Consider the following 52,538-nt stretch of genomic DNA (forward strand, 5'->3'; position numbering starts at 1 on the left):
AAAATAAAAAATATTATTTTTTAAATATTTGATATAATTAAAATAAGACATTAAAAATTAATTTATATTTTAATATCAATAAAATATTAAAATATCATTACGATTTATTTAAAAAATATTTTATATTTTATATATATGTGTGTTCTCATATCTTATAAAATTTTAAAATTTGTATGTCAACGTATTCTGTATCGTATCATGTCCTGTGTCAGTATTCATACATCATATGTTAATTATTTCTTATTTCAATTTACAAACAAACAAAAAAAAAATTGACTTCTTATTGAATTTACACATAGAAGTATTATAATAGATAGATAGCAGATTCGTGAATGTTATCAACATCATCTTTCCCGTGGGACCAAACATTAATTAATGAAGATGAATGCAAAATTGTTAAATACGTGACAAATCAAAGAGCATTGCAATTTATTTACGTAATTGTTACAGTTGTACTCTGTACATCGCTATCTATCTACACAAGAGTATAGTTTAACTTAGGGTCAACCAATAATATTATTTAACTACAGTAATATCATTTTACATGGATTGTGTTTAAATTATACCTTTCCAAATACTCTTAACCTTAATGTTAAGAGAATAATGACTAAATCTTTCTGTTATGCAAGAATAATAACGATAACTAACACTCAATACATAGTTTTTTTTTTTTCTTCGCAAGCGAGTTATTCAAAAAGGAAAATAAATTACCTGAACGCTTTGTTTAACCTATATATATGGAAAAATGTCAGAGGAGGAATATTTCCGTTGTGAGAATATTCGTTTACCGCAGAATTCAAACCTTTTACTACGACCATGATAATTAATTAATAATTATTTCACTTCAATATTCAATTGATTCATTTTTATACTTAAAAATAATTGTAATTATCCGTATTTTACACGTGATAATATTAAAATTATATTTTTAAATTATTTCTTTAAAAGTAATTTAAATTATAATAATTTGATTAATAAAAAAATAATATATTATACGTTGTTTATTTTTTTTAATTTAGTATTAATTTGATTAACTTTAAAATAATTATTAATCAATTTTAATAATCTATTTTTTTAATAAATTATACATATATTAAATGTGATCATACATAATATAGTGCAACTAATAGAACCGGATAAGATCAAACTATAAATGGGCCCTTAAACTTGCTTACATTGATGTCTAATAATTTTGTCATTGAGGTTCATTTTCTACGGTATGAACTTGGAATAGTGGAGTAAGAAATAGCATTCAATAGAACACAATGAGAGAAAAATTTAGTCAACCATTATATATAAATATATAATTTCTTAATTTATACCATTTATTATTAGTAATTTTAAAATATTCTACGAAAAGGAATATATACTTATAAACTAGTATTATAACACTGAATAATCAATATATTCCTTATAACATGTCTTAAAAAACAGAAGGAAAAAAAAAACCCATATTCATATTATTAAGAAAAAGCATTCCTTGGTGGCCTGGGGAGTAGTGCAGCCATGCTAATGCTAGCGAAGAATAGTGTGGTATGATCTGTTTTGGATTATTTTGCGATCATAATGTGGTCATTTTGTTTGCACATATATCACAATCTTGACTTGTTGACTCGGTGAAAAATCATGTCATTACTAATCATTGAGTAGTAATAATGGCATCATAATTATTACTAGTAGAGTTATTAGAATAGTCACGTGATATTAATAGACATACTACTAATACTCCGAAAATTCATCAAGTTTTTGGCTCATACCACATAATAAAATGGTGTGGTTTCATATAAATTGTTTTGACATGCTACTAGCTAGAGCTTCTATGGTTAGAAATTTTTTACTTAGATTTTTGTTATTTTAAAAAAAGTTTACTGTATAAAAATACAGGGCTAATTTTTTTATATTGATTAAATATATGTGTAATATATTATTATTGAAAAATTAGGTATTTTTTTATATGGTGTTTTATTCAAATCGAATGGTTCGATTTGTTTGATGAAAAAATAAATTATAAATCGGAAGGTCCGATTTACTTGAAGAAAAAAATAAAATCTAAATCGGAGCGTCCAATTTGTATTTTTTTATTTTTTTTATTTGTTAAAATAAAAATCAGACGGTCTAATTTGTGATTATTTATTTAAAAAATAAAACAATGCAAATAAATTAGTGTCTCCGATTTGTGTCCTTTCATAGCCAAATAAAACACCTCTCTCCTCACACTATTATCATACACATTTCTCTTTTTCACACAAAAAATAAAAAGCGTATAAAAAGGGCCGGATAAAAAATGTATAGAAAATTTATACTTTTAAGTCAAAGAATATTTTTTTGTTAAAAATATTATTACACGTACACATTTTACTGTTCAACTCTTAAATTAAGTTTAAAATTGTGACCAGTCCAAGACTGTCACTTCTAAAAGACATAAAAGTCTATAAAAAATATAAAAGCAATGCTACATGTATATGAGAATAAAATATATGTTAAAATATAAATATACATTAAAAATAAATTAAAACATACATATATTTATATACAAATAAATTAGTAATTAATTTTAGTCATTAATTTTGGTGTATAAATAATATTTTTGATAAAAACTTACCTACATTTTGTACGGATCTATTTGGATTCTCTCATATTATTCACCTTTTAAACCTTAACAAATAAATGACTTAATACATACTCAAAATATGTTATATATCTACTCGTAATTTTTATCTCTCTCAAATAACTACTGATTTGTGTGGTATAAATTTTTAGAAACGCACCTCACTCGTAGAGATGCCAACCCATAAGATTTATTGCAATGTCGTGTCTCGATATTATAAGGTTCGTGTTCCACCGTAGTCTTAACTTCACCTTCAAAACAACAATTATATATATATATATATATATATAATAATTCTCCAGGAGGGGCTGGGGTGGATGTTTTCCCAATTCAATGCTAACATATATTTACTTCATCATATCCAATTACACTTAACCAAGTTCAAAGTTAGGATTGTTGAAATAAAATAATGTTAAGTTGGAGCTACTTTCGTTGTGCTGGATAGAGCATGTTGGAAATTAAAAAACTGAGCAATAATGATAATAAATTAATAATTCATCTGAAACGTAAACCCAGTGAAGTGTATGACGAAACCATTCCAAGTTACCACTAACATTATTGACTTTGATGGCAGCTCCGATCCAGCCTGGAGGTGTGTTTGGATCTTAATCACGCAACTCAGTTACTCAGATGTTACGTAAACTAAACCAGCTTATTAATCACCACACGCTGCAGTAATAGTACGATAGCCGAGCCGAGCCACGCCGAGCCACGCTGAGCCACGCCGAGCCACTATTATAGTAATGGTAAAACCAAAAAGTGATGAGAAGGCGTGGTTAGAACGAAATAAAGTGTTGAATTTGGCCGAGGACGGCGCATCTCGCGGCTCCAATTCTCAATTCCCGATGACATAACAGAATCTTGGTGGATCCCACAACCATACACACCTGTCAACCACTCATTATTGACGCACGTGCTCTCTCTCTAGCTAGCTATAACCCCCCTAATCTCTCCCTAATCTTCTAATCATTAGGTCTGCTTTCTTTTTACGTTCCCGAACGCTGTTTTCGTGCAAGTCTCCTTTTTTTTTCTTATCTCATTTCGACTTTAATTATTATCTTTCATTGCTCCCTTTATTTGTTTAGTTAAGGAATATATACATACATACATATACCTCTTTGGTTATTCCAAGTAACTTGTATTGTCCAAGCAACAAGGTTAGTTTCCTCCGCAAGAGATGCTCTTACAACTCCATTTCTTAATTTGCTTCCATCACTTCATCCCAACCCTCCCCTTCATAATACAAGTTTCGATATCATGAATTAAACTTTAATTCTTGTTTTCCTATTGCTCAACGTGTATAACAAAAGAGATTGTAATGAGTCTCTATTTCTTTTGCATAAAATTCTTTATAATTGAACTTTGCGCTTGCTCTCAGACAATAATTCAACATAAAATTTATTCATTTTCTTATTTAATTTCAGATTTGATATATTTTCTGCAATATGTAAATGTCATTTAGCTATTTGCTTAATTAAAAGTTTGCTTCAGTAAAAAAAACAAAAACATATATAATACATGCACTCTCCGTAAATGGATTAAATTTATGATTAGCAAAGATATATAAAACTATTATGTAATAGCTAATGTTTTTTTCTAAAGACATGTTTGGGTAAATATCTAGAGTTTAATTAAGAATAAAAGATACAGATATTGACAAATATATTTATATAAGAATAAAACGACAATTATAATCACAAAATAAGAGTAGCCAGACGTTAGTTATACAATTAGTCTGCTAGGGTATTCTTGGCACACAGAAATTATCTTTCAAGTATAATTATCGTTTTATTCTTATATGAATACATTTGTTAGCGTTTATATCTTTCATAGATACAAATAGTAATTTATTCGCTTAATTAATTTGGATCGGAATATATATATATATATATATATATATATATATATATATATATATATATATATATACAGAGATCTTAATGTTGGATTCTTTTAGGATGTGATTTTTATTATTTGAGAAATCTTGAACCTCTCCAGCATCATATATATGCAAACAACGTCATTCTAGATTATTCCATGTATATATGCACTTTTAAGAAATTGATGCTACATGAATTTAAGATTTGACTATGAGGATGCTGTATTATTCATTTATCCACTTATGCGTGTTGAATGCATGTAAGCGAGACCTATTTTTATGGAAATATAAAATAAATAAATGAACAAGTGTTTGACATTTATGTTATAGTTGGTTTGAATAACTATAAAACGAATACGTACACCAAATGGATGATAAGAAATTAGGAATATTTAGTTTAAACCACAGGAATAAAAAATTAGAGAGAAAATGTCGTGTTAGACTGTTCGGGGAGAGAATGAAATGAGAGGTGTAGGTTAATCCAAGTGTGGATTGAAGGCTTAATCATTGAGAAAACTACTTTGTTATATATTTATATTATATATTTACATTATTGTTATCTTGATGAGAACGTCAGCTAGAGATTTTGAACGATAGATCCTGTTAATTACAAGTTACTATATATACTTTCCATCATTTATGTTTATCCATATATTGTTTAATTTAGTAGGGAAACATTTAAGATTATTATAGTGATGCAAAATAGAACCCCACCAAAACTAGCAAAGCTGAAGAATTATTGAAGTGTGGAATATACTATTTAATAATGCACGTGAGCATGAACCTTCAATATCAAATAGTTGTTCAACAATAATTGGTAAGACTCAATTTGCAACAACCGTGAAGTAAATAGAAATATAGAATCAATCCTCTCTTTTCTGTGTTCTTTTTTTGGACGGGAATTATCGTGGGCCTAAAACGAGTACTAAAGTAAAAAATGTTAACCATATTGGGCCAAATAGAAGCCCACAATGAACCAATTGAAGCCCACCTTGCTCCTCGCGACAGGCTACCTCCTTCTTCGATCTTCTCTCACAGCAACTCAGCTCAGTTCCCAAACCCTGCCTCCGAGCTCCGCCACGGTGCCGCCGCTTCTCTCTTGCTGCTGTTGTGCTCCGCTCTCGTCCCCCGAAGAAAACCACGATGCTTCAAACACTTCAAAACTCAATTATTTGCCCCTTTCTTTCATCACCCAAATGTCACACTAGGGCTCAACCTCAATTCTTGCTCAACAATAGTTTCTCTTTCTCAATAACAACATTATCCATCTCACATAACGTTATAATTTTTCCAAAATTAATTGCATTTCTTCGTGTAGCTTACTCTGCTCAGAACAAAAAAATTCTCACTTCTCTCGTATTCAATTGCAGAGAAGTCATGCCTATTGTGCGTTTGATTCCTCACTTGGTCATTCCAACATTTCCCGAAGCAATAGTCTTTCAGAGAAGGAGAAGTAAGTTATTATTGCACTTATTATTCAATGATATTATAGTTTATGTGATTTTATGTTTTTGAACCATTTACTCATGCTTCATGTTCCAATTCACCTGTAATTTAGACAAGGGAAGAAGCAGCAGAAAAAGAGAGTGGCAAAGAAAGAGCACCACTTGTGGAAAAGCAGAGATTCTGCTCAATCTGGTCAGAAGGCATTGAACCTTATTAGAATTGTATGTTTGTTCATACCAATTTTTTAATTTTCGGTTTGGAATTTTGTTAGAAAAAAAAAGAACCTTTAAAAATATATATATTTATGTATGTTCATTTTTGTGCATTTTGAATCTTGGAACGTTAGGTATCTCAGCTTCCTAATGAGAAAAAAGCTGTTTATGGGGCTTTAGACAAATGGACTGCTTGGGAGACAGAGTTCCCAGTGATAGCAGCAGCCAAGGCTTTGAAAATCTTAAGGAAAAGGAGACAATGGCTTCGTGTAATTCAAGTATGTTATACTAAGTTCTTCATTTACTTCTGCAAATTTTGGGACACTATTTGACAACTAATAATTATGGTTTGTTTGAGAAGTGTTCATTAAATGTTTCCATGACATGGTTCAAAGCTGAAATTGCTTCCTCATGAGATGAAAGATAGTTCATAGGTAAAACTTTTAATGTTTGAATTTGAGTTTCTACCAAAGCCAAAATTGTTTAATGGTTTAAGTTATTATATAAGTGAAGAATGGTCTTTAGCTCAAGAAATGGTCCTTCAGCTGTTCAAGCTGCAGTCTATATAAACTACTCACATCACTGATTTGGATCTTTAGTACTTTAATATATATCAATGTGCTTTTTGTATATTTCTTTTCTTTCTTTATTTATTTTTATAATAATGTTTTGATATTCTTGAGAATGCCATCCAGCTTGAGTTTGAGCCTTTACAATGTACCAGTGTAATGATATGTTGTTTTGTTTACTTTGTGAAGAATGGAAAAGAATCTTACTGCTTATCAATCCTCAGGTAGCAAAGTGGATGTTAAGCAAAGGCCAAGGAGCAACAATGGGAACATATGACACCCTTCTTCTGGCATTTGATATGGATCAGAGGGTAGATGAGGCAGAATCATTGTGGAATATGATTGTTCATGCACACACACGTTCTGTCTCAAAGAGATTGTTTTCTAGAATGGTCACGTTATATGATCATCATCATTTGCCGGAAAAGATTATTGAGGTATATTTTTGTTGTACCATCAATCTTACTATACCTTAATGCAAGCTGTTCAGCAATTATGAGGTTAATTCTTCTATGCTTTGACATGGAGCTATCATGTTTGTAAGTTAGATATTTGCAGACATGGAGGAGTTGCAGGTAAAACCTGATGAAGATACGGTCAGACGAGTGGCAAATGCCTTTAGAAAACTTGGCCAAGAAGAGAAGTGTAAATTGGTTAGAAAACGATATGGGCTTAAGTGGAAATATATTCACTTTAATGGTGAACGGGTTAAAGTTAGAACAGAAGCTTGGGAAGAAGAAGATCCATTTAGATGTTGAAACTGGTGTATTGCGAATTGTCAATGAAGACACCAGTACACCATATTCTATTACCCGGGATCTGCTGTTGTTGCCGATTATGTTGTTACATTCCTAAAGCTGCTGTATTAGAGGTTCACTAGTTTGGTTCGAGCTTAGCAGATCAGGGGAGGAAGTGAGGAACTGAACTTTCCTTGAGGGATCGGTGCAGTGCTCCCAGATATAAAAATGTTATACTTGTATATATATATATTAGTTATGTATTCAATGGAAAGGTAGCTAAAATTTAAGGAATGTATTCATGGAATGTAATTTTAATATAGTGATAGTTCTAAAAATTTTTTTGATATGTATTGTGGTATCAACAAAAATGTTAGACTCAACCAACTACTGCCTTAAAATGTTACAAGTGGATTGAAATTAATCTCTATATAACATCAACTGTTTGAAACTTATTTTTCTTGTTTCCATCCATGTGACCAATGATGCTTTCATATATGGATATGAAATGGCACGGGACTATTAAAACGGGAGAAACTTTTTCTTCCTCATTTTTCTTTGTATGGAGCATGAAAATGGTTTATAATTTTGTCTCGTTTTTTCAACCTAGGTGTGTGAAAATGCACCCTTTAATTGTCTTTTTCTTAACTGTGAAAACACAACTAAATGCATAAAATAGTATATTTCAATATCCGCATTTAAACTGGTAAATAATAAATTTTTATTTAAATAAAAAAGCCTAATATTAGTAGACATATATTTCAAATTAGATCTTTACTAATAGTTTATCTTTTGAGGGGAAAAAATGAGACACCATCCTAGAATAGATGGATAAGAGATTTTACTTTTTGGTGGATAAGAATCTGGAAATAGAAAGAACTGTGAATGTAGATAGATGGATAGAAGAAGGAAGTCATTGGATCATAACAAAGTCACAGGAAGAGAGGCACTGCCCTTAAAAAGAATTGTTAAATCATTAACAAACTTCAAAATGAAACTACATGGCAAGTGCATAATCATTTTAGAACTCCAGGCCATGTTCGCGAGCTGCATCTGCGAGTGCTTGAACACGACCATGGTACGGGTATCCACCTCGGTCGAAGGCCACCTTTGTGATCCCTTTCTCCAGACAGGACTTTGCAATGATTTCACCAACCTTCTTTGCTACTTCCTGAAGCCAAAAACAAAAACAAGAAAACAGAAACAAAAGAAAAGATCAGTATCATACTTGAGTGGATGAAAAGTATGAAGATGATGCAGACAAAACAAGAATTCTTCCAAGAGAGTCAGACCTTACAAACTGTGTACACCAGAAACACAATCACAGAAGCAAGGTTATTTCCAAGATACAAATTATACATGATACTCGGATTAAAAGGAAAATATGAAGATTCATGCGCAAATAAACTTGGGCTTTCAGATTATTTCTTTAATATGCGTGATCTGGATTCCTGCTTCCAATATATATTGAACAATTTGAGGAAAAAATGGTAAAATCTTGGAACCTAATGTGTGATAAACAGTTGAAAATGTAATGCCATTACTCAAAGTGGATATCAGTGAAAGTGGGAGAAGCTTCAAAATGTAAATGTGTTTCTTTCTTCTACAAGTCTATGGACCATTATGAATCAAATTAAAACTTAAACTTCTACTACATTGGCATTAATAAAGCAAATCAACATCAGAGGTAACAGTTTCATATTCAGTATGCATTGATACTGAGAAACTCAGTAAACATTAATTGTTAGGTTTCCAATCAAAGATGCTTGAATTTAGCTTTTGAGTTTGAGCAGTTATCTATTAAGGAAACATGACATTTGATCACACGAACCGGGATGTTTCGAATACATGGACTGAAGTATGACAGTAATTAAGCGATAGTCAGAACATCAAAAGCATTTTAGAACTTACAACTGTAGGACCAGCTGTGTAGTTGAATTCTTCAAAAACTGCCTTCTGCATTGTTGAAACCGAAGCAAGAGTGTGCATGTTGGTGTCATCTATGACCTGAACAGAGAGATGCTTGTTGGATCGGAACACGGACAATCGTGGCCTTTCTGGTGTCCCTTCAACCTGACAAAACAGAAAATGATCTAAAACAGATATGCATTGCATTCTTCATGAGGTGAGCTTACAATCAACAAGGAAAGCTTTACCAAAGAATGCCTTGGTCCATATTCGCAGTAAAAAGACTGTTCCACAGCGCACAGTACTAGCAACAACAAGAAGAAAAATGTAAAGAGAAAAACTGAGTACAGTGCCCCCCCCCCTCTCTTGAACCGAAATTTCCATTTTCTTTTGCTTTAACTTTTTTCTTAAATCATGTAATCCAATATTTCAAATCTGTTAAGTTTACATGCTTAACCAATTCGAATGACTCGGTTAACCCTGCAGCACCAAAACTTATGAACTTTCGCTAAATGTAAAGATGGATCATAAAGCACAACATAGTGCATATAATATAAAGCCATAGCCAACAATGCAGAAAAACAAAGAGACAAACAAAATCATAGATAAAATAGGTGTAAAATACAATTGCATATTGTTGGGCAAAGAATTGACTTTTAATCCACTAAATTAGGCTAGTGTTTAACACAGAGATGTAATGACACAGAAACAGAGAGTGCCTCTATTTTTAAAGTCTCGTTTGAACTCAGCATTAGAGAACTACTAGGATGTCAACAACTTGAAATTAGTGTAAACAATGAACTATTCAAAAAGCAAGGAAAGAAGAAGAGCTAGCAAAAATCATAACAAATCTCAGAATTCTAGCAGCCGCTACTATAATTTTAATTAAAAGGGACCTTCTTCCTGATGCGGGTGTGGCGGGCGGTCCTGTCTTGGCGGCGGGTGGTGGAATGCGCTTCAACGACGAAAGAAAAGGAAGTTGGGAATGCTGAATGAAGGAAGGAGAGAGAAGAAGTATTCATTCTTGTGTAATCACGAATCTCTACTCGCTATTCTTTACTATTATCCCACCTTATCGCTTCAACTTTTTATTTTAAATTCGATCATAAATAAAATAGTGAAATTCAGGTGCATTAACTTTACGTAAAGTTAATATCTAAGAACCGTTAAATTATTTGACTGATTTGACTAAATTTTTATCTAACGGCTATGAGATATCAACTTCACGTGAAATCGATTTCACCTGAATTTTCACTTAAATAAAATTATCTGATTTTATTTTAAAAAAAATTACAATAGTATATAAGTTAATAAACTTTTTATCAACATACTAAAAATAAATTATCCACCTTTATAAGTTGCCATAAAATTTGGAAATAAATATGATTATATACAATAATAATTTTCATGATTTTATCCTATGATTACATATATGAATTATATATCTTGTTTTATATTGGGATGCATTTACCCATTATATATTAGTTATGTATTCAGTGAAAAGATAGCTAAAATTTAAGAAATGTATTCATGGAATGAAATTTTAATTTAGTGATAGGTCTAAAAATCTTTTTGATATGTATTATGGTATCAACAAAAATGTTAGACCCAACCAACTACTGTCTTAAAATGTTACAAGTGGATTGAAATTTATCTCAATACTAATGTTAAACTCGTGCGATGCACGGGCTTATATTTTAATTTCACATGATAAATAAAAAATAATATTTTATAATTATAAATTTTTCGAAGTTTAGTATAACATTATCATTGTCATTATATAATAAACGTATTTAATATGTTATTTTATCTTTATTCAAAGTAAAATACAAATGGAACAATTTGAAGTTTATAATATTCTTGAGTCATAAAAAAAGAGACCTGAAAAAATAAGAACATATATAACTGTAATAGTAGCATGTTAATTTTACACTAAACTTTATATTATAAGATTAATGAAATTTATCAACAACCTAGTATTTTACTAACCTCATTAGAAAAGTAATTGGCATATGATGTTGTGTTTCATGTTACACATTTTATTTCAAGTCTAAAAGTATAGTTAATAAATTAGTTATATTTACGACAAATATTTGTAAAAAAAATGCAAATCATAACATATTACTAAAATGAAAATACTATAAAGATAAAGATAAAGATAACATCAACTGTTGAAACTTATTTTTCTTGTTTCCATCCATGTGACCAATGATGCTTTTATAAATATTGTCATAATATAATGAGATTCAGTAATTGCAAACAACAGACAATAGCATATATGTGATGATTTATAATCATCCTTCACTATCTAGCTATATAACTCTGAAATCTGTTGAATTGGGATAGTAACTGATGATAATATAAACGTGTATTGTAGGGATTTAAGATTCTGCTAAATGCCAATGGTGCAGGTAGTATTACTCTTGTGATTCTGGAATGGCTTGCAACACAAAGGTGAAAATAAAATGATTTAATTGTTTATACCATTTTGTCCCAACTAATTTCTACATTTTAAGACTTCAAGGCACTAAAAACCTCTGGTATAAAAATAAAATGATTCAATTATTTATTGGTACTATTTTTCTTTTAACAAAATTGTTAGAATCATTTTATATTATATGTGATATATGTACTTGTGCAGTATTGCTTCTTAGTGGCTTTGACTCTCCTATAGTTTGTTTGTGTACTCTCAGCATGAAGTTAGAGCATGCTCAAATTCATCAGAAATTATTGCATATATCTTGGTGGACCTACCACCATGCCTTGTAAGCCTTAAATGTTCATGTTACATGTAATGATTATTTCTCTGAAGATTGTGCATTTTTGTTTTGGTCAAGACACTTGACACATGCTTTCAGGTCCCATGTCATCGACTTTATCATTTGGAGTTATGCATATCAATAATTCAGACTCTTCCAACAATAATGAATTGGTTTTGGAGCAGCTTTTGAGAATAAATAACAATAATAATGGCGGCATCATCTCATCTTAATATCTTATTCAAGTCTTTCATATATTGAAGTTAGTTACGTTTCAGTGATGGTTGATTTAACATCTAAGTTGTTGTTGCTATATACTCCTTCTGCCATGTGTGTGAGTGCCATAACTTCTAGTCTTCTAGCCTCAACCCTTTCTCTTTTTGCTTTTTTGATTGAGATTGGTGGTCAATTTCCATCCACTCTATTACTATATAGTAATTTTAGAGAATAATGTTTTTGGAAACATTTCAAGTGCTCTGGGAGCACCGGTGTTCCAATTGTTTTAACCGTTGATTTCAATTAATATATATATATATTTTTTATAATTCAGATTAACGGTTAAAACAACTGGTGCACTAATACTCCCGGTGCACTTGAAATATTTCCAATGTTTTTTTAGATAGTGAACACTAGAGTCTTAACATCAAATGCAGAACTATTTAATTTGGAGTACATTTTAATTTTTAGAAGGTACAGAACTTGAATCTTTTTATGTCTATTTAAAAAATTTGAGGTAAAGAAATCGGATTTTTTAATTTTGGTTCTTTCCACAATTTTAGAAAAACACAAAAGATTATAATACTAAAGTATATCATATATCTCACTTCCATTAAAATAAAATTAACCTCTGCTTGCTATCTAATTTAATATAGGAAGCGTTTCTGGTGTTCCATCCTCTTTTTCTAAATGCTAGACTTGCAACTTATTTGTATTTAGAGTACCGAACTTTCAGAAAAAGACACTGGAACACCTGAAACGTTTCCTAAACTCTTTATAGTGTTACTCTTGTATGAACTATAATAGCACACACAATTTCTGAAATATAACCCACAGCATTACTTTCCCATATTCTTAACATATTATATATTTCTTGATCCTAGCTACTATATACCATCAACTTGTGCTTCTAGTAGTTGTACCTTATCTGAATCATGCATGCTCCTCCAATAATAAATCAATTGAAATTATTAACAAGAGGCAATAATATTAGGTAAAAGACACTGCAACTTGGCTTCTTACAACATGATTCTTGTTAGTCCAAGCATACCATCCAAAGTAGTATCTAGCTGGGCCATCCTTGTTTGGAATCTGACCCATCTTTGCTGTTACTGTAATATTGAAGCTAATTTTCTGTCCAGCATGATTGAATGCAAGAATATTTGGAGTTGCTGTGATGGAAAACTCCTCTGATGACTTAGCAGTAAACGTGTAAATACTGGTGCTCTTACCAACATTGGTGACTGTCCTCTTAATATTCTTAGTTCCATTGAGTCTGTGGATTTGTATAGATGGATGGTTGAGATCTGTTGGTTCAGGCAATGATGTTGAATTTGGGCATTTATAAGTAACTTGAAAGTATTGAGTCGCTCCAATGCTACAAGTATAGAGAAGGTAGTCCATGTAAGAAGCATCATAAACTAGTCCAGGATCTGCTGCCTTTACAGGGTTGAAGTGTCCAGCACCAATTGCAAATGGGGTTGCAGGATCACCATTTGTGTCAGTTAAAGGATTTCCTGTGTTGTCTGTTGTCCCAGCTGCATAGTACAAATTGAAATTAGGCTAACCATGGTAATTAAATTAATCAACCATTAATTAGTTGGTAGTGGATTATTATGTTGGATATGAGAAGCATGTGTGTGTTATATATTTTTTTTTGTGGAGAATGTATGTGGGACATTTTTTTTCTGAAATAAGGGATGAAAAAATCGGATCATCCGATTTCTTTGTAAAAAAAATTAAGCTTACTAATCGGACTGTCCGATTAGTATGGAAGAAAAAATTTAAATTTTGACGAAGGTAATCGGACCTCCGATTTGTGTTTAAAAAATTAAAAAATTTGGAGTACACAAATCGTACTCCAAATTTTTTTTTAATTTTAAAACATAAATTGGAGGGTTTGATTTGTGTTCTCAAAACTTCGATTTTTGTTCCTGACATCACAATTGTGTAAAGCACCTATACACTCTATAACTGCGTCCTACACCATTTCCCCAGGCCCCAACCACATCTAAATTAAAAAGTGGTTATATTACCTGTGGTGATGATAGCAGACCTTATAGCAGCAGAGGTCCAAGTAGGGTGTATAGCTTTTAGAAGAATAGCAGCAGCAGAGACATGAGGGCAAGCCATGGAAGTTCCTGATAAGATGTTGTACTTAACAACTCGTTTATCTATATTTGTCACTTTTGTGGGCCCATCTTCTGCAGTCCATGCTGCTAATATGTCTACTCCTGGAGCTACTATGTCAGGCTGCATTATATTCCAAACCCACTCAGTTACTACTCATCAAACTTTTGAAACTTGAACTTGAAACTATACTACTCAATGTAACATGTTAGTATGCTACTCTCTACAGATTAAAAAAATGGCATGAAATTAAATATAGTAAAGGGTCACCTTGAGAATATGAGGGTCAATTATATTTGGACCCCTGCTAGAGAATGAGGCCAATAAGGGTGCTGGTCTGGTATTCAACACAGTTGTTCCAGGTAGAATATATGCCATTGGATTAGAAGAAGAATTGATGTATTGAATGAGTTTCAAGACATTTTGATAGGTCACTACAGTAGAAGGAATGAAGTAAGCGGCATAATATAGAGTATTCCCAAGTTGTTCATTGTTTCCTAGGATGAAACCAACACCACCAGCTCTTTCAACTTCCAATCCCTTTCTTATGTTTTCTCCTTCCCCTCGCATGCACACAACTATTTTCCCCTTGACCTTTTTAGGATCAAGGCTGTTGTCCAAACAGAATCTGCATATATCATTACACAAATCTAGTATTTAATTACTTTCTCTATGTATTTATTGCCATATCATATACTAATCAATATATACAACACCAAAATTGAAAACTATACATACCCAGAAGCATTAGTAGGTAGGCCTGGAAGTTCAACTTGGCTTGCCAGCACCAATGGGTAGAAGCTGTTTGGCATGTGCACTGGAGTAATTGATCTACCCTGATATTGACATGGATATATATAAGCACTGCAATATAATTGTGTCTAATGAGTACTTTATTGAGAGTGATGTTTAATATCTTTACTTTGATTATGAGTATTGGTCAATAATAAAAAAGTAGAATGCATTACCCTTATATATTTATATATGTGATTAAGTTTTTCAATTTTCAAACCCTTATAGGTACATACTAACAAGTTGGGGTGTTATCGGTTCGGTTTGGTTCGGTTTTGAACCAAAAACTAATCGAACCAATCTATTCAGTTTTTACATAATACCAACTAATTGGTTTATTGTCTGCGCAACAACCGAACCGAACCGACGAATCAAAAACAGTTTGGTTCGATCGGTTTTTTGGATTTTTAAATCCTAACTAATAGAAAATTAATCTTAGTAAAATGATGTTCAAAACAACTAATAAATTGAAATAATATTACATTACATTCAAATTCAACACAATTTCAACTCATTCCAACAACTAAACATAAAACAAACATATTTGTTAAATTTAAAATTTTTCATTTCAATGTATTACTAAACCACTTCTGCGGTTTGATTCGGTTTTTGTCAAACCAACCAAAAACCGAACCGAACCGATCGGTTTACATCGAAAAAAAACAAAAAAAACCTATTTTTTCTGTTTTTATTCAATTGTTATAAATTTCGGTTTGATTTGGTTCGATAACTTACGTCCCTACTAACAAGAAAAGTGAAGTTAAACTTATTATTACCTCAATAATTGTGCCACCTTGTAGCATAATTGGTGCAACAAATGAACGATCCACAGTACTAGCACCAACAGTGATGATCCATGGTGCAATGTTTGACAAATTTGAAGGCAAAGGACCATTATTCCCAGCACTACAAACCACCACAATGTTCTTCCTTGTCGCATGTAATGCTGCCCTACCAATCACATCATCCTTGTAAGGAATTGGTGTTTTGTAACCAATGGAAGCGCTTAAGACATCAACTCCATCACCAATGGCATCATCCATGGCCTTAAGAAGGTCAATATCTATGCATACATTGCCTTTATGTTTTGATTGCCCTTTGATGGGCCAACATGCTTTGTATATGGCAATGCGGGCCATCGGGGCTCCGCCAGAGGCTGTGCCGTTGGCGAAACCCCCAATGGCCGAGGCACTTGGAACCGCACGGCCTGCGACTATGGAGGCCGTGTGAGTTCCATGCCCATCTTTGTCACGGGCTGACTTGTAGTCTTCCTCTTCATTTAGAGGGCCATATTGACTTTCATAACCTTGTAAGTAATATCGTGCTCCAATGATCTTTCTACATTACAGGACAAAGAAAAATAGCATCATTCAATTTCTGTATCTAAGTTGCACATTTTAAAGAAAATTAGAAAAGTAATATTGTTTGAGAAATGATTCTATTATACTAATTCACTCATTATTATGTGCTACTAAATAAGAGTATATATGTGAATGCTTCTGAAATGGTTCTATTATACACATTTTATATATATAAAAAAAGACTCCGTCATCAAAAGTATTTTTGATATATTATTTATAGAGTAAATGGTTAAATTAGTCCTGAAAGAATACTCGTTCTTCAAATCGATTTTCAAAAGATTTTTTTAATCAAATTCGTCATTTCGTCCTTTAAAAATTTTAAATTAGTGATATTAGTCCTCACGTCACTTTTATTGCTAACGACGACAGAGTTTGTTGATGTAATACGTTAAGTAACATCACAATATATACCTAGTAGTCCTAATTGACTATTAACATGATTAATTTATGAAATTAGATCACATCAAATTCAAATTGAGGGATTCTAATGCCTCAAATTCTCTCCTCAATTAGGTTTTAATTTGATCTAATTTTATAAATTTATTATCTTAATAGTCAATTAAGATTTTTAGGCGTGTGTTATGGTATCACTTAACGTATCACATTAGCAAATTTTGACACTATTAATAAAAAAAGTAGTAAGAACTAACATGACTAATTTAATTTTTTTAAAAGATAAATTTAATTAAAAAATCTTTCGAAAATTAATTTAAAAAATGTGTGATTTTTTAAAGACTAATTTGGCTATTTATTCGTTATTTGTACCACTCATTGGAACATTTTTGAAGAAAGGAATATATATATATATATATATATATACGTCAAGGGTCCCACGTATAATAATGCACTGAGCAAGATATATGATAATAGTAGCAATAATTCAATTATATATTTATATAGCTATTATTAAATAATTTTACCCGAATAATCTATATATATATTACTTTTCCATTCTATTAATCTATCCTATTGGTAACATATTAACATACATACAGTATTTCTACTTATTACTTTATTTATTTTAATTTTTTTTATAGGTTTGTACTTAGGTTCAATAACATCACGAGAGTAGAAAACTATGACTTGTCAGAGCAAAATATTTTTCATTCACAGGTGTATCATCATTCCAAGAAGGATTAAAATGTTGTCCTTTTGTTCACTCTCTCTCTTGCATGTGTGTTTGGATGTTTTGATATGCATTGACCATTCAGTAGTCATGAATTCCATTCCACTAATTGCAACATTTCGATTTTTCCTTTCAACATTTATTATCTATTTCAAGACCATTAGATTTAATCACACAAGCCGAGAGAAAGGACGTTCACAAAATCATAAAGTTGAGTCCAGAGATATATAGATTGAGACTCACAAGATGGAAAAAAACAAAAGAATACAAAAAAAAAATTAAGTCAAAAGGACAAAAGCTTTGAAATCAAATCATATCATCTAGATGAGGAATTGGAATAAGCTCCAAAGATACACTATTTATTAGAATCTACTATTAACCCCCCATATATATGGATATGAAAAATTCCTTCTTTAACCCATTATCCTTGTTTCTAATTAATCCAAGAAAATATGATATATTATAATAAAACAAAGATTATTGTCTTGATAGTACTCAATCATTAGATTCTAGAGTAAAAAAAAATCTTAAAGAAGAATATTAGATTCTAAAGTAAAAAAAAATTCTTAAAAAAGAATATTTTGTGTTATCAGTTATAAAAAACACTGCAAAATAGTTTTAAATATGCATGAATATACATATATCTTCCTTAGCAAGTAAGATAATGGATATAACACTACACTATATATATTGGGTAATGCTAGGTAGACAAAAAAAATAGTCAGAACTTATCTTATTTAGCATTAATTAATTGTCAGTAGACAAAAAAAATAACCAGAACTTATCTTATTTAGCATTAATTAATTGTCGCAATAATTAATAAATACTAAATAAGACAAATTATGACTGTTTTTGGCTGATTTTCTTTAGTTACTAAACATTTTCGTATATACTTTATTTCTCTAGCTACTAAGTAGCTTTGGGATCTCTGATTTAATTATTTATGTAGGGTGAAAATGACATGAGCATAAACTATTCTACATAGATAATATAATGAAATAAACTTTTGCTTTAGTAATATTCAAGCCAAATACTCTTTAGTATATAAATTTAATTACTAATTGCCTCCCTCAAACTGAACTCAAGAAAGCTAAAAGATCCCCCCAAAAAATAAAACTAAAAAAAAGAAACCCTATTCAAAGGTTCTAAAGTTCATTAGAAAAAACTTTTTTACAATTGTCTTATTATTATTATTATAACAAAAAAAGGTCAAATTAAATTCTGCTAGTAGATAAGATAGGAGTGTACCCATAAAGAAAAGACAAAAAAAAAAGCAACTCAAATATAATTGTGGATTTCTTGAAGAGAATATATTTATATATAAAATCTTAATGTGATGTAATGTAACAACAAATCTATTCACATGCAATAGAATTGGACTTATCTAGCTACATCATATATATGCCACACATAGAAGGATTGAAAGTAGAAAGGATTAGTGTATGTATGTAAGAGAAGTTGAAAAAGATAAAGAAAATAACAATAATTAAGTATAGATAATTCACCTATTACACTGAGATGAGTTGAAAGCAGTTCCATTTTGACAGATTCCTCTCCATTTTTGTGGAACAGGCTCCATTCCTTCATCACTGAAGCTCTTTGATTCAAGCCACACCCCTGCATTATAATTGGTACTAATTTTCTAAGTACTTGATGATGAACACACTAGAAAAAAATTACTTACTTAATTACTACCATTATCAGAAAAATAATATATATAATTACCACTATCAATCATTCCAACAATGAGATTTTGTCCATAGTTAGCTCTGCATAACAAATCTTGTCCATTTTTTATCTTTTGATGTGAAGATAATTCTTCATAATCAGCCCAATTAGGATTCAAAGGACCTTCTAATCCAACAAACTCCCATGATCTTGTTGTATGCAATGAATACATCATTCCCTTGCTCTTATGCACACGCACCACTCCCTCCATTTCTGACACCTCCTTTGCTTCTTCTCTGCTAAGCAATGCTGCAAACCCCTTCATACTGTGCCTGTAACTGTAAAGAAGTGAAGCTTTTGCTTCCTCCTCACTTTCTTTCACTGAAGACAAATAAGAACGATGAACATTCTCTATTTCTTCATCATCATGATGCAGCTCTCTTTGTGTTTGTGTTTCATCTAGTCCTCCAAGCTCCACTATGTAAATCTGTTAACAACTTAATTAAGATATATAATTACACATCAATAAGAAGCAGCAGCAGCAGAAGAAGAAGAAGAATATGAAATTTATACAAGACCTGGTTGGTCAATTTGGTGCATGAGGCCAAGGCAGAAAGAAGGAGGAGTAGACAAGTTGTGAAAATGATGTTCTTCATTAAGATCATTTTGTTGAGACAAGTGCCACCATACGATATATGGAATAATAGTGTGTATGTGTGTATATATATACATAGATATAGTATGTAATGGGTGCTATATATTATCTTATTAAATGGGATAACATCTTTAGGTATCACGTATGGGAGTCACTTATATAAAGACGTCTAAAATATTTTTTTTAAATATGTTTTTTAATAATTAAAATTTAATATATATAATTGACTAAATTATGTTATTTTTCTCAAAATTATGTTAGACAAATTGATATAACCGAAAAAATGATGAATCAAATCTTGAACTGATTTAAATTAATATTATTTTTTTATAAAAAATGACTACAATACCCTTATTATAGAGAATGATTAAAATACTCTTATTATATATATATATATATATATTAATTTTGAAAATTCTAAATTCTAAACCTACAATAGAGAAATAAAGGACTAAAATTTAGAATTCTCAAAATTAATATATATAATAGAAGTATTTTAGTCATTTTTTATAATAGGGTATTATAGTAATTTTTATAAAAAATAATATTAATTTAGACCAGTTTAAAATTTGATTCACTATTTTTTCAAGCAAATCAATTTGTCTAGCCTAATTTTGATAAAAATAATATGATTTAATCGATTATATATGTTAAATTTTAGTTATTAAAAAATATCTTTAAAAAAAGACGTTTTAAACATCTTTATCTAAGTGGCTCTCATCATATATTATAGGCCGAAAAATTCTAGAGCCAATATTTTTATTAAAATTTAATTAATACTTAACTATTAAAAGAAAAATAAATAACTCTATACCATTAAATATAATCTCATATTATTAAAAATACTAATAATAATTAATTAATAATTATAAATCACAAAATCTGTTACCTTGATGCTTCTTTTACAGGCCTTTCTTCTCTTTCGGTAATGATTTTAACTTGAGAGATATGATGGTATCTTTTCATGGATATTATACTATATTATTCTTCAACGAATTAATAAATAATTTTCTATATATATGGATTCACCTATTCTAGCAGGAATATAGCAAGATTCTCTTATATATAAAAGTACCATACGCAACTTATGTATATGTAGCTCAAAACAAATTATAGTATTGATTTAGAACTAACTTAACGCCTTTATTATTTTTCAATATTTTATTGCATATAGACTACTGTGGGAAAAAAGGTTACATAATAGTAATGTCCAATCTGACATGTATATTTGTTTGTTGTATGAAAGAGGTGAAAGTAATAATGTCACGGCAAATTATATGTTGGATGATGCAAACAAAGTTGGTCCTTATTGGTCGCTTTTCGGTGTCCTTATTCTCAAACACTATTAACCTGATCACGTGCTTACTAAGAAACTAAACACATTTTTTTAAAGAAAATTTTAGTAATTATATTCACGCAATTCAATGTGGAAGTTGTCACCTTGTTTTTTTTTTTTTTAATATGAAATTCAGACACAATTCTAATAGGTAATAAGCAATAACCAACCTGAATCTTGCCAATAAAAAGTCATCATGGGTTTTTGAATTACACTTTATATTTTATTTTTTAAAAGATACTAAATTAGTGATTATTAATTGATGAAAACTCAAGTGAAGTCGAATTCACGTGAAATTGATATCTGAGAGTCGTTGGATAAAAATTTAGTCAAATCAGTCAAATCATCTAACGACTTTCGAGTATCAACTTCACGTGAAATTGACTTCACCTGAGTTTTCACCTTATTAATTACCTCTTCATTCACCGTTTACCATTTATTATCCAAACCCTAATTCTTCTTTCCAAAAAAAAAAAATCAAAACTATTAAAACATAAGATAAAAAATCATTCAAATTTTACGAAAAAACATAAAGAATATAAAAAAAAGAATCATCTAAAATTAATAGAAAGAAGTATCATAAATTTAGGAAAAAGAAACATAAAAAACTAATTAAAAGAATTATTCAAAAACTAAATAGGAGGAGGAGAAGAAGAGCCATATGGTAGCTGGCAACAACGTCTTGGACGGCGTTGTGTGAACGATGGGAGACTCGCGGTGGCGCGTTGCAAGGAGGAAGTCACGGAGGCCGCGCATCGCGAGTGGAGGAGTCGCCATGGATTGGAGTTATTGATCGCGCGGCGCGAATGGGGACCCGGTAGTGACTGCGTCGCGTCGGATGGAGGCCGCGATGGTGTTCGACGGTGCAGATGTGTCGGGATTATGATCACGCAGCAGTAGAGGCTGCTATGTCCAACGAAGAAGGACGACGGCGAGACGCAAGAAAGAGGCCACGCAGTGCGACAAAAGACGCGGCAGTGGTTATAGACGGTGGTGTCGAAAACTGCGTAGAGATGACAGGTTCGTAGATGGAGTGATTTGATAGTTTTTAAATGAATGAAAAGGGATTAATTTTTTATAGACTATTTTTATTGTATACTATAAATATAATTAAAATAAATATAGATAGAGTTTTTTTGAATTTTAAATTTTAATTTTAAAATAATAAATAAAATTTAAATTATAATAAAATTGGCTTATGTTAATTTGTAGAAAAGTTATTTTCTTATATTTTTTCTTTCTGGCAAGGTATTAGGATTTAGGACTTAGGGTCCTATTATGCTTGAAAAAATATATAGTCTAAAATCTAGCTAAAATGCTAAGTAATTCCGTTTCTTAAATTAATTTTTAGGATTAAACGATGCATTATATTCAATTCTAATATGTAGAATAAGCTTTGGGATATAAAAATGGTTGGAGAAGTTCATGGTGGGGAAGAGAAGGATTTTCTTTTTTAAGGCTTGTCGAGAGTAGGAACAGCAACGAGTAAGCTAAGATATGATTTAGATCTAATCTTAATTATATTTGTGAATTTATAATATGTTAATTTTAAGTTTACATATAGAAATTTGTAGGTATCTAATTCTATTTGTGGATTAAAAAAAATACAATATTCAATAATCTAATGAGATTTTAAGATTGTAATTTAGTATTTATATATTACTAAATAAATTTGATTTTTATATACATAAAAATATTAAATATCTAATTAAAAATTTTGGCTTAGTAGTTAAAGATTTTTTTATATAAATAAAAAGTTCTTAGTTTGACACTCATCCTTAAAACCTTAACACATTTTTTATATAATATAATATAAAATTTAATTTTGATGTATTGTCAGTGTAAAATAATTTTACACGTATATCTATTTATGTAACACTACATTAGTAAAAATAATTACATTTTATATTAACAACATAAATAATCATTCAAAAGAACGGATATAATTGTATGACGAGTTGACCAGATAGAATTGAGTCTCAAATGACACTCTATCCAACTTACTCCACACTCAATTTTATCCGCAACTAATTAGAATGATAAGATCTTTTTAAATTAGGTAATATATGTCTATAAACTAATAGTAAAAGTATAAGGTTATCCAATTAAGACTTTCTTAAACGAAAATAATTGTGTCTATCTTTTGTAACGGAACAATGATAAACTTCTATTTAGATATACCATATACATATGCAAAATCAATTTCATAGATTACTAACTAAATAAATATAAGTGTGAAAAAGGAATAAAATTTATGGGGTTTGATTTGTGGATGATAATGGTGATTATCCACAGTCTCCAATTTGCATGGTGATTATCCATTCATTGATTCCAACCATGAAACTATGCAATTGCTAGTATGATTTTCTACTTAATGTTATTTAATGTTTGGATTATTTTGTTTTGCAAACTTATTTCAAATTAGCACTATTTCTATTTGCATTTTGATAAGATTCGAAGGGCTGCAAAAAGAGAAAAAAAATAGTAAAAGAATTGAATGCAACTCTTTCAGAGGCAGAATTTTCTCCCTATTTTGAGTGTTGAGATTCACCAATCACCACCACAATTAAATTGTGCCTCTAAAATAGTAAAATGGCATAGGCCTCACATATATTCTTTCATCCCATGAATGAGCAATATAATGAATTAGTTAGAGTGTCCTTGTCTCGGATTATATAATTTGCTATACTTTGTATTGGATTCGATAAATTCAAATTCTAAATCAAACTCAATTTGATATGATATCTAGAAGTTTGAAGTGGGCCGGTTAAAAACAGTAATCATGTTAAAACTCTCGTACATAAAAAAAAAATTTAAAATTATGTTCAAATAACAAGAGATGAAGAACCTTCTATTCAACAATATCATCATCTTCTCTTCCTTTGATTTAGTTTTGAACTTTGATTGAGTTATGGACCCTTTCAATGCCTTACTGAATAAACAGTTAATGTATAACGAACAAAAACACCTCTAAAAAAAAAAGAAAAATACATTATACATAGTAGGAACTCCAAAAACAACACAAAGGTACAAAAAATAGCCTACTTCTAATGAAAGAGAAAAGTTTCAACAAAAACCTATAAATTACACATAACCAGTCATGATCCTCAAAGTTGAGGACTAAGGTAATGGAAAATTCTAGGGGGCCAGCAACTTTATTAAATTCTGGCCAGCATGTAACCAGCAAAGAAAAGTGAACCATTGGATGAAATCTCACACTAATCTCACAACATTATATCATCATTGATAGCTACAAATCACAAAAGTTGCTGGCCCCTATCATTCCTCGGGGAAAGGTCAAAATTTCAGTGTATTGTATTATGGGAAGGTGAAAAAAGTTGAACAAAAGCATACTCGTTTTTGTAAGGCAAACCTGCTTCGCAAGAAGCTTCACATGCATACACCACAATTGAAGCCCAATCCAAAGAATCCGCTTCATTGTCTACTCCAAAGTAATATAGCAGCTGTGGTAAAATCTGGCGCCACCAACAATAATAACAGCTTACTAACTAAAACTCTAAAAGTAACATCAACACCAATAGAAAAACCATGAAGAATCTTTCGAGCAAAAACTTCTCGTATAACTAACTACCTGAAATTCATGACACCTAGGTCCACCACAATAACTGCATTTAGGGATATCAGCATTGGATGGCCGACCACTCGAAACAGGCCATATTGGCTTCGCATTTGTATCCCTATAGTACCTGTAGTTACCATAAGTTTGTATCAGTCAATTGAATGGAAATATATCTTGAAATCAGTTCAATTACTTGGGTTATTTTGAATTTGTTTATCCCTTAGGCAAGAAAATCTGGTTTTGGAACATTTTTAGCAAATAAGCTGCCATCATAAAGACGCTGAAAGAAGTTCTTCAACTCAGTTAAGCACTCTAAATAAATAATAATCACCTCAACACTTGTTCGGGGGCCTTGGCAATGCGTTCTTGGAAGTCAACCCAACTCTTTTTGTCATCATCACCCTGTTTGCAAATAATATTGTGAGCAAATGATATGCTTAAACAATAAGCAAGATAATTTCAGTGATGAAAACAGCTGCAGATAGTACCTGAAAACTATCCATAAGTGAATTCATTGTGTCATCAATCTTGTTCTTCGAGATCAAGGAATTAGATAAGGCGTTATCCTCAGGAATGTCTGTGTTATATTCACTTTCGTGTTCAATGATGATTTCAAATTCAGGCCACACATTCTTGCTTCCAACTGTATGGTAAGATATCAGATGTAATGAACATTAATGCTAGAAAGTATTAAATTTTAGATTAACCTACGTGACTCATGAAATATACAGGTCTTAAACAACTGTGACCTTTATGAGACTCCAATGAAGTGGCTCCAGTTTTATTCGATTCGCCAGTAGGTGAAGAAACTTTCATCTGCTGGCAAACAATTTTATGACCTGAGCGCCAACTCATTACCTGCAAATTGAAAATGGGAAGGAATTTTATAGGATGAAATTTGTGAAAAGGAGACTAAATGAGACATTTAATCAATCCAACTACCTGGTGTTTCTCAGAGCAGTACCGCACTTGTCTGCAACTACTGCAGAGTTTATCTCCTTTCCATGTTCCACACCAATTGCAAAGAGTAGCTAAAAGAAAGAGAGAATCCTATCTTTTAATAAAATATGCCTAATCAATAGAAGTACTAATACAGCAATCTTAATGTAAAAGCAGGCCATATATTAGTCATATACAAAGCAAAAACAATAGTAGAAATAATGCAGAGTATAAGAACAATAAAGATACAATGTAAGAGCAACTTGTTGGGGGAATCAAATTTTGAGATTGAAATGTAGCAAAAGCATAGTGTCACAAGATCAAAAAGATGGATTGCATGTACACACACATGAACTCTATAACTCATGCAATAACTCTAGAATGCTACTCTTCATGATGAAACAATCCCGGTTAAAAAATTCATAAATCAACAGATACAACTAAGAAAACTAGCAATTGAAGAACAAAATAGACACCACATAGAGACAGAAGCAGAGACCAACGGATAATCATGAATACCCATTTTCCCAAGATACAAAATCACACAAACACTAGAATTAATGAATCAAATTGCAATAGCAAATACATTTATATATGTATGATACCCAAGAAAAGAGCCAAAAAATAAAATGATGATAAACCAACCTCCAATGCCAGAAGGTTTGTAATTCCCATCATACTTAGGCGGTTCACTTGAGTAAAAAGGATTAAAGCGAGGTAACTGACAACGGAAAACCTTCACACTTCAATAAATCATTACACAATCAGAATTGATTGGCCAAAAGAACCCCCCCAAAAAAAATGGAAGAAAACTTTCTTTCTCGTCAGACATTACCAACCTTCTAGATGGCTTCTCGGGATGGCGTTTCCACTGCTCATGCTGGTCCCTGAGAAGACATTTCATGGAACGGCACATGAAAACAAACAGCATCCGATGAAATGCACTTTCCTTCTTAGTAGGTGCATAAACCTATCATTTCAAGAATTCCACTAATCCCTTAGCAGCTAAAACTTCAATCACATCTTTGAATGAATGCCGTGTAAATTACAAACTATGCCATTATTAGGAGAGTATAGAATGATACCTGAAGCAGGAATTGTAAAGGTTCGCCACAAATGTCACAAATTGATGACCTTCCTGATGGTATATCCACAGGATCAAGCCAAGCCTACACCAATATTCACAGTTCACAAAATGAACATACCACCATAAAAAATTGAAACTTTCCATTTTTTTTTTATATAACAGCCAGGTTTTAGTTTCATTGAATAAGAGGGATGAACACAGAAGCATAGTGGGAGTACCGGTACTCCGCCAGCTTTGCTGGGGAAAAATTGGCGCTTAAGAGACCATTCATTTTGGGGGTTCTCAACGAAACCAAGCGTGACAGCTTCTTCTTCTTCTTCGTCATCGTCGTCGTCGTCATCTTCGTATTCGTCAATTCGAAGGGACTTGAGCTTCTCGGCATGGTCTCCAATGGCGTCAACGTCCATAGTAGTCTGCTTGAGAACGAAGGTTCAGGAGTAGGGTTTTAGGCAAAGCTCTGAATATCAAACATTCAAACCAGTCAGGTTATCCAATGAATGAACCGGATTCAACCAGATTAAACCGGATAATAAAATTTCTGAATAAACAACTTGTAGTTGACAAGATAGAATGGGCTTGCAGTTCTCTTTGTTGAAAACCCAAGTCCCATGAAGCTAAGGCCCAAATCTAGTCAACGCTGAAACAAGAAGCGTATAGATCAGAAGATGATTACCTGAGATACTGTACCGGGTTATCATCTTAACATTTTAAATTCAAAATTTATTATATTAATAGAAAAAAATTTTAAACGCTTTGAGAATTATTTCGAAAGACAATGAGGTTTTAAAAAAAATTCAACCCAATTTTTGAAATTTATTTTTATGGGACTAATTAGTTCTTATATAAAAAAAAAATCAATGTTATATTTTTTTACATAGGAATTAATCAATTCTAAAAAAAATATCAAAAATTGGATTGGATATTTTTATTTTTAGAACCTCGTAGTTCTTTTGAAATAATTGTCAGAAATCGAGTGAAATATTCACTCTATATTAATCCATAAAATCTAATTCTGACCATTATATTAATCTATAAACTCTTTCTAATAATAAATTAGCAAATAAAATATTAAACTAATTATCTTTATTATGCTAAATACAGGGTTACACCACGTCATTTCATCTTGATGGTTAAATAAAACAAATATATATATATATATATATATATATATATATATATATATATATATATATATATATGTATAAAATATAAATCATATTATACTATTATCTGCTTTATTCTCCAAATCAAAATGAAGTCATTTAATTTTGTGTATAATATGATAATATTTCGTTGGTTTAATACCAAAAAAATCTAAAAATCAACATAGTAAATTTTGAATATAAAATAATAAAATCAGTAAATGTTAAAGATCACCGGCATAATTTGGTCAGACAAATTTATTTCCTTAATAAAAGTTTATTTTATTTATATCTTTTATTTTTGTCCGTACTTAATTTTTCGAGCACATCTTGAATGATTTGCTCTCATAAACGGAATAAGAAATAAGTTTTTACCCAACTCCCTCTTGTTGAATTGGTGGGATAATAAGGGGATAGATGTTGATGGCAACCCAATGCAACAAGTAGTGTAACACCGACAAAGAAAATGTCAACCACAACTTGCAAGGCAGCAGAGATTAGGCTGACTTGGCTCGAAGCATATTAATTAAGGAGTAAAGAAATTGGAACGTGGCCAAACAATAATAACCTTGATTTTTTTGGTATGGTTTTTATTAGGAATCATGTTTTCAAATCCATTAACCAAATACACCGTTATTACACCTTTTTCACCATATATATGCATCATGCATGGAGTATATATCAATGAGAAGTTTGTTTCTTACTTAAGAATTGTAATAGATCGTTTGAGCATTATGCAATAGAAAAATGGGGGAAAAGAAGTCGATTGAATATATAATGATAAAAAAAGCTGCGTAATAGTGATTTGACCATATCCAAACACGGTGCTATTTGAGTAGGAGACAGCACATATTATTAAGACGACGACCCATGTGCATGTGATCATGGTGCCTCAACAACAAATGCATGGCGCCTTGATTCTCCAAATGTTTAATTTGCATAGTTACTCGTTCATTTATATTTGTAAGTTGTAACTACATAGATCAATGAAAAGCAAGAACTAAAGGAGAACAAAGCTAATGCAAAGTAAAAAAAAAAAAAGTATAAATGAAATTTTTTTCGTAAAAATTCAGATGCAGTCAACTTTACATAAAGTTAATAATTAAAAATAGTTGAATGATTTAATTAAATTTTCATCTAACTATTATCAATTATCAATTGTATGTATTTAAACTTGACTGGATCTGAATTTCAGCAATTTTTTTTTAATTAGCATATATATATAATTTTGCCACCTATAAAAAGTTAAGTTATAAATAGTGTTATAATAAGAAATAAGTTTGGCCCCAAAGGCATAAGGGGATGTTGATGGCGAGCGAATGGAGAAAGGGTAACGCCGACACAGAAAATGCAAGCAGAGGTTAAGCTGCTAATTAAGGATTAATGGAGTCTGCAATTTTTGCTTGCACTTCACTTTACACGGCCTAACAGCTATATCTGAGATCTCTCTCTAACTAAAACCATTACATACTCCTCTCTACTCTCTCTATACCCACCACCATTTATGATCTGTTGACTAAATGAAGCCATAAACACTGCTCTCCTTCTCCTTCATTCAATTCAACATCTCTCATTAATTCCCTTTGGAAAAGCACACTCATTATTATTGTCTATTGAGTTGCATGGTTAATTGTTGAATGGGTCAAAGTTCCATCATAACAAATTAAAAGGAGATAGAATGAGATATACAAGCTAAGGTTATGGTTTTATTGAAGGGAGCTGCTCAACGTTTAAAACACTAAAACGTCTTTTTTTTTTTAAGAAGTTTTTTTAGTAATTAAAATTTAACACATATAATTGATTTAATTATATTATTTTTATTAAAAATTAGACTAAACAAATTAATTTGACTGAAAAAATAGTGAATTAAATTTTAAACTAAGTCTAAATTAACATTATTTTTTATAAAAAATAACTGCAATATTTTTATTATAAAAAATAATTAAAATACTCCTATTATATATATATATATATATATATATATATATATATATATATATATATTAAAAACTCTAAATTCTAATTGTACGATAAATAAAGGGCTATAATTTAGAATTACTAAAATTAATATATATAATAGAAATATTTTAATTATTTTTTATAATAAGGGTATTGTAGTTATTTTCTAAAAAAAATAATATTAATTTAGAATAGTTCAAGATTTGATTTACCAACTTTTGGGTCAAATTAATTTATATAACCTAATTTTGATAAAAATAATACAGTTTAATCAATTATATATGTTAAATTTTAATTATTAAAAAATATCTTTAATAAAACGTTTTAAACGTCTTTATGTGAGTGACTCCCTTTATAAAATACAAAAACTTTTCATTTACTCCGGATGTTATTTAATTTTGATAAGAGTTTTGCTAATATATATCTTAAAAATAGATGATCAATTTAAAAAAATTAATATTTTTTATTTAATAAATATAAAATAAATATATTAAATTTTTTATTTTTTTGTATTTATAATAAAAAAAATTTAATTTATAATATTAATATATACCTTTAAGACACAAGATATATAATTTTTTTTGATAAATTGAGGCATATCATCCATTTTAATTTGTAGATATATATGTGCAAATTAATCCACACATCACTCCCTAGTCTTGTATTTTGTTACAGTTGTCTCCATTGACGTTTTATCTATAGCAGCCCTACCCTATCTATGTTTATATAATAATTTGTTTCATTCAAATGCTATATCTAACCATGTGCGTGACCGATATGCTGATCATAATAGTTTGTTGTGAATCAATAATATTAACTAATCCAGAGCCACCAATATTCTTACCTAATTTAAATCTACTGAATGTTGAATAATGCAACTTGAGATAATAACAAACATTGGTATGGTGCAACCAAATAAAATTAAATCACCCTTATTAGGCGTAGGCGACGATGCATACTATTTTCAGACAAAGATATTTTCTTTTTTCATAAGGAGAAATCATGATTACTGTAATTCATATTAACCAATTTTGGATGTCATCATTTCATACATGTTATTATATCTTTTTTGTACTGAACATTCCCTGTAGCCAGCTAATACTATTTATTTAGGAACACACCTAAATAAAGACGCCTAAAACGTCTTTTTTTAAAGATGTTTTTTAGTAATTAAAATTTAATACATATAACTGATTAAATCGTGTTATTTTCATCAAAATTAAGCTAGACAAATTGATTTGACCGAAAAAATAGTGAATCAAATATTAAATTGGTCTAAATTAATATTATTTTTTATAAAAAATTATTACAATACCCTATTATAAAAAATGATTAAAATATTTCTATTATATATATTAATTTTGAGAATTCTAAATTCTAGTCTTTTATTTTTTTTATTGTTATAGGGTTTAGATTTAGAATTTTCAGAATTAATATATATATATATATATATATTATATAATATGAGTATTTTAATTATTTTTTATAATAAGGGTATGGTAGTTATTTTTTATAAAAAATAATATTAATTTAGACCAATTCAAAATTTGATTCACCATTTTTCGCTCAAATCAATTTATCTAGCATAATTTTAACAAAAATAACACAATTTAATCGATTATATGTACTAAATTTTAATTACTAAAAAATATCTTTAAAAAAGACGTTTTATACGTCTTTATCCGAATGATTTTCATTTATTAATATTTTACCCGTTTATAAACCATACATATGATTTTACCAGAGATATAGTTTGGTTCCATTGAGTAACGAACACCAGCACGGGCCCAATTAATATGATAGCGACAATACGATATATAGGAAGTAGCCAATGTGAACATTTCTTTTAATTTTGTGCTTATTAATTAATTTAGTTAATTGGTTAAATGGAATAATTAACCACACCTTCTAGCGCTAATTAAGGTAACTATGCATCATAAAATATATACATAATATATAATGAATGTTTAAGGTACTACTACTAATAATGCGAAAATTGCCATAATTGCAAAGTTCGATAAGAATAATATAATATTAAGAGGTAGTGGTACACTGCTAAGATTGGCCCTGTCTTCCAATTTCTTCATCACATTATGTCCGCGTGAATTTAATGTTCCTAACTAACACTCTCAACTGTAAAAGTTGTAAAAAAAAAATAAAAAAAAATAAAGCATACTCGGTACTCTTCTACTTCTATATATAGTTGTTCTCGTTTGGCAAATACTTCATAGCATTTCATAGCATCGACAAAGTAAACAACATAGCTTCCACTTTGCCAAGGGTGACTTATTAGCTTCATTCAATTCAATGGTGCTCATGATGAAGTGGATTGCAACATTGCTGGTGGCGGTTCTTCTAAGTAGTAGTGAAGTAGTTGAAAGTGCACCACAGGTACCATGCTACTTCATATTTGGGGACTCATTGGTGGACAATGGCAACAACAACAATCTTAACTCTTTGGCTAAAGCCAATTACCTGCCTTATGGGATTGACTTTGGTGGCCCAACTGGAAGGTTCTCCAATGGCAAAACCACTGTTGATGTCATTAGTGAGTTTGCTTATTCTAACTTCTAACTCATCTAAATTGCATGAATATCATGTACTTAATTAAAATCACATACCTTTTATAACCTGCTTTAACTGGTTTTCACATGCATGACCTTGCTTGTTAACGTCATCTATCGTTGTCATAATCATCTTTATTAACTAATCACAATAATAATAATATCTATCTATAGTCAACCGTCTAAGATTTGACATCTTTTAATAATTTATTACATGGATAATTAATTACCTTAAAATAAATTTAGGTGCAAACTCAGATGAAGTGGACTTCACGTTATCTAACGGCTTTCAGATATCAATTTCACGTGAAGTCGACTTCAGTTGAGTTTTCACCATAAATTTATCAACTTTCAATCTAGGGCCGGTTTTTCAATCATTAAATTTGAGTTATTGTTTTTTTCATGCATGCATGCGTTCATTTTTTATTTATGCATATATATGTTGGCACCATATTAAAAGGTCTTTGCCTACCCTTACTTAAATTGAATTCCAATCACATGGGCTTGTTAGGTATGCCATTAATATGCAGTATAAGATAGTAGTCCTTTGATCGGTAGAAGAATTTAAAGTGCACCAGCATAAAAAATTAAAAATTCTACTAAAACATGCCCACACATGCCCTTGTCAGTTTTGTCACCTTAGTTATTGATGATATACGTATGTACAAATTTTTTTTGGTGGGGTGATTTAGTAAATACATGAAATTTCTCTAACTAATTTATGTTGGAATTTATTAATTTAATTAACAGCTGAGCTTTTGGGGTTTGATGGTTACATACCTCCGTTTTCAAGCGCCAGTGGACAAGAAATACTCAAAGGAGTCAATTATGCATCAGCAGCTGCTGGAATCAGAGAAGAAACTGGAAGGCAATTGGTACTATTTTTAATTTAATTTCATTTCTTCAAAAATGTTAGAAGGTTTTTCTATTTCTATTTTTGGGCATGCAAAATAATTATGTTGTTTTGTGTAAAATTTGTTAACTTTTTATAGGGAGACCGAATTAGTTTCAGTGGGCAAGTGCAAAATTACCAAAAGACGGTAGGCCAACTTGTAAATATATTAGGAGATGAGAACCAAGCTGCAAATTACTTGAGCAAGTGCATTTACTCAATTGGACTTGGAAGCAATGATTACCTTAACAACTATTTCATGCCACAATTATATTCCTCCAGCAGGGAATACACACCACAACAATATGCCGATAATCTTCTTCAAGCATATACTCAGCAACTCAGGGTCTCTCTCTTTTTCCCCTTCATTTATTCACTTTTATTTGCAAATAATACATCAATATAACTACATTTTGTTCTGGAAACATACTGAGATAAGATATTAAGAATAAGATACAAAAAATATAAACACAAAAATTAATATTTTTGTATTTTATTTGATAATAAACCAAAATAAATTATAAAAATTTAATTTATTTTTATTTTTTGGATTTAATTATTCTGTCGATCTCTATAATTTCGCAAAATTTTCAATTAGGTCCTTATACTTTTTTTCTTTTTAATTGGTTTCTTGCATTAATTTTTTTTTTCAATTAGGTCCCTCTTAACAGTAATTGGTTCAATTATATAGGAACCCAATTAAAAAATAAATAAATTGATATTGGGATCCAAATAAAAGGGAAAAAAAATATTGGGACTCGATTAAAAATAAAATTTGATACAATGACTCAATTAAAAGGAAAAAAAACATAGGAACCTAATTAAAAATTTCGCGAAACTATATGGACCAACAGAGTAATTAAACCTATTTTTCATTTAAAAATTTTGAAAAAAATTTAATTATAAAAAATTAACAAAAATAATATAAAAAAATTGTATCTCTTATTAGTGTTTCTATGTTATGATAGACACAAAATTTACTAATTCATAATATATTTGTCCATATCTGTTCAACACAATTTTATATCTCTGTATTTCTATTTTAATATGTCATGCTTGTAAACCAAAGCAACTAATAGAAGTTTCCTTTTTTGAAGATTCTGTATAACTATGGAGCAAGGAAGATGGCGCTCTTTGGAGTAGGTCAGATAGGTTGCAGCCCAAATGAATTGGCCCAAAATAGCCCAGATGGTACAACATGTGTAGAAAAGATCAATTCAGCAAACCAAATATTCAACAATGGATTGAAATCCCTTGTTGATCAACTCAACAATCAGCTACCCGATGCAAGATTCACCTACATCAACACTTATGGTGTCTTTCAAGATATTATAAGCAACCCTGCTTCCTATGGTTTCAGAGTTACAAATGCAGGGTGTTGCGGGATAGGGAGGAACAATGGTCAAATTACATGTTTGCCCCTGCAACCAGCATGCAGGAACAGAAGGGAGTACGTGTTTTGGGATGCATTTCATCCAACGGATGCTGCTAATACAGTCATTGGTAGAAGGGCTTACAGTGCTCAATCTTCATCTGATGCTTACCCTATTGATATCAATCGCTTAGCCTCTCTCTGAGATTCACATCCTCTACAATGTTCTCTTCAATTTCTCCCCAAGTTTTAATTATTATTATGCCTTATGTATACTGGAGGAAACACCTCTTAAATTTTCTCTTTTTCTATACCGTAATTTATACTTATAATAATGTCTAAGTAGCGTTCACAGATACAAGTGTAATTTGTAATGAATTTTGGTAAAACTATTTGCTTACTGATTGAAACTTCTTGTGCCGGATCATGTTATAGTGGGAGAATTTTTTGGTTCGCACGTATCTCTCAACTTGATAAGCGCACAAGGCAGGATTCGAATTCTCGACACTTGTTTAAGCGGACTAGTAAGTTAAGCACTAGACTAATCCAACCTTATTGTGCTCTATGAGTTGGCCCAATTTAACCAAATTTCTTTGTTAAAAATGAAAAATGCACATTCAACAAAGATGGCCACATCCGGTTGCACATTTAGAGAAGTTCAGAGATAATTTATTACACCATACCTAAATTTTAAAGAGGTATAATACACTCATTTTGACTAAATTGATTTTTTTTAAGAAGTTGAAAAAATACAATTTAATTTTTTTTAATATATACAATAAGACAAAGTGTACATAGCTTATAGCTGAAGATTTGTAAAATAAATTTAATTTCCATTTGAAAATCACTAATTATGGTTTGCAGGAGAAAGCAACTAAAGAATAGTAGCTTTCGCTGCTGAATGTTTGGCGTGCTTCCAAACTACAAATATGTTTTTGTGTGTTCATACTTCATGGCACTTGTTTGGATTTCGTTTGAAATTCTAAATTTATGGTCTATACTTTATAAGAAAAAGCAATTATTCAACTAGAGAACATATAGCTTTTGTCACAAATAGTATGGAGCGGGAATCAATCTTGGAATACAATTTAATAAAAAGAGGAGTGCTAGGGGTTAATAATTTTTGTGATTTGTAGCCATCAAGTAGCTATCAATGATGATTTTAATGGTGTGAGATTGGTGTGAGATTTCATCCAATGGTTCACTTTTCTTTTGTTGGTTACATACTGGCCAGAATTTAATAAAGTTGCTGGCCTTCTAGACTTTTCCTAATAAAAAAATGAAAACCGAATGAATCATATGACATAAATTTTTCGAGTACAAAAATTTCAATACAAGTGCATACTTTTGACACAAGAAAAATGTGATATAAAACAATAGGTCATGGATGAAAGGTTTTTTTCCCCTTTGGTTAATGATGTAAGGTTTAATTTGTGTAGAATTTCCGAAACGGTATTGAATGATGTAATAATAATAGTTTAAGTTTTTTTTTTTCCCTTAATGAAGGGATTGGCAACAAGAATCGTTAGGGGTAAAGATAACCTTTTGAGACGAGCTGTTCTCTGACTAGATTATCGTACAAATAGAGGAACAATATAGAAATTAAAGAATTTAATTAATTATAAAATTAAAAGTGACGTTAAAATTTAAATAAAAAAGGATTTAATATAAATTTAATAAAATTATAAAGGTTGATAGAATAATTAAATTTAATAAGTAATTATATATTTGCCTTTTTTTGCATTATTAGTTGTGAATAAAAATCAGAATTTTAAAATTAACAATTCTAAATAAATTAAATATTTAAAGATCAAATGCTAATTTCAATGTGCAAATATATTTCCAGAAAATAAGAGAAAATCAGATCAGGATTGAGCGAGTAGTTCATCGCAGAAATTGAGGGAAAGAAAGATGATAGAATTATACACAAAATAATTTAACTAGATTTTTGAGATGTCAACGCGGTGAGAGTTAACTATTTTTAATTTATTAACTTAACATACATTATACTTTTTTCAGTATGGAAGTAATCCTCTGTTAGGCTGTAATTTGTTTACAAGGATGGGGAGTTGGAACAAGATATAAAGATATAAAATCATATTTGATTAATAAGACATGAATAAAAATATGATAATATTTAAAGATACTGATTTAGTATATTTTATATCTATTTTGACTGAAAAAATATAAAAATATTAACAAAAAATATAATTTAATTTTTATTTTTTTAATTATTTTTGTTAAGTTTTTATAATTATACTTTTTATTATTATATTTTTTTTAAATTTTTTAAATAAAAAAAATAAGAATAAATTAAATTTTTATAATGTATTTAATTTTATCACCGAATAAAATAAAAAATACTAAATTTTATATCTTTATTATTTATGTCTTATTTTTAGTGTTTTATTTTATCACGTTATCAGAAATAAACAACTTAGCCTTATAATTCAATTATAGTCGTTATATAATTCGGATATCAAAACTACTATATAATTAATACATAACCGATAAAAAACTTTATATTCATTATTATATCAAATATCATAACCGATATAAACAGTTATAACTTATAAGATATATTTAGCTTATAAAATAATGCAAACAAAAAAGAAAGTATATGATCTCAGCTATTTTTTAATTTTAAATATTAACTTAAATATCAGAATGTCTTTTGTATATATCAATTTTTTTTCTTTTGCCTTGTCCAGAGTATAATTCGTAGCATCTAAAAAATACAAATGATCATTGAAAAGTGAACGAGGTATACAAAAAGGCCTATTCTCCACGCAAAAACAGTAAGTATTATTCAGTATTCACTTCCTAACTAGATGTATAGATATTCAAATTATAATTTGAGCATAGAAAAAAAAAAAAAAAAACCCTAGATGTAGATATTAGAACCATAAAACGCAAAGAACCGAGTAAATATATACACACGCACACAAATATTATCAATTAATCAAAGTGTGATAACTTGCCAAACCTGCTGCATGTGTCTTCGTACGTCTGTCATTATTGTTGTTGAAATAACACACATCTTGCAAATTAAACAAATGATTTAACTAATTCCTGCAATCCAGTGCTGAAAAGTCAAAACTGCCACCCCACTGCTACCCATCTATGAAGTATGAACTTTGCAATAATTTAGTTTTTGCATGCTATTATTGAATAATCAAAATTTTAATTTCTTTGTAACTTTTTTCTCACGTTCGCTACAAAAAAAGAGAGCTATTTTAACATAATTTTTTTAGCGGTCATAGTTAAGTGTAAAAATTAATATATATTTTTTACAAATATCACAAATATCAAATTTTTTATATTTTTTTATGAATAATTTTATTGTATAAAATTACTCCTCAATTTTAACACTTATTTATTTTCAACTTACTCCATTATTCTTTTTCTTCGATGAGCTTAGTCAATTTTAGCATCACACTGCTCTCAATTTAGGATCATATTACTCATTCTTCATCTTCAAAATCTCAGTTTATTCTTCAGTTTCAAGATCTCATCTCATTCTTTGTTAAAAATTTTTGTTGAGAATTTTTTATGGTCAATAAGTGTCAAAATAAATAGTATTTTTGACGTTTAATAAGTATCACAAAAAATATATTCTCAAATTTTTCTAACAAATTATTTTTGACGGTCAATATTTATCAAAATAAGATTTAAACTTTTTTTACAATTACTTATATGTCAAAAATACTATTTTTGACAAAACTTTTATTAACATATTTTCATAGTTAAAATAGCGTCAAAATTTGTTTTTTTTTGACGAATTTTAATTTTTTTTACACATAATGATCCTAAAAAATAGTCTATATTGTTGTAGTGATTGAGATAAATTAAAGCTAATTCAAGGAAGATCAGAGAGGATGCGTATATACAAGGTAAAAATTCATGTGAAGTCGACGAAGTTGATAGTTGAGAGCCATAAAATGAAAATTTAATCAAATCAGTCAAATCATCTAACAACTCTCATCTATCAACTTCACATAAAGTCAATTGTACTTGAGTTTTTACCTGTATACAAAAAAAGCCAGAACTAATCTTATCTAGCATTCATTAATTGTTGCAACAATTAATAAATGCTTAATAAGACAAGTTGACTATTTTTGGCTGATTTTCTTTGGTTACCAAATATTTTCTACGGAAATATATATACACGTATAGTAGTAATAGTATAAATATTACATAAGTTTTAGCTCCTCTATCCTCATTAATATTAGCGTCTTCATAGATCAGAGAATAACAGAAGAGATAGATGGTTTGCATGAAGACATGGTTGGTTGTGACAACTCATGTTGTTGCTGTTATTGTTGTGTTGGCGAATGGGGAATCTCAAGTGCCAGGGTTATATATATTTGGAGACTCATTAGCAGACAATGGAAACAACAATAATCTTCCAACAAATGCTAAAGCAAATTACGCACCATATGGCATCGACTTCCCAAATGGAATCCCAACTGGAAGATTCACAAATGGTCTTACCTCACCTGATATAATTGGTAATGCTATTTCTCTCATCCTTCTTTTTATTTTTAAAGGGTATGGTTGTAATCTTTTTTTTTAATTATATATGGTAAAAAAAATATTCTTTTGTGTGCCAATAATTTAGATCAAATAAGAAAGAAGTATAAAATTGAAAGCGTTTTTAAATATTAGAGATAAAAAATATGTATTAGGAATAAATTTAAAACCACTTCAATATTTAGGATAAGAATAAAAGAAAATTCTAGAAGCTAGCTAATATTTTTAGTGAAAAAAATAGAAAATTGACTAATTTTATCTCAAATAAGATCATTATAAAAATATTAATAATTTAATATTTTAAAATAATATTTTTTTAACTTTTTTTTGTACGTAATTGTTAGAATATATTTTAGAATTAACAAATACTATATAATTCTTTGAAATATATTGATACATAATTTTCTGAACGATTATGTTACGTATATATTAAAATCAATTACTAATATAAAATATATATCAGAATATTAATACACATTAAACATAAATTAAACTATATATATATATATAGGTGAATGCTATCCAACCCCCTCTAAAATAACATGTAAGTTACCCTTCATTACGTGTCACATTGTAATTGGTTCTTATCTTAACTATAGTTGGGTTATTTTATAATTTATTATTCTTAAAATATCAAAGCTCCACTCCCGTTAATTGAAGCACATTCCACTCCTCCATTCTTTGTTTATCACTTCATCACCTAGATTTGGTCCTTCCAAGCACCGTCGCGTTCGTGACAAGAAGCGCTAACGTCATCGCCATGCCCTCCCACACAACCTCTCTTCCCAGTATAGTATAGCCAGTGCCTCTTTTTGGCGTGAATCACTACTTACCCACATAATTAATGGTTAATTTGGTTATTAAATTTTTTTATTAAAAAAATATATCTTTATTTAATTACGTGATGGAACATATATTTATATGTAAAATATAATATAATAAAATAAATCTATTCAAAGTATTTAAAAGTATAATTAAAATCATGAACATATAAATATAATAATAAAATTTGTACTCCAAAAAAATAAATATATTTTTTTATCATATATATATTATATAAAAATAAATATATTATTAAAATTAATAACAGAAATTTAAAATGATAAAATTCAATTTTTTTACCGTATTTTTTATAGTATTTTTATTTTTTAATTTTAATTTATTAGTACTTTATTATTTAATTAATAATTAAACAAATTATTTTTATGAAAAATTATTTTTTATATTATATTAGAGAAGAGACCAATATAACAGTTTAAAAAATAAATTGTATAAATATTTAAGAGATAAATATGAAATACATACCTAAGTAATGTTTAGTTTGGTTATTAATTTTTTTATTAAAATAAATCTTTATTTAATTACACGATAGAATATATATTCATATGTAAAATATAATATAATAACTCTATTTAGAGTACTTAAAAGTATAATTAAAATCAGAAAAAATATATTTTTTATTGTACATAAATTATTTTAAAAAATAATAAATGGTTAAAATTAATAACACAAGTTTAAAATGATAAAATCTAACTTTCTTACAAGTATTTTTTATAATATTTTTATTCTTTTAATTTTTAATTTATTCGTACTTTATTATTTAATTAATGATTAAATAAATTATCTTCATGATAAATTATTTTTGTATTATCTTAAAGAAGAGACCAATATAACAGTCTAAAAAATAATGTAAAAATAATTTTTAAATAAAAAATAGATAATATTAAAATTTTTAAATACAAAAGTAAATTATATAAATAGATATTTAAGAGAAAAATATGAAATACATGCCTAAAATAAATAAAACAGACAAAAATAATTCTCCATTTCTCAATAGTACTCCCATTTTGTCTGTTTTATTTATTTTAGGTATGTATTTCATATTTATCTCTTAAATATTTATATAATTTATTTTTTAAACTGCTATATTGGTCTCTTCTCTAATATAATACAAAAAATAATTTTTCATAAAAATAATTTGTTTAATTTTTAATTAAATAATAAAGTACTAATAAATTAAAAATTAAAAAAATAAAAATACTATAAAAAATACGATAAGAAAGTTAAATTTTATTATTTTAAATTTCTGTTATTAATTTTAATAATATATTTATTCTTTAAATAATATATATATGATAAAAAAATATGTTTATTTGTTTGGAGTACAAATTTTATTATTATATTTGTATGTTCATAATTTTAATTAAACTTTTAAATACTTTGAATAGATTTATTTTATTATATTATATTTTATATATAAATATATGTTCCGTCACGTAATTAAACAAAGATATATTTTTTTAATAAAAAAATTTAATAACTAAAATTAACCATTAATTAGAGGTTGTGTGGGAAGACAGTAGATGGCGATGACGTTGGTGCTTCTTGTCACTAACGCAACGGTGCTTGGAAGGACCGAATCTAGGTGATGAAGTGATGAACAAAAAATGGAGGAGTGGAATGTGCTTCAATTAACGGGAGTGGAGCTTTGATATTTTAAGAATAATAAATTATAAAATAACTCAACTATGGTTAAGATAAGAACCAATTACAATGTGACACATAATGAAGGGTAACTTACATGTTATTTTAGAGGGGGTTGGATAGCATTTACCATATATATATATTTACATATAAATATATTAGTAATTAATTTTAATAACTAATTTTAGTGTACAAATAATATTTTTATTTTCTAAAATATATTCTAAGAGTGATTTTCTTTCGTAAAGCACTTAAAGCGTTAGTTGATAATCAAAATAATATTTATAAATATATGTATAATTTAATTTATTTTTAATATATATTTTATATTTTAATATATATCTACTATAATAACTAATTTTGATAGATAATTTTAATATACATCTAATTCACTTCTTGCTTATTATACAAATAATTATTGTGCAATTGCATTTCATTTTAATTCAAAACCTAAGTCATATTGATGCAATGGCATGTATAACCGTTTATACGCGGTAGAAATTCATGAGCATTTATCTTGACGAGAGGATGATAATTAAAAATTATTAAATAATAATTTAGTTAAATTTATTAAATTATCTAAGTATTTTCGATAAGGGCTATTGTTATACAATTGAATTTCTATCTTGCACGTAATCTTTTGTCACATACACAAAGACATCATCATCATCATCATGGTATAGCTTTTTAAAACAAATAAAACCCCCATAGGCCCATAAAATCGAGGTTTATTTGGTCCTACAATAACTATATATTATATAATATTTACCATGAATAATAATAATGCAGCCTCCCTTCTGGGATTTAAGGATTTCATCCCACCCTTTGCAAACACAAGTGGTTATGACATTTTTAAAGGCGTCAACTATGCATCCGGTGCTGCTGGAATTCGTTTTGAGAGCGGCAGGCAACTGGTTCGTTCCTACACGCTATTTCCAAATATAATCATATTTGACTTTAATTTTGATATTATTATTATAATAAAGTGAAAATTTAGGTGAAGTAGACTTTATGTGAAGTTTATATCGAGAGCCGTTAGATGAAAATTTAGTCAAATACATCAAATCATCTAACGATTTTTAGGTATTAATTTAATTTTACGTAAAGTCTACTGCACCTGAATTTTCACCTAATAATATGAGAAAGTATAGGAAGCCAATGACCTAAGCGTACAATGTGTACAATGAAGGTTTAAAAATTATTAGAGATATGATTATTAGTGTTACATTGTCCTATCAGATTACGCTTTTGGGATGAGTGGTTTCAGGATATGGTATTAGAGTTTCAGATCCGGAAGGTCAAAAATTTGAACCTTGGTGAACCCAAAATTAGCTTTTTATAACATGAGATGTTTATTATCCCTGGTATCCGGATGGTTATTCTGGATAGTATAGGTGATGTTCATTTTATTCATAAACCAAAGATTTAGCCCATTGTACACATTGTACGTTTAGGCCATTGATTTCCTAGCACCACTCAATATACGTATATTTATATAAAATTAGAATAAGTATTATTATTGAATGAAACTGATGATGCAGGGCAGCGTTATCAGCATGGAAGAACAGATAAAAAACCACAAAATCATTGTATCGAGAATAACTGAAAGATTGGGAAGTTATGAGAGAGCATTGGAATACCTTGGTAAGTGTTTGTATTACGTGAATATTGGAAGCAATGATTACATAAACAATTACTTTCTTCCTGAGTCCCCCACCAGACGCCTATATACTCCTAAGCGATATGCCCAAGTTCTTGTTGAGCAGTTATCTTGCTATGTAGAGGTATATATCTATCTCGCTATCTTTTTTATTCAAATGTAGTAATAATAATACTATATTTCAAAATTTAATATCATTAAATATGCATACACATATTAAAATATAATGATTTATGTGTGTATTTTACTTTTCTTTTATAAAATCTGTGTGTAGATTATACTGAATTTATGTGAACGTGTGTAAAAAATAATAAAATATCAAAATTTATATGTTATATATATACTATATAAGCCAATTCTCTAGTGACACAAGAAATAGTGACTAGCAGTGGTCAATTGTTGACCCACCAATAAATATGTGACACTTGACGAAAGGATTACAAAAGAAAAATTTAATTACGTAATATATTTTTGGATAATTATCCAAAAATATTTTTGAAAATTTTAATATTGAACATTTGAATTTTTTAAATTTTAAAATACACAAAACAATTTATAATACTTACTTTTTTGTTAGACAATCTAGTATTTCTTCAATTTGATTCTTGTAATCAAAATCACTATTTTAAATTTTTTAAATATTTTTAAGAATTGTTTTAAAATTTTTAAATTCTAAAAAACAATTTTATACTTTATTCTTCGAATTAAATTGGAGAGACTAACTTGTCTAACAAAAATAAAAATTAAAAATTATTTTATCTATTTTAAAATCAGAGACTAAATGCCCAATGATTAATTTGGATAACTATTCTATATTTTTGTTTATATACAAGGATTTTTTAAATTATTCATGTTAATTAATTTTTTTTTAACTTTTTAAAACCAAATTATTTTTATAAAAGAATTTTTATTTATTTATTCTTATATGGATTTAAAATTTTAGTATTTGTGAATTTTTAGTTTGTATAAATACTAACAAAAATCTATTTTAATTTTTAAATATAATTTAATTTTTGCCTGCTATAATCATTAGTCTTCCCAAACTTAGAAAATCTAACTCATAATATCTTAACATCTATGGATGATGTGTTAACATCTATTTTTTCTTTATTTTTTAGCATAAAAAAAATATTTTTTCTAAATTTCCATTTAAAATTTTTACCCTAATTATTAGCCTTTTTACTATGTTTAATACACAGTCAAAATGTTTTTAGAAAAACAAGATGTTCACAATTAATTGACAATATTTTTATAATCACCATAGTCATAATAAAACAATAGGTACCACGTACTGTATATTAGCAAACAAAATAGTACACGTACATCATAATTATTTGCAACCCTAAGAAAAAGTTTTTGCTGGCTACAAAGTTGCCAAGCATTCAAGTAATGGACATCTACTAAAAAGATTAAAGCATTCAATTAATAGATATCGACCATAATAAAAGGTTTTTTTAATTAAAAATAATGTTATAAGATCAATATAATTTATTATTTTCTGTCAATAATTAGTCACTTATTAGTCAATAACATTAAAAAATATTGAGTAAAAATATAATATTAGACTACTAATTAAAAATATTAACTAATATAATTAAATTGATTGGTCCTTAATTAAACTTTTTGCTTTAATTAATTATTATTATTGGAAGGTAGTGTTTGGTAGAGAGATAGAGATTGAAAGAATGAAAATGAGAGACTGAGATTGAAATAAATCTCAGTATTTTATTTGGCGTAAAGTGGGAGATAAAAATTGAAATAAGAATGAAACTCTAATTTAATTTGTACAAATAATAAAATTAGAATTAATTAATTGAAATGAGAGTATTTTAGGTATAAAATGTTATTAAAATTTCAGTTTTTATCTCTAAAAATTTCAGTCCCCTATGTTTCTACTTTTTGGAGCTGAAATACTGAAATTTTAGAGACAAAAACAAAAATTTTAGTATTAATCTCTTAGCCAACAAACATGATACTGAGCCATCTCTATTTCAGTACCTCAGAACAAACGCTACCGAAAAGTACGTACCCATGCAGGGGAAATGACCTAAAATAAATTAAATTTTGGTAATTATTTAATAAGATAAATAAGCTAATAAATAATATGATGAGTGATTATTGCAGGATCTGCATGATGCTGGAGCTAGAAAAGTTGTCATGGTTGGGCTGGGAGCCATAGGGTGTATTCCTCGTTTTATCAATACAACAACCGGGTCATGTGATAATGACTTGAATGCTGCTGCTTTCCTCTTTAATGAAAACCTGAAAGGCCTTGTTGATAGATTCAACAACAAGTCTGATGGCTCCAAATTCACCTTTGTAAACAGCACTGTTGGCGACCTTACTGACCCTTCACTTGGTTTCACGGTCTTCACCTCCAGCTGCTGCCCGACTCGCGCAGACGGGCAGTGTGCTGAAGGTGGAGTGCCATGCAGCAACAGGAATAGGTACTTCTTCTGGGATAAATTCCATCCAACACAAGCAGTCAACACCTTAACTGCATTACAAACATATAATGGTACAACTCCAGGATTCACTGATCCAGTGAATATCCAAACCCTCGTTCACTCTTGAATGATTCATCATCATACCTTATAGCTGAGCAGAGTTCCCTAATTACTTTAGATCAAATAAGTTCAGCCTGTTATAAGCATAGAGATTGAAGAAAAAGTGTGTTATATATGTATATGTTAATCTCATACAACAATTGATACATATAATAATCACTAATAATTCTATTAAATACATTTATTGCTAGTAGTGACCAATCCAAAAATATTTAATAATAAAGGTAAAAATAATTTAAAAATAATTTAAAAAATTAACATAAATATATTTAGATATTTAAATTTTAAAAATATATTAATTAAATTTTTACATGTTAAAAGTATTTTTTATTTTAATATTTGGGATGTTGGGTAATATAGTTATTATTAATACTAGTGTTTTGTCAGGTATTTTATACCCATTAAATCATATTTTATTGATTATTTTTTATATAATATAAAAAAATTATAGCTAAAAAATTAAAAAAAATTATTAAAAATATAATTTGAATGGATTAAAGTTGATTTTTTTTCAAGTTCTTATAATTGTGAGGGAGAAACAAGAAAAAATTGTAAGAAATATAAATTCAAATCTAATAGTTTCGTATAATTCTCTTTATATATATATGTATAGATGTATATATGTATAGATATATATAAAGACAAATCCAATGATACAATAAGACATTATTATATGCTTTTATGTATATTTATTATTATTATTTATATAATTCAACTGGCAAATGTCCCTACAATTTTGGATGTGGTTCCATTTCTATCTACTACACTAACCTTCTACTATTCCAACTATATTTAACCTAATTCCAATCTAATCCATTAATATTATACTCTAATACAGCCTACTATATCTATCGTCTGGTCATTGTTTTCAATCGTTTGACCACATATATAAGTAAATTTTGTATGTTGTCACAATAAAATGAATAAATATACAAGTCTATATTCAAATTGAACTTGTTTTTTCTTTTGTGGACTCCAAATTATTCTTCTTCGCTTTCTTTTTGAGCATCCAATTTCAGTAACTTATTTTCGTCACACAACCAAGTGTAAGTGTAAGATTTACAAATGGCCCAAGACGGAAAATAAAGACTAAATCTAAGGCTCATATAATATCCACCGCAGTACCGCACTCAGACCAAAAATAAAATATATTGGGAAAAGGAAAACAAATGAATTCCTTTTCTTTAGAGCAAAACCAAACACTACTACACAGGGGTCTTTAAATCCAAACATATCCAAATTAAATCGTTCATCCAATTTAATTCAAACCGAAAATTGATTAAAACCGCACTAATTCATATTTGATTGGATTCTATTTTTTACAAACTGCTGGATCAGATCAGATTTCGAATTTACTTTTCATAACCGATCCAATCCAATTCAAACTGCACAATGTACTATAATATTATTATTTTATTATTATATTTACAATTATATTTATAACATATTCAATTTGTTATACATTTTTATATTATTCAGTATTATTATTATTTAATAAATATTTTATATTCAAAATATTATTTATTTATTTATTTTACGGTTCAGCTAGGTATCCTTTGAAAATAGTACAATATTTAGCCTTTTATTACAATAATTTTAAAAAAGTAAAACAAATATAACTAAAAATTATGAATAGATTTAATGTCTTTTTAAAATTAAATACACATTTAAAATACAAACTAAATAAAACAGAAAAATTTAAATTTTAAATTTCTGTTTCAGATTTAATATATTTAATTCTTAATATATTATAATTTAAATACACATCTAAAAATCAAATTATTCAAAATTCAAAATTTTAATTTTAAAATTTTAAAATAAATCTTAAATCATTTAATTATATTTATTTGATAAATTTTTGGATGTGTTCTAAAAATATTTTAAGTATGACTGTATTATTTTGTATGCATAATAAACTTACGAAATAAACTAATTTTAAACATTAGCTAAAACACCAAAAAATAACATCAGTAAAAAAAATTAAAATAAATAAATACTAATACTCAAATAAATAATAAAAATTTCAGCTAATACTACTATAATACATGTTAGCTATATTTTTTATTCATAAGATATAAAAAATTTAAATTAATTATTAATTTTAATAATTTTGATAATGTTAATGTTTAAATAAGTAACGAATAAATCTAACTAATGATAAAATAATAAATATTAAATGCATTTTATTAAATCAAATATCAAATGATTAATTGTATTTTTAGTATTTATATTTAAATGCTAGAATTTATAATTTTGGATGTGTTTCAAAAATAATTTATATATAACATTGTATTTTTAGATGTGTTATAATTGAAAAAAAAATTATAAATATACCATCTACATCTTCTTACTTAGACTTTTAAATTTTGGATGTGTTTTAAAAATAATTTATACATAATATCATATTTTTAGATGTGTTATAATTTAAAAAAAAATTATGAACATACCATCTACATTTTCTTACTTAAATTTTTAATTTTTTATGCATCTTTAATCAAACTAATTAAGTATGAATTACTTTATTTGAAAACGTTAATGTTCAAATAAGTAATGAAAAAAATCTAACTTATAATTAAATAATAAATATTAGTTGCATTTTATCGAATGAAAAATCAAAAGATTAATTGTATTATTAACGTTTATATTTAAATTCTATAATTTTATGATTTTGGATGTGTTTTAAAAATATTTTGTATATAACATCATATTATTAGATGTGTTATAATTGAAAAATAAAAATACCATTTTTATGACTATACCAGCTACATCTTCTCTCTTAAACTCTAGATTTTTTTTATGTCTTTACTCAAACTAATTAAATACAAAATACTTTATCCGTAACAATTCTATTGGTAAAATCAAATAAAATCAAACTTGTTCCAATTAAATAAGAATGGAATTTTCATGTTTATTTTTAAATATAATAAAAAATGATGAACATGATATTTCATAACATTAATTAAGCATAGGTGTGAAAAGTGGTGATACCTTTTACCAATAAAAATGAGAGAGTGTTTTAGTTACAATGTGGTGATACCTTTAATCGATGAAAATGAGAGGAAACTTAAGCTAGACGGTTCCTGTTTGTTTGAAATTCACTAATGCAATGTGAATGTTACGTAAAAAAAGAATAACAAATCATGTTTGATTTTGTGAAGTTACGTAAAAAAAGCAAAATCCTAATAACTAACTATGAAGTGAGAGAGAAGTTAGAGAAATTTTTTATTTTAATATTTAAATTAAATTTATTTATAGATATGTATCTAAAAAATAGGGATATGTTTTAATAAAAAAATAATTAAATATTCTTAAAGGCTGATTAGTGTTGTACAAGTAGCTTTTTCCTTTATTTTAACTAACCTATAATTTTATTTCTATTGTTATGTTATCGTTGACTTTTAAAATATTGTTGAGACTTGTTATGTTATTATTGATTATTTAAAATTTGATGTTAAGACTTGTTATATGTATTTAATTTTTTTAATTTACAAAACTGCAAATCCAATCCAATCCAAACCGCTTGAAATTTGATCGGATCGGATCAGGTTTTTTTTAGTCATCAAATCCAAACCGCACCGCAAGTAAAATTAGTGTTCGAATCGGATGAGTTTTTGACTCAAAATCGATCCAAACCGCACCGCAAACACCCCTACTATATATATAAAGATAAAATAATAAAATAAAAAAAGAAAAACACAAATGCCAAGCTTGCTTTTGGTTAATTGGAACCATATGCATATATGGCAACCGATTTTTCATTATCCACCTTAACAAAACAGAGTTTTAGAAACAAATTTAGAATAATTGTTAAGAGAGTAAAATACAAAATTTAAAATTTTTAATATATATTAATACATGATTAAAAAACATATATTTTTATATTCAAGCTAATTGTATTAAGAGTAAAGGATAAATAGGTCTTTGATTTTTTTTGCGAACATTTTCGTCTTCGAAAAATGAAAAATACTTTCATATTTCATGCTTATGGCCACATGTCATCTGTTACGGACAGCTTAGCTCCACATTTGCCACGTCAGAATTTTTTTTGTCTGGTCAAATAGAGTGAATTCAAGAAGGGTTAATTTGTTTACGTTTTACAAAGGTTAGGAACATGAAAGTATTTTTAATTCTTCAAGAACGAAAATGTCCGAAAAAAAAAGTCATAACTTATTTATCATTTACTCTTATATTAATATCCTAGTTGAGTGAAGGTAAAATAATGATGTGAAAGAAAGCAAGCAATGATAAAAGAGGTATGGTGTCACAAAAACACAAATCACAATGTTTTAGCCCTAAAGTTCTTAGATGCTCTGAATATATTTATTCTGATGAGTTAATATTTGTATCCCCAACAATTAACTAAGCAATTAGTTTAGTCCATAATACTCCAGTTTTAGTAATACAAACGCAACTTATTTTAAAAATACCTGACTTGCGCTTTATTCGCATACTCATCTTCACTAGAAGATGAGGATGGTGGTGTGAACGGTGTATATATACTCTTTCTGATTTAAGCTACATTTGATCAACATTGGAATGTTTCCATGGTATTTAATTAGTTCCACCTACAGTCCCATGATAAGCTTGATCCTTATATCTATTTGACTCGAACTTCCATATTAATATTCCATGGTCTTTGTATGTGTTTAAATTGGCGTTTGTCAAACTATAATTTGAATGAAAGTGATTTTGTATAATCAATTTTGGATAGAAGTAAGTCTATGTCAATATAATTTATATTTGGTAATTTTATACTAGAATTGATCTTGATAAAATAAATATTATTTAGATAATATTAGTCAAAATCACTTTTAAATAGATAATTAGTTAATTATTGAAAAATATAATATTAAATTATAATGTCATTTTTTAGGGCAATTTACTTATTTAAATAAAATGTCGAAACCTTTACCTAAATCTGCAAAAGGGATTGTTGTTACGTGCATGTGCAAAAATCCTATTCTATGTAATCCGTGGCAACCCACCACGGTTTCTGAATTGTGCATAAACCGTGGCAGGCTGGGACGGTTTATGGGAAAACTGAGTTGCTTGTAAACCGTGGGAGGTTCCAGCGTTTTATGAAGGTAGCGTGGAAGGCATAAACCCTTATGGGTTACAACGGTTTATATATGATTGTGTTACAATGGAGTATTAGGAAAGAAAAAACAAATATTTCTATCAATTGTTTTTAAAATAAAAAAGGTATATAAAAAATACAAAAAAAATAAATATAACAATTTTGATTTTAAAACCAAAAGTGCCTCGCTATTCCTGACAATGAATTATGTGACAATGATTCTTGATCCGTTAGGAGAAAGCAAGTAAACAATAAACTCGGAACTGAACTAAACGCTCCCGAAATCCCTCTTCAAACTCCGAAAATCAAGGAACACAACGGATGAAGACCTCATCCAACCCAACAAATCCGCATAACCACCCTCAACAAACCTCAATATATACGAAATACACACTCAAGTTGTAGGTACGCTATTCACACCGATTTTCCTTCTGAACTCTCTTATACTCATACTTACTTGAGCGTTGGAGTCCCTTTTCAGGTACCCAACGCCGCCTCTCCAGAAGAAGACGACATTCCCCCTCATCCGCTCCAAGGAAAGCTAGCCTGCACATTGCTAGAAGTGTGCTATACCTCGGAGCCGACTCCCGCACAGGAACATTTGGCGCCCACCGTGGGGCCCGATTTACTTAACCCCATTTTTTCTTCTTTACCCTGTGCATTTTTTATCTCCTCTGTTTTGCAGGACACAAACAATGGCAGACGAACACAGCCACGTTCCCTCCGACGTCAACCCACAGGAGATATTAGCAATTAATGAGGCCCTCAAGGCCGAGAATCAAAGGATGGCCGAGCTCCTGCGTCAGATGGAGCACGATCACGCGAAAGGCGAACACAAAAATGCCGAACAAGAGGAAGACAACAACGAGCACTCCTCCGAGACCAAGCAAACCACACCCAAAACGACAAAAACTATAGTCAAAAGAACCAACCCTTTCACAAAATCAGTTATGAACTTCAAAATGCCCGAAAACCTCACACTACCGTCAACCCTAAAACCTTACAACGGAATAGGAGATCCAAATGTCCACGTAACCAAATTCTACACTATGATGTTCATGAATAAGGAATCCGACCCTATTCTATGCCGAACCTTCCCGACCTTCTTAGACGGAGCCGCACTCATCTGGTTTTCCAACTTACCCGAAAGCTCCATCTCAAGTTTTGACGAGTTGGCCGACCAGTTCATCAACCACTTCGCCGCCTCAAAAATCTACGTCCATAACTCAGACTACCTGAGCACAATTAAACAGGGACCAAACGAAAGTCTAAAAGACTAC

At 28.9% G+C, this 52,538-nt stretch overlaps 6 protein-coding genes across 7 annotated transcripts; 3 read left to right on the forward strand and 3 right to left on the reverse strand.

Moving 5' to 3' along the window:
- The first annotated feature begins 5,471 nt into the window (after positions 1 to 5,471).
- Positions 5,472 to 7,875, forward strand: LOC130954767 (pentatricopeptide repeat-containing protein At4g18975, chloroplastic-like). Its single transcript, XM_057881531.1, has 6 exons — positions 5,472 to 5,765; positions 5,858 to 5,940; positions 6,046 to 6,154; positions 6,280 to 6,423; positions 6,939 to 7,151; positions 7,263 to 7,875. Exons 1-6 carry the CDS (start codon positions 5,631 to 5,633, stop codon positions 7,470 to 7,472), a joined length of 894 nt encoding a protein of 297 aa, XP_057737514.1. The 5' UTR covers positions 5,472 to 5,630; the 3' UTR covers positions 7,473 to 7,875.
- Positions 7,876 to 8,315: 440 nt separating this feature from the next.
- On the reverse strand, positions 8,316 to 10,432 carry LOC130956101 (50S ribosomal protein L18, chloroplastic-like). Of its 2 annotated transcripts, none has more exons than XM_057883133.1 (3): positions 10,256 to 10,432; positions 9,363 to 9,524; positions 8,316 to 8,622 (listed from the first exon to the last, which is right to left on the reverse strand). In XM_057883133.1, the coding sequence occupies exons 1-3, from the start codon at positions 10,379 to 10,381 to the stop codon at positions 8,473 to 8,475; spliced, it is 438 nt and encodes a 145-aa protein (XP_057739116.1). In that variant the 5' UTR covers positions 10,382 to 10,432; the 3' UTR covers positions 8,316 to 8,472. The 2 variants fall into 2 exon arrangements, with proteins under 2 accessions (XP_057739116.1, XP_057739117.1); XM_057883134.1 differs by having other exon boundaries at positions 9,363 to 9,663; positions 10,256 to 10,404.
- Positions 10,433 to 13,185: 2,753 nt separating this feature from the next.
- On the reverse strand, positions 13,186 to 22,179 carry LOC130955355 (subtilisin-like protease SBT5.6). The gene is made up of 8 exons (XM_057882195.1): positions 22,105 to 22,179; positions 19,469 to 19,898; positions 19,249 to 19,360; positions 16,033 to 16,594; positions 15,203 to 15,300; positions 14,735 to 15,092; positions 14,371 to 14,587; positions 13,186 to 13,872 (listed from the first exon to the last, which is right to left on the reverse strand). The coding sequence occupies exons 1-8, from the start codon at positions 22,177 to 22,179 to the stop codon at positions 13,325 to 13,327; spliced, it is 2,400 nt and encodes a 799-aa protein (XP_057738178.1). The 3' UTR covers positions 13,186 to 13,324.
- Positions 22,180 to 24,375: 2,196 nt separating this feature from the next.
- LOC130955467 (uncharacterized) lies at positions 24,376 to 27,510 on the reverse strand. The gene is made up of 10 exons (XM_057882317.1): positions 27,227 to 27,510; positions 27,007 to 27,090; positions 26,761 to 26,891; positions 26,567 to 26,664; positions 25,925 to 26,013; positions 25,732 to 25,840; positions 25,471 to 25,625; positions 25,314 to 25,384; positions 24,995 to 25,109; positions 24,376 to 24,878 (listed from the first exon to the last, which is right to left on the reverse strand). The coding sequence occupies exons 1-10, from the start codon at positions 27,413 to 27,415 to the stop codon at positions 24,708 to 24,710; spliced, it is 1,212 nt and encodes a 403-aa protein (XP_057738300.1). The 5' UTR covers positions 27,416 to 27,510; the 3' UTR covers positions 24,376 to 24,707.
- Positions 27,511 to 32,355: 4,845 nt separating this feature from the next.
- Positions 32,356 to 35,492, forward strand: LOC130955469 (GDSL esterase/lipase At1g29670-like). Its single transcript, XM_057882319.1, has 4 exons — positions 32,356 to 32,657; positions 33,424 to 33,548; positions 33,666 to 33,911; positions 34,663 to 35,492. Exons 1-4 carry the CDS (start codon positions 32,417 to 32,419, stop codon positions 35,140 to 35,142), a joined length of 1,092 nt encoding a protein of 363 aa, XP_057738302.1. The 5' UTR covers positions 32,356 to 32,416; the 3' UTR covers positions 35,143 to 35,492.
- Positions 35,493 to 39,204: 3,712 nt separating this feature from the next.
- On the forward strand, positions 39,205 to 46,278 carry LOC130955356 (GDSL esterase/lipase At1g29670-like). Its single transcript, XM_057882196.1, has 4 exons — positions 39,205 to 39,448; positions 42,744 to 42,868; positions 43,496 to 43,738; positions 45,739 to 46,278. The coding sequence occupies exons 1-4, from the start codon at positions 39,205 to 39,207 to the stop codon at positions 46,186 to 46,188; spliced, it is 1,062 nt and encodes a 353-aa protein (XP_057738179.1). The 3' UTR covers positions 46,189 to 46,278.
- Positions 46,279 to 52,538: the final 6,260 nt, after the last annotated feature.

This window comes from Arachis stenosperma, chromosome 10, assembly GCF_014773155.1.
Source record: "Arachis stenosperma cultivar V10309 chromosome 10, arast.V10309.gnm1.PFL2, whole genome shotgun sequence".
NCBI classification, from domain to species: Eukaryota; Viridiplantae; Streptophyta; class Magnoliopsida; order Fabales; family Fabaceae; genus Arachis; species Arachis stenosperma.

Coding starts and splice junctions, on each gene's coding strand:
- LOC130956101 (XM_057883133.1), bottom strand. CDS start 10,381: ATGAATACTTCTTCTCTCTCCTTCCTTCATTCAGCATTCCCAACTTCC. Junction 9,525..10,255: donor ACACCCGCATCAGGAAGAAG/GTCCCTTTTAAT, acceptor CTGTTTTGTCAG/GTTGAAGGGACACCAGAAAG. Junction 8,623..9,362: donor ACACAGCTGGTCCTACAGTT/GTAAGTTCTAAA, acceptor TTTTGGCTTCAG/GAAGTAGCAAAGAAGGTTGG.
- LOC130955467 (XM_057882317.1), bottom strand. CDS start 27,415: ATGGACGTTGACGCCATTGGAGACCATGCCGAGAAGCTCAAGTCCCTT. Junction 26,892..27,006: donor CTTTACAATTCCTGCTTCAG/GTATCATTCTAT, acceptor TTGAAATGATAG/GTTTATGCACCTACTAAGAA. Junction 26,665..26,760: donor CCCGAGAAGCCATCTAGAAG/GTTGGTAATGTC, acceptor GATTTATTGAAG/TGTGAAGGTTTTCCGTTGTC.
- LOC130955356 (XM_057882196.1), top strand. CDS start 39,205: ATGGTTTGCATGAAGACATGGTTGGTTGTGACAACTCATGTTGTTGCT. Junction 39,449..42,743: donor TACCTCACCTGATATAATTG/GTAATGCTATTT, acceptor ATAATAATGCAG/CCTCCCTTCTGGGATTTAAG. Junction 42,869..43,495: donor TTGAGAGCGGCAGGCAACTG/GTTCGTTCCTAC, acceptor CTGATGATGCAG/GGCAGCGTTATCAGCATGGA.
- LOC130954767 (XM_057881531.1), top strand. CDS start 5,631: ATGCTTCAAACACTTCAAAACTCAATTATTTGCCCCTTTCTTTCATCA. Junction 5,941..6,045: donor AGTCTTTCAGAGAAGGAGAA/GTAAGTTATTAT, acceptor CCTGTAATTTAG/ACAAGGGAAGAAGCAGCAGA. Junction 6,155..6,279: donor CATTGAACCTTATTAGAATT/GTATGTTTGTTC, acceptor TTGGAACGTTAG/GTATCTCAGCTTCCTAATGA.
- LOC130955469 (XM_057882319.1), top strand. CDS start 32,417: ATGGTGCTCATGATGAAGTGGATTGCAACATTGCTGGTGGCGGTTCTT. Junction 32,658..33,423: donor AACCACTGTTGATGTCATTA/GTGAGTTTGCTT, acceptor TTTAATTAACAG/CTGAGCTTTTGGGGTTTGAT. Junction 33,912..34,662: donor CATATACTCAGCAACTCAGG/GTCTCTCTCTTT, acceptor CCTTTTTTGAAG/ATTCTGTATAACTATGGAGC.
- LOC130955355 (XM_057882195.1), bottom strand. CDS start 22,179: ATGGCGACTCCTCCACTCGCGATGCGCGGCCTCCGTGACTTCCTCCTT. Junction 16,595..19,248: donor AACTCATCTCAGTGTAATAG/GTGAATTATCTA, acceptor CCTGTAATGTAG/AAAGATCATTGGAGCACGAT. Junction 15,093..15,202: donor CTACCTACTAATGCTTCTGG/GTATGTATAGTT, acceptor TGATATATGCAG/ATTCTGTTTGGACAACAGCC.